Genomic DNA, 72,089 nt, shown 5'->3' with positions numbered 1-72,089 from the left:
CCAGTGGACCTAATTTATCTCGCAATGTTTCTTGACCTTCCGGTGTTTGCAACTGATTTCGAACGGATGTCATGAGCGAGTCGTCCGTGGTTTCAAAAACATCCTGGCTCGTGAATAATTCGGGCATCGTAGGTTGTATAGTTCTCATTGACGCGGACGGTGTAGAGGTTATCAGCGGTACATCCAGTGGAGCGTCCGATCGTTTCGATTTATGCGGTGTCGGTGAGCGATCCGACCTGACGTTTGATCGTTTTCTCTTTTGCGGTGGCACATCATCATCATCATCATCATCATCATCATCCTTCTCGCACTTCGGGATGGACAACGCTTCGATCCCCGCGTTGGTGTTACTCGCAGGCTCGTTCTTCACCGCGATCGAGCTAGAGTTGTCGACGATCTTTTGTAACGGCTCGATGAGAGGTCTAAAGCGTCTATCCAACACGATATCCTCCTCGATCTTACCGGTCTTCAAAGCGCGATGTTTCTTGCGAATCGATTCGCTAGTTTTCACAATTGCCCTCGCAATCTTCTCGCGCTCGCGAATATCCTCGTTCTTATCGATCGCAGCCATCACGGAAAAACAAAAATGTCAATCTCTCTTTCACGTTTCACCCCGACGAAGTATCGACAACGACTAATCGTTTTGCGGTATCGCGAACACGTTAAATCCTTTTCTGTATCGACCATCGTTGAGCGAACTGTCCTTGTCTATTACTACGAATCCGTACTTGCGCTGCCAACAATCGCGACACAACGCGCAAAATTCATCGTACGGCATATCGGTATTCACGTGATCGTTGTACACGTGTTTCAGGTTGGTACCATCCTGTTTGAACAAGATCAGCAGGTTCGCGTTGTCGCGTATCAGATGTTTAGGTATTCTCGCGTACGTCTGGCAGAGATAAAAGCAGTCGACGCTCGAGTGTCGACCCATTGAAAAGTACTCTCTCACCGCATTTTGCTTATCGCATGCCACGTCATCGAACACGAAGATCGAGTTTGGACGCGCCTCGCTCGGCGGAATGACGTCACTGTTGTTGGAGAATGTGAAGTAGCCGATTTCATCGATCGATGTCAACAAATTTTCCAGATATCGATATTTCGGTTGTTGCAACGATTTTGAGTACACGTACACGTTTTCGAAACGTACACCGTGCGGACTTTCCAGCAGGCTTATTAGAACGTTGGTTTTACCGCAATTCGAGGGGCCACAAACGATCGCGCGTATAGTAGTCGGTAGCATCGTACCATGCTTGCGCATCTCCGCGTTGTCCCCCATCGATCGTAATCTGTCGTCGCAATTCGTCACGCGTATCGGCAAAGGTTGTCGCACGAATTTCATTTTCACACTGCCGACTGAGGAATGCTGGATCGAACGCCTATTTATAGATGCGCGGAACCGCAAATCGCTCAGTAACAAAAATGTTCGTGCTGCTGTTGAGACCTTCCGATATTTACAATTTGAGCGCCGAACAGTTACAATTTGTGCCGAAAGTCGTTCTGCTGCGAATGTGCGGCGATCACGTCCACTACATGTGGGACAAGCTTCCCGAACATATAAAAGCTGACTCAGAGGTTCAACAATATCGGCACTGTTACGAACATTACAATCAACCGTGGCAGCGAACGCACATCGACGGTCCAGCACCGTTAATAAAAAATTGTGACAAATGCCAGCAAAAATTATAAGAGGTTGTGGTTTCTTAAATCGTGCGATAAACGCACTTCCTTTCGAGTTACATATTCCCGGCTATCAGTTTTGCGGTCCGGGCACTCATTTGGAAAAACGATTGGCGAGAGGTAATCGGGGTATAAATCCATTGGACGCGGCGTGCTGCGAGCACGATATAGCGTACTCCCGGAGCAACGATCTCACCGAGAGACACGCGGCTGACAAGATACTCGCCGAGAGAGCGCGAAAACGCATCGTTGCGAAAGATTCGACTCTCGGTGAGAGAGCCGCAGCCACAGCTGTTTGGGCAGCGATGAAAACCAAGACAAAAATCGGTATGGGTATGAAGACGAAGACGAATACGAAGACGAAGACGAAGATGAGGACTACGCGGAAAAGGTCGACGAAAAAACGGATACTTCCGACAGCGAAACGAGGCGGTGTATTGCCGATTCTACCAATGTTGGGCGCGCTCGGATCCTTGATCGGTGGAGCAGCCGGCGTGGCTAAGGCGGTGAACGACAGCAAAGCCGCGCGCCGTCAGCTGGAGGAGCTGTAACGTCACGATCGCGCGATGGAAGGCAGCGGACTTTATCTCGCTCCGTATAAATACGGACAGGGACTGTATCTCGGTCCGTACAAACGCGGACAAGGAGTGGCAACGAAGAAAAAAAAAAAACGTCGAAAAGACGCTAAAAATGCCCACGGGTGTGACAACAAACATACAATTAGAACAATTGGCGAAACGTATGCGTATACCGTACTTTAGAGGGGTTTTCATGCGTGATTCGTTACCGATCGGTGGTATATATCGAAACGAGAGTGGCATCGTGAATTTGGATATCACCAAAGGACCGGGTACTCATTGGGTAGCGTACGCAAAGAGGGGAAATCGTGCTATATATTTCGACGGTTTTGGTAATCTTCGACCGCCGAATGAATTGGTGCGATATTTCGGACGGTACGTTACGAAGATCGAGTACAATCGCACGTCCTTTCAAACTTACGATCAAAGCATCTGCGGACAATTGTGTCTGCGGTTTCTCCGAACGGTCGACGACAATCGGTGTGAATTTAAAGCCTGACGATGCGCCGTTAAGACTCAGTATTCGTTAAACAGTTTTGTCGACATGTCTATGACTTTCACGCTAACCGGGAAGAGTAGCGTCCTCGCGGCACACTACCATTCAGCTGTAGATTTGAGCGACGGTGATTACGAGCTCGGTCTAACTAATTTTGAAACTTATCATACGATATCGAACGTGAATTCCTCGAATAATAAATTTTATTTCGATGAAGATGACACGGAAATTACGATTCCCGAGGGATCGTACGAGATACACGCAATACACGAGTTTTTGAAACGTGCAATTTCACGGAAACGCCCGCGACGCGTAGTTCGCTCCGACAATCGCGGTGATATCACGGTGATATCGCGAGAGGAGACCGTTCGAGCGAACGGTGACGAAGACGAGGCTGTAGAATACCCGATAGTGCTCCGTGCTAATTACAATACGATGAATAGCGAGATCAAGTGCGCATTCAGAGTAAACTTTAACAAACCTAACAATATTGGATCGCTGCTGGGATTCTCGTCGAAGCGTATATTGCAGCCGAAACAGTGGTATCAATCGGACATACCGATTAATATCATCAACGTAAACATTATCCGCGTAGAGTGTAACGTGACCGCGGGTGCATTCAGCAACGGCAAACGCGTTCATACGATACATGAATTTTCACCGAGCGTTCCGCCAGGATATAAGATATCGGAAACACCGGCGCAGATCATTTACCTGCCGATCATTGCGCGGAGCATTACGGATCTAACGATACGCGTCGCGGATCAAGACGGACGATTGCTCGATTTTCGAGGAGAAGAGATTACCATCAGATTGCACGTACGACGGCGACAAAATTAGCGTGCGATACATGAGATGCTCGTGTTGAACGACTCGAAACACGCGAAAGATAATAATATCTTTACGGTACCGATTGATGATATCATCCGATCATCATCATCATCATTAGGTTGCGCTAAAAAGATCAGAAAGAAGCTCAACGCATCGAACGTTAAATTTTTACAATCTTTGGGATTCGCGGTGCGAAATATCTAAGAAAACATGACCGATATCCTTAATATCGGAGGTGAGCCGGTCTTTGACGATCGTATCGTCAAGATCGAGACTCACACGTACAACCCGTACGCCAATACGACGTTTGAGCACAGCGATGAGATACGAATACCCATACAACAACAGGATCTGTATACTTTGCCGTATGAGAGTTTTCTGTACATCGAGGGAAAATTAGTGATAAACAAACCAGCTGAAGGATTTGATGTTGTACTGGGGAATAATCGCGTCGCGTTCATGTTTGATGAGATTCGATACGAACTCGACGGTGTGGAGATTGATCGTAGCAGAAATGTGGGAATAACCAGCACACTCAAGAACTATGTAACGATATCATCCGATAGAACCGTGATTATGAGAAACGCCGGCTGGGATTCGCCTATTAACACGAATGGATACTTTAATTTTTGCGTACCGCTCTACATGTTATTGGGATTTTGCGAGGATTACAGGCGTGTGGTGATTAACGCTCGTCACGAATTGATCTTAATACGATCGCGCAACGATAACAATTGCCTGATTGGAAATTTGGTGCTGGAGCCTGTGATCGATATTCAAGATACAATGGCGAATGCCGCACGTCGTATTGAACGAGATTAACAAGTTATCGATGCTGCGTGCCTTGGAAAGCGGACAATACCTCAGTTTCCGCTCGTGGGATCTGTACGAATTTCCGCTATTGCAGCGTACAACCAAACATTCGTGGCCCATTAAGACCGCGACTCAGCTGGAGAAGCCGCGATACGTTGTTTTCGTTCTGCAGACAGGTCGAAAGAACGTCATGTCTGAGGATACGAGTCGATTCGACGACTGCAAATTGACCAACGTGAAACTCTATCTGAACTCGGAATGTTATCCGTACGACGATATGAATCTGGATTTCGATAAAAACAGATGGTCGATTTTGTACGACACGTATCAACGTTTCTGCAAAAATTATTACGGATACGAGTATCTCGAGCCGAGTCTCACCGTCACGCAATTTTTACGTAACGGTCCATTCGTGATCATCGATTGCTCTCGACAAAACGAATCGGTCAAAAGCGCAACCGTGGATGTGAGATTGGAATTCGAGTGTAAGGAGAACGTGCCGCCGAATACCACAGCGTACTGCCTCATCATACACGATCGCGTGATTCAGTACAACCCGTTGACCAATGTTGTGCGCAAAATCACCTAAGTGTGGGGGGAGGGGAGAATGAGACGATATAAAATCTATAATACATCAGGATCAATCGCAGTCTTCTTCTTTTCGACGTGCTGATATAAAAAAAAACGTCATGTCCGTACCAACGTTCGTGGACCTACAAGGATTCTTCATCGGGATGAAATTTGTCGTAAAGGAGGTGGCGGTGCTGAGAAAGGGGACCGTTCTGGCGCATTACATTTTTACATACCCCCTACCATGGAATCTCCTCACAAAATCCGACAAATCGTGTGCTTCCTGGCTGATCGCGAATCACCATGGATTACGATGGGAAGACGGAAACGTACCGTACAGCATGGCTAAACGCTTGATTACATCAGCCATGCTTGGAACAGAAGAGGATGGCGATACGTCGACTCTCGTGTACGTCAAGGGATGCCAGAAACGAGAATGGCTGGTGGATTTACTTGAGAATTATGCGAGAGAAAACCTAATCATCGAGACTTTGGATGCTGATTACGAAGATATTGAATCTTTAAATAATCTAGATGTTACTAATACTATACGATGTGGAAAACATGTTAAGAATTGTGCATTACAGAATGTATTAAAAATATTTAACTGGTGGTTGCAACGTTAAAAAAAATATTTTTATAAATAAAATGTGTAAACGTATTTAATGTTTTTTATTTCTTATTCTCCCCACTCCTTTCCTCGGAAGTTGTTTCTAAGAATTCTTTTAACATTGATCGTTGCCCCTTCTCCTAAATTTTCTGAGCATTAATCTCCCACCACATCATATTTTTGAAAATAAGCGTATTATCGGTTAGTTTTTACACGATCAGTGTCGCGTCAACCGTTCTACTTCTCATAACTTAGAGAAATGTACTCCGCCGAAGGAAACAGCAACGGTGGCAGACGCATGAATTATTACGTTCCTCGAGATGAAATTAGGCCGTACAAGAAACCGCTTGATTTGTAAGTATCACAAATTTTCATATATATATATTTTTTTTTTTTCCATGCTATTTTATATTTAATCGTATTTTTCAGACACGGTAAACCTCGTTGTATACCACGTATTTTGGTACGCAGATTCGCTTTGACGCGCACTGCGTATAAATACTTGGATATTGGAATCAGCGTTGAATCACAGCGTGGAATCACATCTTACGTGGAATTACATCTCGGCGATAACCGAGGCAATCAAATCGTATTATCTATTGACACATGGGAATCGCTAATGCTGAAACGAGCGGACGTTGAACGACTTGTGCAAACGCCCGATCATACACCAATATGGATTAACGATTTAACAATCGAGATTGTTAAAATACACGATACGAGTGTTGTAAAACTTACGTTACGCGATTCTTGCTTGTACATGAAACCGTCAACTATATTTTTCTTATTCGAACTCGAACACTGTGTTAATCATGAATATTTGAAGCTGTGTGAGAAATTAGAAGCTGTAAATGAGAGTTTCGATCGATTTGTCGTTAATTTGCAAGGTAATATGTTTGGCGCCGAGAAAGATAACGCTGTTAAAATCTTGCGCGATGTTTTTGATAAAACATCTATCATAGATTGCGAACTATTAGCTTATGCTGTGGATGAAATTTTGTCTGAAACCTTGAGACGAGGTGATGTATTTTAACATAAATAAATGTGCTAAAAAAAAATATTTCTTTCGCTTCCCTTCCCTTCCCCACTTATAAGATAGATATGTAATTGTGGCGCGACCGGATGGGAGAAGGATAGCGCGAGGCGTTCGCGAGTAGGAAAAGGAAAGCATTCTATGGGTGTGGGAGAAGGATAGCGCGAGACATGCACGAGTAGGAAAAGGAAAGAAGGAAGCACAGAAATAATCGACATTTCTAAAATCTAATAATAATAATAATAATAATAATAATAATAATAATAATAATAATAATAATATGGGTATTTCGTTAGAAGAATTTTATTATCTAGTCGGTATCTTTTAGTTTTCTACCAAAAAATTCCACTTTCTCTTCCAAAGGGACTCGGGCGCTTTGGCGTTCGTATCACGCGATAGTTTTAATATCTATTGATATGTACATATGTTGATCGATTGAGAATCGGAAAGAAATATAGAAGAGAGTATAGAAAGTGTTAAAAAAGTAATGAATTTCATGTATATATCAAATATATTTTTATGTTTAACATATTCAAATCTTATTTGATTTTTATTATTGTGCTATACATGAAAGCAACATTATATCTTGCGAGACGCTATTTGTTCATAATATAATATAAATATAATAACCCGCCTTTGTAATACACCGCGCCGATTCGGCCGCACGTGCAATCTTGCGAGACACTATTTGTTTGTAATATAATATAAATATAATATAATAATATATGTATACTGTCATATTTTTTAAATAATCAAACATTAATACTGATAAATAATATTTATCAAATAGCATAGAAAAATGTGATAAATATAGATACAAGCATTTATCACAAATCAATAGAAATGCTATATTTATTAAGTAAAGGAAAAGGAGGACTTTGGACGAATGATTGTTCCTTATCGGCTTTTACCCACGTGATATCATTCCCCCGCGGCACCAAAATCCCCCTCCGCCCGCGTGACGTCATGCCCCCTCGCCCGCAAGGTTTCCCCTCGACCCGCATTCCCCTCGGAGGACCAGCGTTAGAACTCTCCTAGTTCTACTACTTATATAATTGCTATTATGGTAATTATTATTATTATTGTTATTCCTGTGCAACTTGAAGCTACGGGATATATAATGTGTCCGTTAGTAGGGAAATAATTGTTATTTAAGTCTTCGTTTGTGTCGTCAAGTCTTTCGCTTAGGTCCCTTAATTCTGTCGGGTTTCTAATGACTTTTCGCAATTTTATCGGTCTAATTTTGTCCAATGTTTTTTCGTTTCGTTCGTTGTGTGTTATCGTAAGATTGTAGTCTGGTAGCTTTGTCTGTACGATCGTTATTATCGCGGGCTTTTTTGTCCGTATTATGACATCTTGTGTTGTTAGTTTACATTTTTCTTTTAATGTGATTTGTCCGCTTCCTTTTATTTCTATTTTTCGCGTTGCGTCGTTTTTGCACGTTATTTCGATCGGTTGGTTTGCTCGTGTAGAGTATAACCATGAGTTCGCATTACTCAGCGCTATCCATATTGTTGTATTCGTGTGTATGTGTCGAATATTACAATTGTTTGTGTATGTTTCTAATTGTATTCCTTGTATGCCTATCAGTATTGAATTCATTAGCCTTTGAAATGTGGCTGGCGCATTTTTTAATCCAAAGGGCATTCTATTGTATTCGTAATGCCCGTGAGGTGTGGAAAAAGCAGTTTAGTCTTTGTCGCCTTCTTCCATCGGAATTTGGTGGTATCCGGATGCTAAATCCAGTGTTGTAAAGTACTTGGCGTTTCCCAGCTGATCTAATATATCTGTTATATTCGGTAGGGGAAATGAATCTCCTATAGTTAGATCATTTAATTTCCTGAAATCTACGACTACTCGTAATTTCGGTTTTCCTGACGCATCGGCTTTCTTAGGGACTACCAATAACGGTGCGTTCCACTGACTCGTGCTTGGTCGGATTATTTTATTTCTTAACATTTCTCGGACTTGTCGATTTACTTCCTCTTTATGCTTCTCCGGCAGGCGATAAGGCCGTACATTGACCGGTGAGCTATCTGCTTGTGTTGCAATCTTATGCGCGACGGTATCTGTGCATGTCAGTGGTTCTCCTTCGATATGCATCACGTCGCTAAAATCCTGGCAGATTTCCATTATTGTTTTCTTTTCTTCTTTATTTAAATGTTGTGTACGTAATAATCGTAATACCTTTTCACTACGCGGAATTACTTCCTCTTTATTTAGCGTTCGTATTACGTTAATTTCTTCTGTTTCGCCTCGTTTGATTTCCTCTATATTTACTTGCGGCATTAGCATTTCGATTGTATTGTCCGTTGTATTTATAATGCTGGCTGCACATAGGTAGTTTGTAGGTTCTACCAGACAATTACCTATGAATATTCCTGGTATCGTTTCTTCCGCCTTTATCACGCCTATCATGTTCTTGTCAGTAGCGACCTGTATTATAGTTTCGCTACGTGGTTTCAGCGTCATTTTTAGGTAGGGGTAGAGCTTTAAGATATGCTGTCCTACCTTTAATTGTTTTGTTTTATAATTGCAAGTGGCTTGATGCTTTCGTAGGAAATCAACTCCTAGTATTCCGTCATATTCTATCGGAAAATCATCCTTAACAACGTACATAGTGTGCTTAATTCGGTGCTCTCTCAGAGTTATTGTCGCCTTAAATTTTCCAAGTGTACATATCTTATGTCCCGTTACGCCGGTGAGCGTTATTTTTTCTTCTTCTATTAACGTTTCGCCTTTTAAATGTTTCACTTTAATTAATGAGATTGCGGCTCCTGTATCGAATAGTAAGTTTATTTTTTCGCGTTTTGCTTCTCGCATTGGTAATGTGACGAGGTCCAATCCTGTCTGTATATGCGGCGTATCTTTGAAGTATGATACTTGATATTCCATTGCAGATCGGTGCGACTTTCTTTCGTTCCTTTCCTCCTCATCGCTACTTTGCGCGGAGTTAAATTTCTTTTTTCCTTGCTCGCTATTCTTGCGGTTTTTATTTTCCGGTCGCGAATTACATTGTTTGATTCGGCTCGATTGATGTCTATTGGGTCGTCCGTGTAATAACCAACATTCTTCGCGATCATGTCCGGATTTTTTGCAATAGTGGCAATATTTATTTACCGTATTTACGCGGGGTTGTCTATCGGGTTTCGGCAATGAGAATCGATTTGTATATCGGCTAGTTCGACAATCTCGGCCGTAATGCCCAATTTTTCCGCATTTTTGACATTGCATGTTTATTTTATTTTCTTGTTTATAGTTCGGTGTGAAATTTATTTTGCTTCGCGTACCGGTCGCGGGTGGTCCTTTAACCTTTTCTTCCGCGCTGGCCGCTGCTATTGCTTCTTGCAACGTAGCATATCCTCGCGATCGAACAATTGTTTTAATTTCGTCCTGCAATCCTATCTGGAAATTCTCTAAGGCTTGTTGTTGTATTATTTCCATTATTGCGCGTTTATTATCTACTGTATGATGTCGTCCTTCCATCATTGATTCTTATAGCTCCATGGCTAATTTGTCTGCTCTCAGTCCGTAAGTTCGTGCGCTTTCTCCGTTTTTCTGTTTTAGCGTATTGAATTCGATTTGTAGATGCGTCGTACTCTTTTTACTCGCATAGCAGACCTCTAATTCATTTTTTAATTGTGCGAAGTCTCGAATTTTTCGCGTTTGGAAATCTAGCATCGCTCTGCCTTTTAATTTTGTGCATAATACTGCTCCTAATAGCGTTACTTCCTCTAACGGGTCGATGTGTTCTACTGCATATGTAGTCGCGCTCAAAAATTCTTGTAATTTATTAGGTGATCCGTCGAATTCCGGAATCATTCCACGAGCCTCTTTTAATTGTAAAAATCCGCGTCCTCTTCGATGTCGTACATCCTCGGGTGTGAACTCGTATACGGTCTCGGTTCTTTCTCCCGGCGGAGTTCTATGCCCGTTGTTTTGTCGGGGTTGCGGTCCTCTAATTTTCAAATCGTATATCTCGGCATGCATACTTCTAATTTCTCGTCTAATTTCCTCTCTCATTTCCCGCAATATTTCCCTAAAGTCGTCGGCTGTTTCGTCCGTTTTTTTCTGCGGTTTGTGTTGCGCTCGCGCGTTTGATTGTGTCGCGTTTCTGATTGCTTCTTCTTGTAATCGCCTAATTCCCTCATCGATATCTTCTGATGTGATGGGTTGCGATGCGGAAGCGTTTGAGTTACACATGTCTCGAATGCGATAGATTTCGTCAGGGTCAAAGATACTTGAATCGTATGACGTTAGTGAGAATTCGCGGCGGTGTGTTAGTCTACTAGACGCGCTTATTGATGATTCGACCTCAACATCTAGTTCTATATTGTTCGCTATTAAACTGTTATCTAATTCGCCAAATGGAAATTCGCGTTCGATTACAACGTTTGCTTCGAGTTCTGGTTCGGACAAATTCTCGCTTGAATTTAATGCGCTTAGATTTCTTCGTACGTTATCGCGTATATCCCGGAGTGCTTCTACTGCTACTCTTATAGGGCTTACTGCGCTATTTCTAACGGCTCTATTCGCTGGTTCGCTAAATAGCCACGATTTATTCGCTACGCTTTTCTGTGGTGCGTTTCGGTTTTCCGACATTCACGCGTTTACAAATTTTAATTTCTCGACTTACAATAATACGATGAGCAGCATTTTCTCGTTCGATGTCGGCCGTCGGGCGTTGATCGTCGCGTGCCGTTGAGACAGGTCGGTGCGCCTTCTCAGGTTGCGCTTCTCGTTGTCGCCTCGATATACCGGGTGTCTCGAAGTTCCTGCTAGACTTCCTTTTCCCTCGGTTGTAGGTGTCGACTGTCTGACGGAGTTATCCTTGCTGTCTCTCGTTCTGTCGATTCCACGGAATTTTCTGCATCGTGGTTATGGACCTTTGCTGGTGTTGATCTTGTTAGAGCTGGCGTATCCCACCGCTGCCACCAATTAATGTTGTGCCACTAGCCGCTAAGGAAGAGGTCTTTTGGGATTTGTACGCCCAAAGGATTAGGATCCACGCTCGAAATAAGACACTCCCGGACGTTAGGTATAATTTAGTATATTTTGCAAGATTTAATACATTTTCACTTATTCGCGATTATAATAGTCGGGCGCGATACGTACGGTACTTCGATAATATTGAGCGAGCGAGTAGTCTGCGAGTCGTCTCTCTCGAGTCGTCTCTTTTTCTTCCACTCGCGAGGTGCATCTCGCGCTTATTATATCTCTTAATTAATTAGGTCGTTGATTCGGGAGGAGTGTGGTGTCCCTGACCGGAGCATGTCTCGTGCTCCGCTTGTCAGTCTGTCTCGTCAGCTGTTTACTCAGCTTCCGAGAACTTGACCGTGATTTCCTTCTCTTTAGTCACGTATCTTACTTTTATTTTATTAATATCCTTTTATTACTTTGCTCTTTCTTAATTATCTTTCCTTGATCTCTTTTCTAATTTTAATGCTTTGCTTTACTCAGCTCTTTCTTACACTTTTCTGTTTAACTTTATTGTTTTATTCTTTAATATATTAAGAAATTGGTCGGGTTACGACATGTCGTTTAATTGTCGTTCGTTAGCCGTTCAATAGTCGTTTATAGTCATTCGATTGCCGTTCGATAGCTGTTCGATAGCCGTTCAATAGTCGTTCAAAATCGTTCGATAGTCGTTCAAAGCCGTTCGATAGCCGTTCAAAGCCGTTCGATAGCCGTTCAATGTCCGTTCGATAGTCGTTCAAAGCCGTTCAAAAGCCGTTCAATGGTCGTTTAAAAGCCGTTCAAAGCCGTTCAAAAGCCGTTCAGTAGCTGTTCGATAGCCGTTCAATAGCTGTTCGATAGCCGTTCATAGCCGTTCGATTGCCGTTCGATAGTGGTTTACACATTATAATATATTATTCATATTTAAAAGACTTTAGATATTTGCTCGTGAAAACATGCTAACTTTTGTTTTCTTATCAAGAGCTGAGAGTAAGCGTTCTTCGTAAGTGATACATCTTCTACTATAAAATGTTTGAGACAATGTCTATCCCGTTATGTTCGTCACAAAGTGTTTGACAGTCAGAAGTGAGTGACATTTAACTTAAAGAACGACGAATAAAAATGTTTCGTCTTAATCTGGTAAGTAGTGTTCAGTGTTTTGGCACGTGTATGCGACATTATGTGTGATATGTATTAATTAATAATATATTTCAGTTCGTGCAAATTGATGTCATCCACCGCCGATACATGCGGTGGATGAGAGGAAATTTGCGTTGGGCGCACGCAAGCTTGTGGGGTGACACTCGCGAAGCCCGCGAGTGTGCATGCGTGCACCCAACGCAGTACGAAGACATTTTTTATTTACGGCCTCTTTTCGGCTTGGAGCCGTATGAAGAAGAGGAGAATTGGGAGCCGGAGGGAAGAGGAAGAGGAAGAGGTGTCAGATGAGGAAGAAAATTTAGATGGAAGAGATGGAGGAGGATTGGGAGGAGGATTGGGAGGAAGAGCTTGCGGCTCCAGGAAGATAATGTAAGTATCTATTTAAAAAAATATATATTAATATAAATTTAATTTTTTAATATTTAATATTTTTCTGTTTCAGAAGGAGCGCCGCCTATATATAAGTATATATATTATAGTATATATATATATTTTCTTTTTATTATAATTATTTTTTATTTTTATTTTTAACACACACACATTGTAATATACACACAATTATGAAATAAACTTATTATTATTATAATTGTAATTAAAGTATCATCATTTCTACACCTTCTTCTTTCCCTTTTCCTACATGCATGCCTCGCGCTATCTCATCGGTACATGCATGCCTCGCGCTATCTCTCTTTATCTCTTTCTCCCGCGAACGTCATCCTTTTCCAACACCAATGCGGACGCTATCCTTCTCCCTCGTGCCTGTGATCGCCTCGCGCCGCCTCGCATATGCTCTCTCTCGCACCGCCTCGCGTATGCTCTCTCTCGCATCGCCTCGCGCTATCTCATCGGTACATGCATGCCTCGCGCTATCTCTCTTTATCTCTTTCTCCCGCGAACGTCATCCTTTTCCAACACCAATGCCACACCTACTCGCGGCATCGTACCTTCGCGTTCCCTTTTCCCCGCGGCCCCCGCACGTACTGTTCCGCCGCGGTACCCCTTCCCCTCTCCGCGGCCCCCGCGCCTACCGTTCCGCCGGGGTCCCCCTTCCCCTCACCGCGGACCATGCGGCTATCGTTCCGCCGCGGTCACCCCCGCGTGACGTCATTCCAATCCCATGACGTCATTCCCACCCCCGTGATGTCATACCCCCGTGACGTCATACTCACCCCCATGACGTCATCCCCCCCTGACGTCATTCCCACCCCGTGACGTCATCCCCCCGTAACGCCACCCCCCTCCCCCGTGACGTCATACCCCCCCTCGCGCCGGTTTCCCCTCACCCCTCACCCCCCCCCCCTCAGAGGTCCATGGCTTAGAACCGGCCTAGATACACTATTATAAATTATAATGTAATTTCCTAACACGTGTTATTACGCGCCGACTAGCCGCACCGCTAAAAACATGACATCGTTAAAATCCAACGGACGTAAAAATATCAAGAAGCTACGACTCGTCGAGGAACTGCATGCTTCGGCGAGAAGAAATTTTTCCCGAAGACGCGTCGTAGTGCGGGGTTACGATGACCTGTGGCAAGCCGACATCGTCGAGATGCGTCCGTACTCTCGTTTCAACAGAGGTTACCACTACATACTCACCGTCATCGATGTGTTGAGCAAGTACGCGTGGGCCGTACCGCTCAAGAATAAAGGCGGAAGCGAGACGGCTGACGCTATCGTAGAGATAATTCGAAATAGCGAGAGGCGCCCGAAAAATATGCAAACCGATATGGAGAAGGAATTTTACAACGCCAACGTGCAATGTCTCGTGAAGAAACACGGCATCAATCATTATTCCACGTATTCGGTGCTGAAGGCATCGGTCGTCGAACGATTAAATCGTACGTTAAAGAACAATATGTGGAAGATGCTTACGCTCAACGGAACTTACAAGTGGGTCGATGCGTTGCCGCGACTCGTATCGGATTACAACGCGCGCAAGCATCGAACGATCGGCATGCGACCCGTCGACGTTACCCCCGCGATCGCCGAAAGACTCTTGGATACTGTGTATAGCGCGATAAAGATCGTGGGTCCGGCAAAGTTCAAAGTAGGTGACCCGGTACGCGTTAGCAAGTACAAGACGATCTTCGAGAAGGGTTACACGCCAAACTGGACCACCGAAGTGTTTAAGATCGTTAAAGTGCAACGTACTAATCCCGTAACCTATCTACTCAAAGACTATCGCAAAAAATCTGTCCCTGGAGCGTTCTACGAGTACGAGTTGCGTCGCGCGACTTATCCGGACGTGTATCTCGTGGAGAAAGTACTGCGCAGGAGAGGTGACAAGGTTTACGTCAAATGGTAGGGATTCGATGGATCGCACAACTCTTGGATACACAAGGACAATGTGGTTTAATTCGTACAAACTGTATTTTATTTTTAACATATAAAGAATATGAAATACATATAAAGTATCTGAAATATAAAAAATATATGTAAGACGTATACAGCATATAAAATATGAAATATAAAAAAGAAAAAAAGAAAGATAGAAATATATATTTCTTTTGTTTTCCTTATACATACATACATACATACATACATTACATACATACATACATACATATATACATTACATACATACATACATACATACATATATACATACATACATACATTACATTACATTACATTACATTATATTACATTATAAGGGTATCCGGTAATGTCCCCACGGTAGAGTGTCGGTCGAATCAGGTACGATATATCGCTTGTCGTCGTACGGACTCAGGGCGATTTTTGTTCTTGACACCTTTAACCTTTTTTGTATCCTTTTTACTATTTACTCGCAACGCGTACATTTTTGCTCTAAGCCCGACAAATTCAGTCATGATCGCACCGTTATTCTCATCCTTCATCAAACCCGGCACTTTCTTGTTCTCGAACGGTATACCGTACGCGTTGTTAGCTGGATAATCGCTCGTGTCGAATCTAGCGATATCGCGTTTTATATTCTCGTACACATCCTCGCACTTGATGTGATAAATCAAACTGTCTGTATCGGTGTACATTATTTTACAATTTTTGCGATATAACGGTAACATGTACTCGTGGTGAAATTCGCATAAACACACTTTCGATATGTCGAGTATACACATACCAACATAGATCGGTTTATTGAATTTCACCTCGAGGTTGCGCAGTTCAACGGCGACCAAATTTTCTGAAAAGACGCTCCTGCTATGAAAATTTGGTTTCGCGCCGTATCGCCCGTCCCACTTTGTTAATAATTTTACATCGACGTGATTGCACACGTTTTTCCATAGTTTTACCGAATATCGCGTTGTTCATTAACTTGTATAAATTTTTCTCGAAATCGTTTGTCGCGCGCGTTCTAAACCGGGCGTTGAGTTCGATGTAATCGCGGAGCCATGCGGATTGAGCAAATTGCAATACGCGATGTATCTTTGCGATGCGAAGGCCGTGACGCGTGCATTGCTGCAGGTTGCTATAATGTATGACGTAACGCTTCTTATCGTATAAAGTCGCGAGGAGCTTGTCCTGCCGCTTGCCGGGCGGCTTATCGCGCGTTGGACAGAACGGTAGATCAGCGTGCGCGTCGTGAAGATGTTGCGGATACTCCAGATCGACCTCGAGAATATAACCTGTGGTTGAATCCGAAGCGATCGCGCTAACGTCAAAGACAGAGATGTCGTCGACCCATCGAAAATCGGCATAGGGCAACGGTTGACACACCCGGTCGCCCAACCGTACAAGTTGTTTACATCGAAATACATCATGCACGACGATGGTTTCGATGGGTCGTAAGACGGCATGTACTTGTTATTGGCTCGCGCGTATCTGCCGGAACATTGGCTCAGGCCACCGGGTATTCCCCGTTCGATAAACATAACCATATCGATATCAGTAAGTAATTCGAACGTAATATTCGTATGTTTTAGTATCGCATCCCACGTGTATCCGGGAAGAGTATAATAATACGCGGGGTCGAGCCCGTAACTCTCGATACATTTGTTGCGAAAATTTTCAAAAACGTCGGCCAATAACAAGACATCCGTTTTTAAATACAGATCGCTGTATTCACCTAGCGTTCGAACGGAGAACCGCCTCCAAACGTTTTCGGCGTGCGCGTAGTAGCTCTCGGATACGGTGTCACCGGTCAAGGAACTATAAAATGATTCGCGCGGTGGTAAATACGTATCGTGCAACCTATCGACCCAGTCATTGTATTCGTATGGAAAGACACCTTTTCGCGTCAATAAATTGAACTCTTCGATCGATAAATTTTGAAATTTCGATTTTAAAATTTGAAGTTTATCATTATTTAGAAACGATGCCAATTTTTCGAGACTAGTACTGAGAAATTTGTACGAATCGATGAACCGTAACTTTATATCGCTTCGTCAATCTGATTTTTCGGCCGGTATCTTTAACGTGTTTCGCGAATGAAATATACTTTTCTTTCGTTATCGGTAGTACGTTGATCGAGCCTTCGAACGCGGTAGCTATTTCCTCGATGATAAAATGTGAATCGTAACCGGATAAATTGTGAAAAACTATTGGAATACAAAAAGAGTCTTTATAATTTAAATTGCAGTTTGAATGCGCGGGACTTCGATACCTCCCGGTAAGATGGCAATGATCGCGTACGCGTGTATCGTCTTGCGCAAACGGTTTTTCGCAAATGTGACAGTGTGTCGCGCTGTGAAACTTTTCCCGCTCATCTCGCGTTAAATTTACCATTAACATTCGTGGTTAAAATAATCTTTATGCGTTGCGCTAAATTTTTTAATTTTTCCACGAACCACAAAACGCAATCGGTACTACGGCGAGAATGATACGCGGATAACGATTCGTCGTACGAACAATGTACATAATAAGCTACGCTAAATACTTGATGATGCTAAAACGTGGACGTAGACGCCATCGGATCACCGTCGGTCTTCCTCAGCACGCACTCCAAGTCGGCGTATACGACGAAGAGAAGTCGCTCCTTTCTGTTGTAGTTGTTGAACGCGAGCCACTTGTCTTTATCGCTCGGTAACCGGATGGCGCACTCGTTCATTTCTCGGCAATCTACAATGTGCGACTGCAACTTGTCATCCGATCTAAAATAGTGTAAACATCTGTAAAAAAAGAAATAATTAATTTTTCTTTCGTATATTTTATATATTGCATTTTTATTAAATATACGTACCGCTCGCAGATATATTTTTGGCCATCACGTTTGCTCAGTTGCGAGCTCACGAGGCGGGATAAATTCTTGATCCACGCAAAATGTCTTACGTCTTGCGAATCTTGCATGTACAGCAAGTTGACATGTCTGTCCTTCTTTTGCATCGAAAGACGTATCGGGACAATGCTATTCTCTTTCTCGATGCAGTATACATTTATCGAAATGTTGTGAAGTTCAAATTTTTTAATTTGACTCAATGTCATCGGAAATCCAATGTCTTGGAGATTTAGCACTGTCGTGGATACAAAGATTCGAGTTCCGCGTTTCTTTCAGCTGGATGTAGAGCGGCGACCACCGCCCATGCGAAACACGCATTGTCTTTAGATTGCACGTTTATTACCGCTCTCTTCATTGTTATTTCTCGCGGTAATTTAATGTGGCACCCCGTGCGCATTGGATTATATTTATTTATATTTACAGTTAAATCGAGAATTTGCGACAAAGCCCACTCGCTATCGCGTTCTTGAAATTCTTCGAGCGAGGCAAGCATGGGCTCGACGACGCGTCGCTCGTACCACTCGTGTAAATCGGACGTGCGAAAGAGTTCATAGTTTCTGGTATTTACACTTTTATTTGTGCTCTTATTACCCGACACGAATTCACCGTTGAACACAGTGTTCACTTTCACGTTATTATGTCTTTCCATAACTTTTTGCACGTGTTCGAGCACGATGTCTTTGGCGTCCTCGAGAAATTGTCGCGGTTCGATATAATCTGCGTTAATCACCGCACCGGTCAGCATACGGTTTTCGAACGCGGTATCGATCTCTCGCCAAACGAGTCTTTCCGCGGTATTGTCACCACTGTAATCACCATCGCTGTGTATAAACCGTCTCTCTAATCGAGTCCTCGCACCCTCGAGTCGCGCGATTCTAGCCACCAAAGATTGTCGAACTCCGATCGAGAGTCGCGGACGCTTGACACGACTGTGTTCTTCGAGCTGTTTGATAAATTCCTCGCATCGCTGCGCCCACGCGAAATACTAGCCCAAGGTAGCGACTCGACGCGACAGCTCCAACAGGTCGCGTTCGGTTTGCTCGGTGTTTTCCATGTTTTTATTATTATTATTTTTTCACACTTTTTATGCCAATGTTTTTTTTTACTGTGTGCAAATTGGGCACATATTACATGGAAAGATCTGATACATCGGAAGTCTGCAATTGGAGCAGGACCGGCCACTTATCGCGTCATATATCTCAATCACATGCTTCCGAACAGCATACATGTATCCGAAATCAGTATCTGCTATGGAGATCATACACGAAGCATATACGGCAAAAGAACCACCCGTGGAATAATAAAAGTATATAGCGCAACACTTTGTACGTCCGTTTAGCGCAATAATTTGCGAATGAGGCACTATCTTGTCAACACGTTCCGTAAGGTCCTCGCTTTGATCACTCTTGTAATTACTGTCATCCGACAATGCGTGATCTTCGTCGGACAATTCATCTAATACTGCCTCGAAATTATTATCTATTTCCATTTTTATGCAAATTATCACAAAATCTTCCTCTACACCGAACACTTGCCACTCAAAAATTTACAAGTACCTGCCGTACCTCTTTCAGTCGATATACGGACCGCAAGCTTTCAAATCGCATACTGAGTTTTTGACACCCTTCGTTCTTCATTATATATTTTTAATCTATCGCGTTATGGTTTCGCGAAACGTATCCCGATAAGCGACGCGATAAACGGCTCTTCCTGGAAAAAAAGATGAAGAGAGCACCGCGATGGTTCTATCTTGTTTATATTATTTATAAATTCTCGAGCAGTCGGAAATCGGCGCTCGCCTTATATTTCAGACATCGACACCCGCCTTTTGTAAGTACACCGATAAACATGTCTCGACGCGAATTCTAGCAGCCGGATATCGGCGCTCGCCTTATCATCTAATTCTAATGTTACGCGCAATAGTGCGCCAGCGACTTTTCCTGGAAAAAAGATGAAGAGAGCACCGCGATGGTTCTATCTTGTTTATATTATTTATAAATTCTCGAGCAGTCGGAAATCGGCGCTCGCCTTTGTAATACACCCCGCCGATTATGCTCCCGCGATAAGCATTCCCCCGCCCGCTTAACGTCAGTCCCCCGCGCCACCAAAATCCCCCTCCGCCCGCGTGACGTCATGCCCCCTCGCCCGCGCGGTTTTCCCTCGTCCCGCATTCCCATCGGAGGACCTGAGTTAGAACTGTCCTATTAACACTACCTACTTATAAATTAAATAACTTTTATAGATATAAATTTTATAAAAATATAAATTTTTTCTTGAAGCAATAATGAATATATAACATATTAATTTGCTTCGTTGTAGGGAAAAAGGAAAAAAAATTTAATGACTTTGATTTCGTTGATGATTGCCGTGCCGAAAGACAAAGTTATGTATCGCCTGTGCCCTTAGCGCCAAAAATTTTTTTCGCTAATATTTAGACTACCACTAAAAATATCGACGTCATTCGAGAAACACATGATCTCTACTACAAGGATTAACGCATCAAAATGATTCTACGTATTCAGCATTACAAGGATTGTCACATTAGAATTTTATAATTAATATAACTTCAATTATTAAAGCGATAGAACAAGTCGAAATCGTTACGTCATCACGTGGTTGCTTCGCGTCTAATGAATCCATCTCTAAAAACACAGCAATCGGTAGAAATCCTACATCGTTCAAAAATTGCATCTTTTTCTGTCCTATGTGTTATTAAATTTACAGCATTAAAATTTTATTAATTGTATATGTATATTATAATTATTAAGACAAAACATTGCAACGAGATTGTTATATATAATCCCCTGTGTCCTTCGCGTTAAATTCTTTTTTCGCTTATATTTCAGCAATAATACAAAAAATAGAAAAAATGCAATTCTTGAACGACGTTGATTTCTTTAGCGATTGCCATTTAAGGGATAGACTTAAATGCGAAAGAGCCAGTTGTTTACGTCACGATTTCAATCTGTTGTATCGCTCTAATAATCGAAAGCGTGATAATTGAAAAATTTTAATGCGTCAATCCTAGTAAGGCAGAGCTCATAAATTAATGTCCTTCTCAATTGACGTCGATATCTTTAACATACATAGCCGAGATTTAAGCGAAAAAATGTACAATACTAGACGCGACCACCCAAACAAAGGCGTCGCGATTTCGGCTCGCTATGTCGCTTTAATAATTGAAGTTATATTAATTTTAAAATGCTAATGCGTCAATCCTTGTAGCGGAGATCATGTAGAATAATGTCTTTCTCCAATAACATCGATATCTTTAACGGTAGTCGAGATTAAAGCGAATAATGGATCTGACGCGGACGATCTCGGCAAAGGCGTCACGATTTCGGCCCGCTTTATCGCTTTAATAATCGTAAGCTTATTAATCTTAAAATTTTAATGCGTCAACCCTAGTAGCGGAAATCATGTAGAATAATGTCTTTTTCCAATAACATCGATATCTTTAACGGTAGTCGAGATCAAAGCGAATAATGTATCTGACGCGGACGATCTCGGCAAAAGCATCACGATTTCGGCCCGTTATATCGCTTTAATAATCGTAGGTTTATTAATCTTAAAAATCTAATGCGTCAACTCTTGTAGCTGAGATCATGTAGAATAATGTCTTTCTCGAATAACATCAATACTTTAACGGTAGTCGAAATCAAAACGAAACATGTATCTGACGCGAAGGATACTGGCGATAATGTAAAACCTGATCGCGCTGTTATGTTTAAAGAATCATAAATATGAAACTATTAAGACATTAATGTCGTAATTCCAATAATTCAGAAACACGAGAAAAAAAGCAGCCATTGGACGACAATGGATTTTTTAGTGATTGTCATGCTTTACACTTTACACTGAAGTCGTTATCTACACACACAATCGCTCCTTCGGAAAAACTTACTTTTCGCTTTGATCTCGGCTATCACCAAATATAGATGTTATTCGTGAAAGACACCATTGTTCGTGCTCTTCACTATAAGGATTAACGCGTTAGCATTTTGAGAAATAAATATAACTTTGATTATATTAAAGCGACATAGCGGGCCGAAATCGTGACGCTTTTGCCTGGGTTCTTCACGTCTAACACATTCTTTGCTTACATCTCGTCGATCGTTAAAGATATCGATTCAAGAAAGACACTGTTCTACATGATCTCCGTTACAAGGATTGACGCATTAGATTTTTAAAATTAATAAGCTGACGATTATTAAAGCGATATAGCGGGCCGAAATCTCGATGTTATATAAGGCTGTTCCGCCTTTATAATGAATACAACTTAGAAAAAGATACAATTCGTAAAATATTAATGGCGTAATTTCATTAGCACACAGTAAAATAATGTAGTTCTTGAACAACGCGTCAATTTCTTTAAAAATTGCTGTGATTTAAGATTAAGAGATAGATTCATTAGACGCGAAGAATTCAGGCAATGGCAATGCGATTTTGGCCCGTTGTATCGCTTAAATAATCGTAGCTTTATCAAATTTAAAATTTAATGCGTTAATCCTTGTAGCGGAAATCATGTAGAATAATGTCTTTCTGCAATAACATCGATATCTTAAACGGTAATCGAGATTAAAGCGAAGAATGTATCTGACGCGGACGATCTCGGCAAAGGCGTCACGATTTCGGCCAGCTATGTTGCCTTAATATAATCGAAATTATATTTATTTCAAAATGCTAACGCGTTAATCCTTATAGTGAAGAGCACGAACAATAATGTCTTTCACGAATAACATCTATATTTGGTGATAGCCGAGATCAAAGCGAAAAGTAAGTTTTCTCGAAGGAGCGATTGTGTGTGTAGATAACGACTTCAGTGTAAAGTGTAAAGCATGACAATCGCTAAAAAATCCATTGTCGTCCAACGGCTGCTGTTTTTCTCGTGTTCTGGATTATTGGAATTACGACATTAATGTCGTAATAGTTTCATATTTATGATTCTTTAAACATAACAGCGCGACCAGGTTTTACATTATCGCCAGTATCCTTCGCGTCAGATACATGTTTCGTTTTGATTTCGACTACCGTTGAAGATATCAATACTATTCGAGAAAGACATTATTCTATATGATCTCAGCTACAAGAATTGACGCATTAGATTTTTAAAATTAATAAACTTACGATTATTAAAGCGATACAACTGGCCGAAATCGTAATGCTTTTGCCGAGATCGTCCGCGTCAGATACATTATTCGCTTTAATCTCAACTACCGTTAAAGATATCGATGTTATTGGAGAAAGACATTATTCTACATGATCTCTGCTACAAGAATTGACGCATAAAAATTTTAAAATTGGTAAGCTTACGATCATTAAAGCGATAAAGCTGGCCGAAATCGCAACGCCTTTGTCGAGATCGTACGCGTCAAATACATTATTCGCTTTTATCTCAACTACCATTAAAGATATCGATGTTATTGGAGAAAGATATTATTCTACATGATCTCTGCTACAAGAGTTGACGCATAAAAATTTTAAAATTGGTAAGCTTACGATCATTAAAGCGATAAAGCGGGCCGAAATCGCGACGCCTTTGTCGAGATCGTACGCGTCAGATACATTATTCGCTTTTATCTCAACTACCATTAAAGATATCGATGTTATTGGAGAAAGATATTATTCTACATGATCTCTGCTACAAGAGTTGACGCATAAAAATTTTAAAATTGGTAAGCTTACGATCATTAAAGCGATAAAGCGGGCCAAAATCGCGACGCCTTTGTCGAGATCGTACGCGTCAGATACATTATTCGCTTTTATCTCAACTACCATTAAAGATATCGATGTAATTGGAGAAAGACATTATTCTACATGATCTTCGCTACAAGGATTGACGCATTAAAATTTTAAAATTAATAAGCTTACGATCATTAAGACGACATAGTGGGCCGAAATCGTGACGCCTTTGCCGAGATCGTCCGCGTCAGATACATTCTTCGCTTACATCTCGTCTACCGTTGAAGATATCGATACTATTCGAGAAAGACATTATTCTATATGATCTCCGCTACAAGGATTGACGCATTAGATTTTTAAAATTAATAAGCTGACGATTATTAAAGCGATATAGCGGGCCGAAATCTCGATGTTATATAAGGCTGTTCTGCCTTTATAATGAATACAACTTAGAAAAAGATACAATTCGTAAAATATTAATGGCGTAATTTCATTAGCACACAGTAAAATAATGTAGTTCTCGAACAACGCGTCAATTTCTTTAAAAATTGCTATGATTTAAGAGATAGATTCATTAGACGCGAAGGACCCAGGCAAAGGCAACGCGATTTTGGCCCGTTGTATCGCTTTAATAATCGTAGCAGCTTTATTAATTTTAAAATTTAATGCATCAATCCTTTTAGCGGAGATCATGTAGAATAATGTCTTTCTCTATTAACACCGATATCTTTGGCGGTAGTCGAAATCAAGGAGAAAAATTTATATTGCACGAGAGATATTGGCGATAATGTAAAAAATTGCGTCGCGCTATCATGTTTTAAGAATCATAAATATACAACTTTTAACACTTTAATGCCATAATTTCAACAATACAAAGTACGGAAAAAATGCAGTCATTGGACGACATCGGTTTCTTTAGCGTTTACCGTGTTTTAGACCGAAATTATTTATTATTGCCAGTACTCTTTCTGAATAACGTATTAATTTATGCAAAAAATAATCTATATGTAAATAAATAATAAAAATTTTCTAACAATGTTTTTTCTATGACTGCGGTCGATAAGAGATTAGTCGATATAGATGCATAATATTTTGGTGGTTGGTCAATGAAGTTAAATGATTATAAAATTTCCTTATCATAATTGGTTAATGCAGTGTTTCGGAACATCCGTAGTTTTTTTTCCAATCGTAGCGTAACCTATATTACCTACTGCATACATGACAGTTATCTTAACCTCGCGTATTTTTTTCTGTATTTATATTTAGTATGATCGCATTTATATTTTCAAAATATATATTTGTAAATTTTTTAGATTTTCTGATCTTACTGAAGTGTCATCGAATAAGCATTTTTTGTATGAAAGTGTTTGGGTGCCATGAGAATGTACAACAAATTCTTAAATGTTGCAACAAGGTACATGACAGTTTTCTTAACCTCGCGTGTTTCTCTCTATTATTATATTTATATCTAGTTATTATTTTTATAGTTTTTCAAAATACATATCTGTAAGCTTTTTAGATTTTCTAATCTTACAGAAAAATGTCATTGAATAAACATTTTGTTCGTGAAAGTGTTTGGGTATTATAGGAATGTACAAATTCTAAAAATTTTGCAACGAGGTACATTATAATTAAAGTGAGTAATTTTATTATATTTTCATAATTCACATAATATTTTTAAGTATTGTGTTTTCTATTAAATTGAAAAAAAGATTGAATTGTGACGATGACAGTTATATGAGCAGGATTGTTGTACAAAGGAAAATGATTTAAAGTCATATCTATTAATATTACATCATGTTTATTTTGATTTTAGCAGACGATAATAATGTATAAAATAATTTGCAAACCACACATAGATCCAGCTTGCATTGAATATCAAGAAGCAATTTATTACAAAACACGAGAATCTTTTAAGCGAGAGTTCAATATTATAGTCTCCGCTAATAGAATCTTGTGATCTATAATGAAATGATCAACGCTTATTCATCAACTTGCAATATCTGTTGAAGCAATAATGAAGTACATCAGCAATACTGGGATTGTGCAACTACATTATGAAATAATAATATAAATATTGTATGTTTTCTATTAAATTGAAAAAGGATTGAATTGTGGTAATAACAATTATATAGGTACGATTATTATACAAAGGAAAATGTTTTAAATTCGTATGTATTAATATCATATCTTATCATTTATTTTTATTTTAGCAGGTAACAATAACAGATATTAATTTGGAAACCACACACAGGTCCAGCGTGCACTTAATGTTAAAAAGGAATCTATTACAAAACACGAGAATCTTTTAAGCGAGAGTTCAATATTATAGTCTCCGCTAATAGAATCTTGTGATCTGTAATGGAATGATCAACGCTTATTCATTAATTTGCAATATCTGTTGAAGCAAGAATGAAGTTCATCAGCGATACTTGGATTGTGCAACTACATTATGAAATAATAATGTAAATATTGTGTTTTCTATTAAATTGAAAAAAGGATTGAATTTTGGTAATAACAATTATATAGGTAAGATTATTATACAAAGGAAAATGTTTAAATTCGTATGTATTAATATCATATCTTATCATTTATTTTGATTTTAGCAGGTAACTATAATGGATATTAATTTGTAAACACACAGATCCAGCGTGCACCGAATGTTAAAAAGGAATCCGTTACAAAGCATGAAAATCTTTTAAGCGAGAGTTCAATATTATGATCTTTGCTAATAGAATCTTGTGACCTGTAGTGGAGTGATCAACACTCATTTATATTGATAATTGAAATAATAAGAACTTTGTATTGGTGATAGTATTAGAAGATTGAAATGACATTTGTATATTGATTTTCAGTTATTGAATAAATCATGGAAGACAGTGCTTTAACATATCACACTTTTATAAAGAGCATGTTGTTTTTATATATTATTATATGTACTATATATGTGTATCTCTCTTTCATATATGTATATTATTGCACATAAATAAGTAATCCATTACAAAGCACGAAAAATCTTTTAAACTAGAACTAACTTCAATATTAAAGTCTCTGTACATATAATTTTGTAATCTATAATGGAATGATCAACATTTATCTATAAACTTATATTCAATATTTGTTGAAGCAATAATGAAGTTTATCCTTTATAACTGAAATGGCTTTACTAGTTCAGAGTTTATCTCTTTCCAATCGTCGGATGTCGTTTTTTATAAACATACCCTTTGACATACATATATATAAATGTACTTATACCATTTGTGATATGTATATTTTGTATAATATAATACAATAAATAGAATCTAGAAAGAGAAAGAGAATCTGACATGCAAAGTATATACATGTAATCTTTTGTACTATCTATTCTATCTTCTGTCCATGTTATTTTTCTTGATACAAGACAGTTGTATTATAAACTCCTTGTTGTCTAATTGTACTTCTTCATGCTGTATTATCTTTAGCAAAACCATCTTTAATATTACTATAACAGAAAGGCTACCCGTAGAAATCCAAACTCCATAAGACCGATGGCATGTCCTTAATTAATAAAATTAGCTAATAACCTAATGAGAGAGAGAGAGAGAAAGAAAAAATATTACAGATATTTTAAAAACAAAAATACAACCGAGGAAACACATAATTCATGTTTTTGCAAATACAATACTTGTAATATATTTGCTTCTATTAACAACTGGTACTCTATTCCAGTTGTACTGTACATTTTTTTTGTTATATAGCCTTTGTGTTGAAGGTTTACAGTAGTATTATAAACTACCATGTAACACTTATAAAAATTGTATTTACAAGTTAGAAATGTTTATAAGTAAACATATATATTCATCACAAGATACAGTTTTTCTGATACTTAACGAGTCTTGATTGGATATATTAATCTCGATTCTATTTTTACTTCTTTCATTGAAAATTATGGTAAATATTTAGTTTATGAACCTCATCTCAGATTTTAATAAAATTATACTCAATTAATAAATTTTTCTTTCCGAAAAAAAATCTAAAAGAAAGAAGTCGCTCTGTACTCTAAAAAGAATAATTTAATTTAATTTATTTCTATATATATATATATATATATATATAAAGTTTCCATAGTATATTTGCGAATTAAGTGATATGTAATGTTTCCTTATCTACTCATCATAGCAGAGTAACTAGCGTGATGTTTACTTCTCGTTTTTATACTTTCTTTATTTTTACGTTTGGCGAGAACATTGAATAATTTTCTGTTATCTGTGATATTTTCTTCCATATCTTACATGTATACATATATGTAATTCCTAGTTTTTGACAATATAGACAATAAACTATTTTTATCTTATACTTATATTTTCTTTCTCTTAGTTTTCTTGTTTGTCAATCTCTTTTGCTTTATATCTGAAAATTTAAGAAAAACACCACAAGGAATTGACATTCCAAAGAAATAGTTAATATCTAAAAAGATACATTAATCTGATCATCGAATCATTAATCGTTTTTTTCTAAATACAAAATTCAGTTAGAAAATGAGCTAATAAGAGCAAGGTGCAAAAAGAAGGTGCAACAAACTAATCTTAAAATCTTCTTTATTTGACTTGAACGTTTCGGTCTTTCATTTGGACCATCTTCAGCAGACTAATTGACAAAAAAATTACAAAAAAGATTCCCCCATCATGCGTCATTCTCCTCATCTCCATCTACGTCATCGGTAAATCTCCAGAGCGATCGAAAACGAAATGAAGAACAAGCGAAAAACATGTTATTCGTTTTTTATTTGTTTTGATTCATTGCTATTTGTTTCTTTCTCTAATCAACTACTACTGTAAATAAATAAATAAATAACTTTCTTGAGTAAATCTCTCGGATTTACAAGAATGCAAATATTTGTAGAATTTTCCTCTTGATTGTCTCTTCATTCAATGAACAACCGCTATTCAAAAGAAGAACTTTTTTATTTACTTTTGGAGTGTCATCAAAATAATCGTTTTATGGAAAATAATAGTGTCGCTATAATAGCCAAATAGTATAATGTACTGTACATAGTTTTGTACTGTCGCTGTACTAATCGATCTATACTTAACTCCTTATACATACGTACCAATGCATTTTATCACAAAATCACAAGTAATGTATACGTCAGAGGATCAATGTACTCTTATGTATACAATAAAATATTAGATCTTTTGCTGTCGTCAAAATAGTCGATTGACATATATATATATATATATATCTTAGTAATATTTTATCAATCAAATCATTCACTTTTATCATCAATTCAGTTTCCAATTTTTTTAGCGATACATGTAATGATCCTAAAATAAAAAATTTTATAAAATAAACATCGTTATATCTATATATATATTTTTACAATAAGAGCTAAGAAGTTTGAAGGATCTAGATATTTATAGTAAGCAAAGAAGACTGTTGTATTTTGATAAAATATGACGTGGGTGGTGGCGGGTTTTTTGCTTATTTATTTTAAGATGTTTAATATATACTACAAAAAAGAATGATATAATCCCTAAAAACTTACCTTTTTAAAAAAAGGTAAAAAAAAGCGCCAAGTACACGCGCCATGTGAAAAAATTTTACACAAAAAAGTGTTATTTTTTTTGTTGTATTTTGATAAAATATGACGTGGGTGGTGGCGGGTTTTTTGCTTATTTATTTTAAGATGTTTAACATATACTACAAAAAAGAATGATATAATCCCTAAAAACTTACCTTTTTAAAAAAAGGTAAAAAAAAGCGCCAAGTACACGCGCCATGTGAAAAAATTTTACACAAAAAAGTGTTATTTTTTTTTAATTAAAGAAACTGCTCTACAAAATAATGTTATTTTATCTCTATACAAAACAGTGTTATTTTAATTGTATAAAATAAATATTTTAATTTCCTAAAAAAATAGATATCAAAAAATTCTGTCAACTGACATTAAAAACTATATCATAAAATTAATTTCTTTTATGATTATTTAAATAGAAATATTTTAACCAAAAATATTGTTGTACAAAAATTGCGCCAAATGAATAAAAATTTATGCTATATAAAATTCATTTCTTTTATTATTATTTAAATAAAAACATGAAATTAAAAATTAAAAATTTATACAAAAAATTAAAAATCAAAAACTTATGCGAAATTAAAAATTAATACAAAATAAAAAAATAAAAAAAATTTTAATTAAAACAAACTTGGCGATGCTAAACTGAACAATGTGTTAATGATATTAACGTACTCCATATTTTTACATTGCAATTATTAATGTAATGTTTAAATTAAATTAATTATTTGTTAGTTTAAGATACATTGCAGTTATTAATTTGGAAACATAGCAGCGCCAAGTTTTTTTTAATTAAAATTTTTTTTATTTTTTTATTTTGTATTAATTTTTAATTTCGCATAAGTTTTTGATTTTTAATTTTTTGTATGAATTTTTAATTTTTAATTTAATGTTTTTATTTAAATAATAATAAAAGAAATGAATTTTATATAGCATAAATTTTTATTCATTTGGCGCAATTTTTTGATATCATTATTTTTGTAGGAAATTTAAACAACTATTTTGTACAACAATATTTTTGGTTAAAATATTTCTATTTAAATAATCATAAAAGAAATTAATTTTATGATATAGTTTTTAATGTCAGTTGGCAGAATTTTTTGATATCTATTTTTTTAGGAAATTAAAATATTTATTTTATACAATTAAAATAACACTGTTTTGTATAGAGTTATAGACATAACCGCTCCAATAGTTCAATTTATATATTCTGAGTATGTTCTGAGAGTACCATATACGAAAAATGTGCGAAAAAGAGGACAAACGATGTATCATAAAGATATTATAGGGATATTCTCAGTATATTAGAGTTAATTATAGTATATTCAGTATAAGTATCGAAACTTAGTTTCTATACTCTGAGTATATCTTGAGAATATACGATAAATAATGTTTACAGAGATATTATATAAATATTCTCAGTAAATTACGTATGATCACAGTACATTCAGTATAAATATAGAATATTCGTATGATATCATGTGCTGTTAGGAATCCATGCTTGGGCCTGCCTTCACCATTTCTAGAAGCAAAATTAAGTGTCTGTGGGGTGAGTCTGACCTATGCGGAAACTTATAGTCATATTGTCATCTGCGAACCAATCGATAATATTGTATTATAACACTATTCTAATCATTGCATTCTGTATGTATTACTCCGCCTCATGATCTCTTAATGTGTTAAAATTTTGATTATTTTTATTGATAAGTAATCGAAGTGGGCCAAAATGTTTGGTTTAGTTAAATTATTATTTATTTATTAATTTATATTAAGTTCATTAACATTGTTTCTTAAAAACATCACATATTTATTACGCCCTAAGTACCACGTCCGGGCTCCAATTAGCCTTTTCCTTTTTTTATTGACTGAAATGTTTAGGTTGGCCGCTTAAGTTAAACAATTTTTAGATATTTTTTGAATTATTAGATCTAATTTTGAAGCACACATACACACACGCAAGCACACGCACACACACGTATACGTACCATAAACTGTTATGTAAATGTATTTATAAAATTTCACAGAAATAATGATATAAAAAAATTACGCCAATTAAAAATAAAGATTCATAAAGAAATATCATAAGGCGTCGTAATACATAAGGAACGCAACAGTAAACTTATAATAGTGTTACGATATACGCTTATAACATTATACGTGATATGCATAGTCATCAAACCGCTCGGTAGACCGGTTCTGTAAGGTTATTATGTAAATGAATTATCTGCACGTGTCGTATAATAAATACGCAATACGTAATCTCTAAAAACTATCAAAACATACCATCTCCACAATGACAGCTACTCAGTGAAGTGAGCACAGCAACAGAACTAATCAGCATCGCGAAAAAGAGGCAAAAATGTCAATAACATGCCTTTTTTAGAGAGGGATGTTTAATGCATATGTAACCATAAAATTCATAAAAAGTGAGCATCTATTATTCTTGTTGCATTTCTGCTTTCTACCCATAGACGTATAATATACAGGATATCTCTAAAGTTAATCTCACCCCTAGATCTCGGAAACGACTTTAAATATAGGAAAATGTTTCAGACAAAAGTTGTATGGCTTTGAGGGGGATATAAAGTGATGTCATTAATTTGACCTTAAATAGTTGTGTAAAGGTCACCAAAAAGTCACCTTCAATTTTTTAAATGGAACCGCCTACTTTTTATTGCATATTGTTATAGCTTATCTCGAGAGTTTTTCAAAACATTATAATAAAGTATTTTTTCATTAAGTACTTTTTGAGTTATTTTATGTTTTAATCTGACAAATTTTAATATAAAAATTAAAATATCTTGTAAAATATTTAGTTTTCGATAATCTTACCGTAATACTTTCATGTATAGAATAATGAGACAAATCAATTAATGTAATAAAAAAACAAATAATTAAAAAAATACATTGTAAATAATTATATACTTTTTTTTAAAAACAATTATTTTTGTGACCTGCACGTGATCTTCACGCAACTATTCAAGATCAAATTAATAATACCACCTTATGTCCCCCTTGAAACCATACAACTTTTGTCTGAAACATTTTTCCATATTAAAAGCCGTTTCCGAGATCCAGGGATGAGGTCAGACTTTAGAGATACCCTGTATAGACTGCGCGTCTCTACATTTCCCATACTCAGAACGCGTCAAAAAATAGAAAGAGACAGCTGCTGTACGATCACTGATCTGTCTTTATCTAACTTGGAAAGAGAAAAGTAGAAGGGATGGAAAAAATGAAGATAGAATGGTGATACAAAGCATGCTATCTCTGTCTAATACTTGACGATCCCCACTCCTTAATATTTGGTCTAGATATACTATGTCTATGTTTCTATCACAAAAAGCCAAAAAGCATTGTCGGTACATCGCACAGTGGTCCCAAACCCCGAAAAGCTGGTCAAAAGTCGAAAAATAAAGTTTTAATTTAGTTTCGATTTTGACTGTTGGATTGGATAGAGGGAAGGTTTAAATGTCATAAACCGGGGTCAGGAAGAGAGAATTGTGTATATCTACTTTTCTACAGCCAATACAAAAGTGACATTCGAACGAGTAACACGCAAGGAAAAATTAACCTTGTATTTAGAAGTATACCAAAACTCGCACGTTTGACCGATTTGAATTTTATAAAATGGATCTTTCAGTTGAAACTAAGTAGAATATGAACATGTATTTCAAATATTATATAATAATGTACTTATAATATAATAATATACAAATTAGCATATTATAAATATAATTAAAACTTATTGTGGATTGTAGTGTTATATATTATATATTTGCATGAGCTATGCGCGCTCGAGAATAAGAGAAGGCGTGCGCGTGCGTGGTATGATGAGTGAAAGAGACAGACTTGTGCGATATCCGGCGGGATGTGCATAAGAGCGAGATTGCTCCGATTCTCTTTCCGGCTAGACCTTTGTACGGAGCACACGTGTAGTAAAGGAAATATATTTAAGAAGTAACTCTAATACAGATCTAGTGCGAAAATGCAAGCAAAGAAGTCCTACTTAGAACTTCTTAGCTTGCATCCGGATCTTGCCGCCAAAATCGAGCGACACGTAGCCCGGCCGCCAAACGATCCCCTCCCGGGAAACCAAGAGAACAAAAAACCGATTACTAATAAGCGACGGGTAGTCTCTATCATTAATCAACATTACACTGGCAGTCAATATTAAGTTAAAGCCACGCAGTCGGCAGAATTAAATACGACAGAACGAGGAGTGAGTCTCGCAATCGAAACTCGACTCCAGACATACGCACGCCAAGATATCCGCTATCGCGATACGCGACGTGAGCTAACGTGCAGGAATCTTGTAATTAAGTCAATTTGTGAATAAAATAGATATATATATATTTTTATTCCAACTACAAGAGTGTCATTGTCAACTACATTAAAGTCAGTGAGTCTCCGGAGGCATAACAATACAAATACAATATAATCCATTTATGATAAATCTTCTTATTTCAAGGGTTACTAGTTGCATTTAATATTATTATTAAAACCAACAAAAAATAAATAAAATTCTGAAGTTTATTACAGTTTATAATTGATATTGAAATATTCTGCATTATGTTATTTTATCGATTTGTATTTATTTTATGTATCTGTATAAATTTTGACGCCTTAATTAGTGTTTTTGCGCAAGTTAACAAATCTGACGAAAATGAATATAAAAAAGTTATTAGTCATACATTGCCTGTTTATATCGTTGCTTCGAGAGCCGATCTTGTTAACTCAACTATATGCGGAAAGGAGTTACGAGACTTCCAAAACGCCGTGGATCAACGAATATTGTGGAGCTTGAAAAGTAAGTAAAATTTTATTTATTTAATCATGCTTATATCAAAAAAACTCGAAAATTAAAAAAATTAATTGATAAAAAATTTATACGAAAGAGATAAAAAGCAATCAAGAATCAGCACAGTAATTTGTACGCATATGTTTTATTACAATCAAATTACATTGATATTTTGACTACGTGATAGACAAATTCACAAAAAGCGTATGTTTCGGTCCCTTTTTTTGGACTATCCTCATCACAATTACAAAGTAAATGGAATATATTATATCAAAAATGTGATAATAATAATATGAAGAATAAGAGTGAGTTACTCATGTTATACAGAAGAACAGAAGGCAAATGTTACAATGACAAATTTTGTCTCGAAAATCCATGTGTTATTATTATTTATTTTTGTATAGTGTGTGTCGTATGTCTCTCGGATGTTCTTGATCTCGGCTCTCTGTTTTGCATTTAATTTGGTGAATCATCCCGCTACTCTTTATTTATTTTAAAAAATTTTTAATTTTTTATACCTCGGAAAGATTTTCTTTTTTATTATTGATCTTTAATTATTTCCCTCCAGCTTTATAATGTCCTATCCTGTGAACATTATGTCATCTCTTAACGGCTAGAACCGATAGGAAACTACGAGATCAAAGGTCAGGACATACGAGTTTTTATCTGTTTATTTGCTGAAGATGGGATGGAAAAAGGACCGAAACGTTTATTAAAGAAGATTTCTATTTGAATTTTTTTATGCTGACTTACTGCATCTGGCTCTTATTAGCCTATTTTTTATCCTTGTATTCATATAATTTTACGAAATATTTGGAATTTTTACATGAGGCATATGCTTTATTCAAAGAGATGTTCAAACTTTCTATCGTTATACCATAAACCGATTTCATGAACTGGATAGAAAGATGATCCCATACTATTTAAATAGTATGGGATCTCTTATTTTAATGGAATATGATCATTTTTCAGTTTAGTCATTGATATGATCATTATAATTTAATATTTAAAATTCAATTTTCTATTTTATTTTTAACGTTTTATTTTACTGTTTTTTGTTTGTCAATGAAATAAATTTATATATAATTTTTTTTCCTTCTCTAATGCTACTAACCCTCAGCCGTAAAATAAAAAACTGATAATGTTACCTTATTAGTTTAATCATACATTGAGATATTTTCTTATATATTTTATTATTATATTATTATACAGAATGTCTCATAATTCGAGATTCATACATTAAGGGCGTGTTAATGAAGTCGTTTAGGGTTAAAATTGTTTAATAAACATATGTCCGTAAATGCTTCCTAACAGAACTATAACCATTGAAAGTTGATGTGATTTTGTGATTTGTGATTTTTCAAATGTGAATTTGAATAGAATTTGTAATGCATTTGTAAATAAACAGTTAAAATAAGTTAAATTAAAAATCTTTTTTCTTTCCTTTTTCAAATATTTACATCAACTTTGAATGATAGTAATTTTATTAAGAAGCATTTACGAACATATGTTTATTAAACAATTTCAACTCTAAATGACTTTAATAACACGCCCATGGGACACCCAGTATATTAAGATGTACAGTAATGTTATTTTTCGCAAAAATATATAACTTATTGAGAAAAATGATTTAAAATTCTCTATTTAAAACATGATTCTATGATTATTAAATAATAACAATATAACACAAATTGTATAAGTATTCAATAATCTAATTCCTGATATTCTAATTCTCTCTCTCAGTTGATCAATGTTATATTGGTTTTAAGCGATATTTAAAACTATATTGGCTTTTGATAATAGTTAATGTCATTTGGTTTTTGGCTTTTGGCTTTAAGCTTTAGACTATAATTTAATCTTTGATTAGTTTAAAGTCTAATAAAGCCAAAAGACATATGACATTAATTATTACCAAACGCCAAAAAAGTTTTAGATCTCGCCTAAAAGCCAAAAAAACATTGGTGCGATCGGGTCTAATTAATAAAATATTTAAAGATTACTTTTTAAATTCAACAATGAATGAAAACATTGATGATGTACTAATAATAAATAAAAATTATTGTTCAATATTTATGTTTAAATAATAATTGTTTATTTTATATTTTTGAGTGCTGGATTCTAGCGGGGGATTTAAACCAGGCTTTCTTTATGGAAATAATTACTGGCTAGGGAGTCGTAGTCAATGTCTCGATACAATGAATACAGCTCCTCTAGAAATCGCAGAACGACATATATTAAATAATACGATATATCGTGATCCACAAAAGGAATTTCCGCCTTTCGAAGTAAATTACTTTGTTTCTCATTTCACACACAACAGTACTCTTCAATACCATATGAATGTCGATACCAATGAAGTAAGTTCATTTTTATAAAATAAGCTTCTCTCTCTTTTTTTCTCTACCCATACATAAAGTTAGCTAGAAAGAATATCAAATTATAAATTAAATTAAAGCCAGTGAACTAATATAGATTTTTCAATTTTTTATCAAATTATATATATAATTGTCTGTCACAAACTCTGAGGAACGATAGGTTTCGTATCGCGTACCTCAAAGTTTGTCGCAGTGGTCCTGAATCACTCAGTATATATTATTAGCAATAATACATATATATATATTGTAGGAAACGAGATACTATTTATTATAATGAGGTAGAAAAAGGAAAACTATTTATTATAATGAGGTAGAAAAAGGAAAACTATTTATTATAATAAGGTAGAAAAAGGAAAACTACTTATTACAATCGTGTAGGTCCAACGCGCACGACCTTTTTCGGAGACGGTACTTTTCGAACTCTGTATATCGGCTCCGAGAGTCGATCCCGTTCGCCCGAGCCATACGTGGCCCAATCGCATCCCGACACGCTCAGCTGTTATTATTATGAGACGCATGATCGGCGGTCACACATCGAACAAACAAGTGTCTTCGAGACCTTCTCGAAGACACGATACACAAACAAACAAGATATGAAATCCTTCGCTTCCTACACTATATATATATACAATACAGGGTTGGGAAGTAACGCGTTACTTGTAACGTCGTTACCGTTACAGTTACTTTTTTTCGTTAACGATCGTTACTTTTTTCTGTTTGTAACGATAACGGTAACGTCGTTACATTTTTACAGTAACGGTAACGAATTAGCCGTTACTTTTATCGTTATTTTTTGGTTTTTATTATCTTATATCTATTCAATAGATGTATTTTTTGAAAAATATTTTGTAGCCTTCTATCATAGGCTGCATTCTAATAATCACTGCCAGTACTGAAAATCTATAGTAACGTAAATTATACATTTTACAATACTGACAATGAATATTGGGATACACTCTTAATAATATCAATATTTCTCTTATCAATATTTAAAAATAATGTTCGATAAAAATTTTCAACAAAATTGAAATTTGTAAATTACAATTTAAATTCCTGTAAAGATAAGTATATTAAAAAGTAAAGATATTAATATAAAAAATTAGAATCATTAAATAAGTTTAATATAAAAAGCGCTTGCTATATAGTGACTAATTTAGAGTTTTTAATTGTAACATAGATTATTACATTTAATATTGATTACTAAATAATTTTATAATCTAATAGCTTATTTTAGCATTACAAAAAACAAAAACATAACGGAAAAGTAACGAATCGTTACTTTTTAAGTAACGGTAACGGTAACGCGTTACTTTTTAAAATCAGTAACGAGTAACGGTAACAAGTTACTTTTTACAAAAAATAACGGTAACGGTAACGCGTTACTTTTATAGAGTAACGTTCCCAACCCTGATACAATATATATACAATATTATATAACAAACTAATCCTAGATATTATGTTTATTCTTAAATCTTAAAATAAACTCTGATTTGTTTCTTTTAAACATTCTAATATACATAATTATATAAGGTATATTTATAAAATGTTCTATATTATATAATATATGTATATATACACACAAAAGTATTTTAATATGTTTATTACAATATATTTTGTTTTAGGATTTAATTACGCTCGGCCTCTGTTTACCAGCATCATGTTCTATAAATGATCTAACTTTAATTCTGGAAAAAATATTTCGCGATAGAATTTTTTTTATCAGTGACCTTTATTCCGTGGATTTCAAATTGATCGAGATTAAAAATCTAAAAGACGATCAACAATGGTTATCTTATGATGCAATATTTTTTATCTGGTATATCAAAAAAGCAAAGAAAATATATAATTAATAATATACAGGTGTTTCAAAAGTAGAGGTCCATCGCTCGAGAGATTATTGAGGACCCACAAACAAGAAAAAAAACTTAGTATAAACATAGGTCCGGAAATGCGTTGTTTTCAAATTATCGCCATTTTTGTAGAAATTTCAAATTGCTTCGCTTTGGAATTTTATCGTCAAAACTGAAAGAAGAGATGGTTTTTATGAATGAAACACTCTGTTATAAAATAATAATTATTTTACCAACAAATAACAATACATTACTCAAAAGAAATAAGGAACACTTCTCATACGCTAAAAAATAGGCTATTTTTAAATCGCTGAAACTCCGCGAAGAAATCATCAGACCAAAAATTAAAAAACATTTTGAGGCTTGAAGTTTTAACTTTTTTAACTTTTTAGCGCGTTTTTTGGTAGTTTTAAAAGAGAGAACTAATCAGCATCGCGGAAAAGAGGCAACAATGTCAATAACATGACTTTTTTAGAGAGGAATTTTCTTGTTTTTTTTTTCTTTTTTTTTTGGACCGAGTTACACGATTTTGAAACTAAACTAGTATCTCTTAAACATCCTTTTTAAGGCACAGAATTGAAAAAATATAAAAAATATAAAAAATTCGATAGTCCGTTAAAGTTGAAATTTCAGGTTTTTTTAATTTTAATCTGATATCGCCGAGTATCGATATTAATTCTAAAAAATACAGGTTTCAAAATCGGTCAAATAAATTATTAAAAAATAGCATTTTGTAGGTAAAATGTTCTAGTTTATGAAACTTGAAATAAATTTTTCGAGAAAAATTTTTTTATCGAGCTGCAAAGTATTAAAACTACGTAATTTTAAGAACAAAATAATGTATTCGTTTTTAAAGCACAGAACAAAAAAAAATATAAAAATCTGAGAAAACTGTTGAAAGCGCGTTAAAGTTAAAATTTTAAATCTCAAAATGCTTTTTTAATTTTTTTCTTACTATGATTTTTCGCGGATTTAAACCGTTCGAAAATATCCTAATTTTTAGTGTATAAAATACTGTTTTTTATTCTTTGTTTTTTGAATAGTGAATAATAACACGCAAATTTTTGTATAGCTTTCAAAATTTTTAAATAATAGAGAGATATATTTTGTATTTATTTTATAATTCTAGTGTTTTAGCGCTTACTCTTTTTATAATGATAATTGGAACAATGTACGATATATTCGTGCATCAAAAATATTTACTTGCAAAAGAGAAAACTAATACTACAGCTAGTAAGTATCGTATTTAAATTATTCGTAATTTTGATTATGTATTATACTCGTATTTGAAAAATCACGTTTATGCATTGTACATTAAAATGATATTTGACTATTTAAAATTAGTGTATTTTCAAGTCGAATAATTTAATAAGGAAATATTTTAATAAAGATCAGCAAAAATTTATATATAGATTTATATATTAATAGTCATCTTGTATATGCATATATTTTTTTAAATAATGCTTCTTTTCTCATTTAGTTAAAGCATATGTTGATTTTTATATAAATATATTACTGAAAATACTATCTTGCGATATAGATGTGGAGAACATGTCCGAGGAAATGGAAATAACATCTTTATCTTCACATCGAGAAAATAGAATTGGAAAAATTCTAATATGTTTTTCTGTATACACAAATACAAAAATAATATTCAGCACAAAATTGGATGCTAACGCAATACCTACTATTCACGGTTTAAAATTTCTCACTATGAATTGGATAATTCTTTTTCATACAATATTCTTCATGTTGAATTATATCGGTGAGTAATTCGAAAAAGACTTATAGAATTAATACATATATATATCTTGTTTTCTATATATAACAGAGATTATTTTGTATATATAGACAATAAAACATTCTTATGGAGAATCTTTCCGGATTTCTTCATTCAAGTATTACGTAACATAATCATACCGACAGATACCTTCTTATTTACAAGCGGACTTTTAGTAGCCTATTTATACTTGAAGGATAAGATGGGTAAAGATAAAACCACATCGATTAATTACAAAGCAAAATTAAATGAATTCTTTATTCATATAATAAAAAGATTTATTCGGTACGTTTTTCTCGCTTATTATCTTTATTTATACAGGCAATAAATAAGAACAATGCATATAAAAATAATTTAGAAATAAAATTTAACCTAATAATATTATCTCTTTTTATGTATTGTATATATATTTATATCTCAAAACAATTTATATTAAGGTTGACACCTGCGTACATGATGATGATAGGAATACTACAATTAAGTTCGGCTTGGTACGACAAGAATTCACAATTTTATCCAAATTATAGATTGCACGAAATTTGTACAAAATATTGGTGGAGAAATTTTGTATACATAAATAATCTGTTCGATCTCGATTCGATGGTATATAAATATATTTTAAATAGTTATAATTAATTTAATATTGCTTAAAAAATATTAAAATTTTATTTTAAATTTTCTATTTTCTTATAGTGCATGATTTGGAGTTGGTATTTAGCCAATGACATGCAATATTTTATAATTGCTACTGTGCTACTGATTTTGTCAACTGTGTAAGTTAATGTATCGAGGATATTATAATCAGCACAATATATTAGTTATATATTTAAATAAATATAAATTGCTAATTTTAGGTACTTTTACATGACTGTTGTCGTATTGGGTGCACTTTTAATAGGCTCTATTGTACTTACCGGTTATATTTCATATATTTACGAATATATTCCGACGTAAGTAATAAAAACATTTTGCTAATTATAAGATTACTTAAATATTGTCTTATTGCAGATTTGACGAACAATATAGACTTTCTAGTGTTTTGTACTATCCCCCATGGATCAGAATAGGACCATATATTATTGGCATAATTACAGGTTACATTGTAAGAAGACTAAATAAAAAATTGGTCTTGAGAAAAGTAAAGTATAATTTGATTATCATATGACTTTAATGTGAAAAATAAGCAATTATTAAACAATTATAAAAATAGTTACAAAATACATGAATAGATGATTTTATTTAATTATTTATATATATTACTTTATATATATTAATATATTTATATTTTAATTAAATATTTGTGAATTTTTACAATTTGTGTACAATTTACTTTCAGAAAATTGTAATTTTATGTTGGTGTCTTGGTAGCGCGTGTATTATTTTCGTATTATTAGGCTTTTATGAACGAAACGTATCTATTCTGTATGCTGCTGTTTATGTTGCGTTAAGTAGAACACTCTGGGCCATAGGTATAGCATGGATTGTAATAGCGTGTTTTACTAAGCATGGTGGTTAGTATATTTCATAAAATATAATAAATCTTATCACACACGTATACACATTTGCACATAAATCTACACAAATATGTTGTAATATTATAATTAATATAATAATAATATTGTGTAATATTATTTCTTGCATCTCTCATTTAATTTATTTTTAATTTATAGTTTTTCTTTTAATGGCATAACGCATAAAAATAATTCTATAATTTTAAAAAATCTTATTTTTATCATACATATATATATATATATATATATATATATATATACAAATTATTTTATTATGTTACAGGTATTGTTAATCGGTTATTATCGTTGAAAGTCTTTATCCCTTTCAGCAAACTTACTTATTGTGCTTATCTCGTAAATCCCTTCGTTATACAATCGATTCATTTCTCTAGTGAAACATCCGTTCATTTGGAATTACTGCCTCTGGTAAGTGAAGATTATCTCTAAAATTTCGATACTAACAGAAGACTTTTTAACATTTATTATCAATTTTTAGATTTCTATGTTTATAGGATACTTGATGATTAGTTACGTTTGTGCTTACGTATTATCTTTAATGGCAGAAATACCATATATCTTATTAATGCGAATGTTCCTTCAATCTCGCAAGAACAGAAGATATACATGTCGCAAAAGATTGTAATTTTGCATACTAAATTATTATTAAAACATGTAATATTTAATGTTATATTAAATATATAATATAATGTAATATTGAAATACATTAATGTAAATATAACATCTTTCATTTAATAAAAAATTTTTTGTTTCATCAAGGGACATTGTCGTTTTGCGCTATGTCAAGCGTAATACACAGACAGATTATACATCTATACGCGGCTCACTAGTTGAGTATACTTTATACTTAGTTGAGTGTACTTTAAATTATTGGATCTCATTATCAGTAACGTTTGAATCGATCAAATTCCTAATAGACAGACTCTTAATCGATAATTTTTTTTCTATGTAATGCGTACGCCATTTATCATACACATTTAATTTTTGTTATTAACACAATGCAACAATATTACTTTGAAGCAACATGCGCCGAAGATCATGAATTTTGCTACATAATAATTTATGCTGATTGCAAGAATGTTGCAAAACACAAAAAAGGCATAAAATTACGTCCAAAAACGCATTCACTTGCTAAATGCATCCGTTCACTTTGCAAGAGTACATTTATCTTTTCAGGAACAATTTATGAAGAGAATGAAAGCGTATCGCGTTAGCACAATAAATAAACGTTGATCGGCTGCGTTCGAGAACGTCACCCGTGTGCATCAAGCCTCATTCTAGACATGGTATATCTAGACCGAGTGTTGAGAAGTGGGAGCCGAGGTGCATGTAGAAAAGGACATACTCTGTTTCGTGTCCCTTGCGTTCTCTCTCGCTCGCACGTAGCATGACGAACGAGAGCGCTATGCCCCGTGCGAGCGAGAGAGAACGCAAGGGGTAAGAAACAGAGTATGTCCTTTTCTACGTACATCTTTACCCTCACTCCTTAAAAAAGGCAAACGCTCGGTCTAGATTTAGTTTTTAATAATCTTACAATAATATTTTTATATACAAAATGAGAGAAATCAATTAATGCAAAAAAAAGGAGTTGTTTTTATGAAAAATCAAGCTATTTTTTTTCTATCATCTGGTATATTTGCCTCAGAAATGAAGAAAATACGCAACTTAATATTAAGAGAAATTCTCTTCATTAAAGAAGAAATTTTTCTTCTTATTCCGAGAATCTTTTTTAGATGTAAAAAACGTTGGATGTAATAAAAGCGGGAAAAATATGTATAGAAAATAACATCATAATAGTGTATTCAAAAATAGATCCCAGTCAGCACAGAAAGATCCCCTGAATGTACATAGGATATACGGAAACGGACTCTGAATATTTTGTGCATGTCATAACACATCTGAAAGATGTCCATTGCAGGTCGTATGGATGTTCAAAAGCAATGCGCCGTAGGTCTCAGATAGATCCAATATATATCCATTTGTACATCCAATGTACATACATGAAACATACATTTTCGTATATCCATATAGTCGCAATTTTAGTATATCCTATGTATATCCAAAGAACATATATTGTACATCACATGCATGTACTATGTATTTCCAATGTATATCTATATGTACATTCAATGTACATACATTTTCGTACATCATACGTATATACTATTTGAGGTCCCGGGAAGATTCAATATATATATCCATATATCATCCATTGTACATACATTTTCGTATTTCGTTAGTACATGCATGTGATGTACAATATATGTATAAATGGATATACGAAAATGTATGTTCCGTGTATTGGATGTACAAATGAATATATACTGGATCTATCTGAGACCTACGGCGCATTGCTTTTGAACATCCATACAACCTGCAATAGACACATCTTTCAGATGTGTTACGATATGTACAGAATATCCAGAGTCCGTTTCCGTATGTATCCTATATACATTTAGGGGATCTTCTGTGCTGACTGGGTGAATTATATATATAGGACTTCCGTTTCCGGTACGTAGAGTGTGACACGTGTGTATGTGGAAGGTGCTGTTTGACGGGAGAGGAGAATTAGAGGGGCGACGAGAGAGAAGGGTTGAGTGAGAGCGAGTGGAGGTGAAAGGGCGAGTGAGGGAGTGAAGGGAGAACTGGGAGTGAGAAGGGAAGGGAATAAAAGGGCATTTACGAGCCGGCGGTTAGGGGCGAGTGGGCACGGAGTATAGAATAGGTAGAGCGGTAGACGCGACGGAGCGCTAGGGAAACAGCGCGCGATAGGGAAAAGTGGGGGTAGCGCTAGTGAGCGGCAGAGCACGAAGCAAAGAGAGTAGATAGAGGGGAAACGAAGACAGTCAAATAGAGAAGAGAAGGAGAGTATAGGTAGAGAAAAGGAAACAAAACAAGAAGCTGAAAAAGGGAAACAAGGATAGATAAGCAGGGGAGAATGGAGAAAGGTGGGATAAAACAATCGAAAGAGAGAAAAGGAAGTGTAGGAGATATATCAGAGTTTTTGAAGAAGAAGAGAGAGAGAGAGGATAAGAACGGAGAGGAGTCTATTTTTAGATCAAGTAAAATCATAGTAAGATCACCAAAAGCAATGGGGGAGAGAAAGGAGGATAGAGAGGGATGGGAAAGGCAATTGAGGGAGGAATTAAGAAATGACATAATAACAGGGGTAAAATTGCTAGGAGAAGAGATAAGAGAGGATTTAAGAGAGATCAAAGATGGTTTAGTGGGGCAAGGAGAAGGGATAAAAAAGGAATTGGAAAAGATAAGGGAGGAATTTAGAGAGAGGGAGAGGGAATGGGAGGAAGAGAGAAGGGAAATGAGAGGAAGGATAGAAAATCTGGAAAGGAAATTAGAAAAATGGATAAAGGAAGGGAAAGGAAGAGTAGGAGAGGAGGGCAAGGAGGGAGCAGGGGTAGTAGGAGAAGGTGAATTAGAAACAAAAATAAAGGTAATAGAAAGAAAATTAGAGCGGAAGGAACGAGAGGATAGAAAGAGAAATATAGTAATTAGGAGAGTAGAAGTGGAAAAAGGAGACGTAAGAGGAGGAGTAGAAAAGATCTTGGAAATACTAGGAGTAAATATAAAAATAGAGAGTGTGAAAAGAGTTGGAATAATGACGGAAGGAGAGAGAGGAATGGCGGTGGTGACGTTAGGGAGCATGGAACAGAAAAGACAAGTTATGGAGAATAAGAAAAAGTTGAGGGGAAGAGAGGAAAGGATAGAGGATGATTTAACATGGGAGGAAAGAAAGGTTAGATGGAGGCTCAGGGAGATAGCCAGGAAAGAGGAAGGAGAAGGAAGGAGGGTACGGATAGGTAATGGGGGATTGCAAATAGATGGCAAATGGTGGAAATGGAATGAGGAAGAGGAAGTATTGAAAAGTGAAAGAGGGGAAGTGAAGGGGGAGAGAGTAGGTTATAGGAGAGAGAGACAGGGGGAATAAGGGGGAAGGTAGTTGAGAGGGGACTAGTAATAGAGACAGGGGAGAGGGAGGGGAGGACAAGTGGGAGTAATAAGGGGAGGGAAAGAGAGGAGAGGGGGAACAGAGAGACGTGGGGGGGCGGTAAGGAGGAAGAGATATGGAAGATGGCTTTCTGGAATGTAGCAGGTTTAAAAAACAAAGATAAGGGTTTTTGGGATAGGATTGGAGAGTGGGATGTCATAGTACTCATGGAGATATGGGTGGACGAGAAAGGATGGAGGGGAGTAAAAAACAAGTTACAGAAGGGTTTTAAATGGGGGGTGTACCCCCCATTTAAAACCCTTCTGTAACTTGTGTATTGTAATACGCGTATTGCGTATTGTAATACGCGAGTAGAAAGAATAAAAAAGGAAGAGCAATGGGAGGAATGATAATGGGGATAAGAAGGGAAAGGGAAATGGAGATAGGAGAAATTGAAATGACGGAGGAAGGGATGATAACGGGGACATTGAAAAGAGGAGGGGAGGAATGGAGAATAGTGGGAGTATATGTGAACGAGGACTTAGAGAGGAAGATAGAGGGTTTAAAGAAGTGGATGGAAGAGAGAGAGAGAGGAGGAAGGAAGGAGAATAATAATAGGAGGTGACTTTAATGCCAGAACTGGAGAAATGGGAGGAAGGGTAAATTTGGAGGAGGAGGAGGAAATTGGAAAGAATAGGAACTCCAAAGATAAGAAGAGTAATAGGGAAGGGAGGAGATTGGTAGAGATGCTAGAGGAAACTGGATGGAGTATAATAAATGGGAATATAAAAGGAGATGAAAAAGGAGAATACACGTATACCGGGGGGAGGGGAAACACGGTAATAGATTATAGATTAGGAAATGAAGGTATATGGGAAAAATAGAAAGATTAGAGATAGGAGAGGACATAGACTCGGATCATCACCTGGTGATTTGCTGGATAAAAGGGGAAGACAGTTGGAAGAAGAAAAGGAAAGGGAGGCAGAAAAGCAGGAGAGGGGTTTGGAATGAGGAGGGGAGAGAGAAATTTAGGAGGGAATTAGGAGAAATAAATATAGGAGGGGAAGAAGGAGGGATGGAAGAGGAGATAGAGAAAATGAATGAAAGGATAAAGAAGGCCTTGGAAGAGAGCGAGAAGGGGGAAGGAAAGGAAGAGAAAAGAAAGGGGGGGTGGTGGGATAAGGAGTGTATAGAGAAAAAGAAGGAAGTAAGGCTGAAGTTGAGGAAATGGAGGAGAGGAGAAGAAGAGAGAGGAAGGTATAGAGAGGAAAAGAGAGAATACAAGGAGATGTGTGAAAGGAAAAAGAAAGAGGAGGGAGAAAGATTAATAAGGGAAGCAGGAGAGGCGAGAACGGAAAGTAAAGTATGGGAGATAGTTAATAGGGAGAGGAGGAAAAGGAAAGGAGTAGAGGAAGGGATATAGATGAAGGAATGGAAGGAGTATTTTATGGGGTTATTAGGAGGAGTAGAAGAAAGAGTTCGGAGAGGAAGAGGGGGAAGGAATAGAAGAGAGATGGAAAGGGAAATAGAGTGGGAAGAAATAAATAGGATTATGAGTAATTTAAGGTTAAACAAAGCTATGGGGTTGGATAATATACCAAATAAAGTATGGAGATACGGGGGAGAAGATATAAGAAAATGGGTATGGGAAACGTGTAACAAGGTATGGAGAGGAGAGGGATGGCCAGAGGGATGGAAGGAAGGGATAATAGCACCGATTGTGAAAAAAGGAGAAGGAGATAAAGTCACGGATTATAGAGGAGTGACGCTTATGTCAACGCTGTATAAAATATACACATCGATTCTGGCAGAACGGTTAAGAGAGGAAGTAGAAGAGAAAGGTATAATACCAGAGAATCAGACAGGATTTAGAAAGGGAAGAGGGGTGATGGACAATATATATGTATTGAATTATCTGGCGCAAAGACAGATTAGTAGGGAGAAAAAGAAATTAGTAAGTGTGTTTATAGACTTGAAAGCGGCTTTTGACTCAGTAGACAGGGGAGTGCTGGTAAGAGTCTTAAGGGAAAGAGGGGTTAGAGAGGGACTGATAGAAAGGATAGAAGAGGTGATAGGGGAGACAAAGAGTAGAGTGAGGATTGGAGAGGAAATAAGTGAAGAATTCTGGACGGGTAGAGGAGTGAGACAGGGTTGCCCATTAAGTCCGGTGTTATTTAACATAGTAATAGCAGATATGGAGGAGGAAATCGCCAGGGGAATTTGGGGTGGAGTTAAGTTGGGAGAGGGGAAGATATTCTCCATGGCATATGCAGACGATATAGTGCTGTTAGCGGAAGAGGAAGATGAGATGAGGGCAATGTTAGCAAAGACGGAAAGATATATGGACAATAAGAGACTGGAGGTGAACGTATTGAAAACAAAGGTCATGGTATTTAGAAAGGTAGGGGGTAGGAGAAAAAGAGTAAAGTGGATGTGGAAAGGGAAGAAGATAGAGGAGGTTAAAGAAATAAAGTATTTAGGATACGTGTTTCAGGCAAATGGTAGACAGGAAGGGCATGTAAAAGACAGGGTAAGGAAGGCGGTGGGAATTATGGGGCAAGTATGGAGTATAGGAAAGAGAAAATTTGGAAAAGATATAGGGAAGAGGATCTGGCTTTTTGATGTATTAGTTTGGACGGTGTTAAGTTATGGAGCGGAGGTATGGGGCTGGAAGGAGGGATAGAGTAGAGAAGGTAGAAGAAAGATTCTTAAAGTGGTTACTAGGAGTAGACAGGAGAACACCAGGATACATGGTAAGGGAGGAATTAAAAAGAGATAAACTTAGAAGTAGGGCGGCAAGAAGAGCATGGAATTTCGAAAAAAGACTAGAAGAAGGGAAAGGAGGGGGTTTAGCGAAGGAGTGTTTGGAAGAAATCAAGAAAAGATCAGAAAAGGAGAGAGGAGTGTCGGAATGGGAGAAGGAAAGAGAGAGATATTTCAGTGAAAAAGGGCTAGAGGAATTGGCATGGAATAGAGAGGGAGAGGGAGGGATGATAGAGTATGAGGAAGTGGAAAGGAAAGACAAGGAGTTACAGAGGGAGGAGAGAAAAGAAAGAATAGAGGAGTCGAGGTTTAATAGATGGTACAAGAGAATAAAGAGTGAGGGAATACCAAAGTATTTAAAAAAGGGTTGGTCGGAGAGGAGGTGGGGAAGGGTAACAAGATTTAGGCTAGGTAATGAAATGAGGGAAAGTAGGTATTGGGAAAGTGAAGAGAAAAAAGTATGTAGGGTGTGTAATAGAGAGAGAGAGAGACATGGGAACATGTATGGGAGGGATGCGGGAGAGGAGAAGGAGAGGGGGAGGAAAGCTGGCAAGAGGCGGTGGAAAGAATATTAGGAGAGGAAGGGGAGGGGGAAGAATGGATGAAGGAAGTATTGAGGAGAAGGGAGGATAAGGCAGAGGGGAGGGAAGGGGAGGAAGAGAGAGAGTGAAAGAATGAGAGAGAGTGATTGAGAAAGGAAGGAAAGAGGAGAGAAGGTGAAGTAAAGGACTAAAAACCGGAAGCGGAGGTCCAAAATAGATTAAGAAGGGTTAGGAATTTAGCGTGTGTGTGTGTATAGGCAGGAAGGAAAGATAGAATAAGGATAGCATAAGTTAGTTTAAGTAGTTTAAGTAGTATAAGTTAGATTAAGGAAATGTATGTGATACGCTAAGGGATGTAAATATTTGTAACCCCTTTGGGGAACAATAAAGATATTCTAATTCTGTGCTGACTGGGTATATCCTGTACAATTAAAGGTAGATAATTATAAATTATTAATTCGAAAATTTGTCATATCTTTATAATAAAATACTAAATACAAAATGATCAAATCTAAGATAAACCTGATGTCTTATCGAACTAATCGATTAAAATAATGCAGTATATGTAATGGAGGTATAAGCAATTGGTGGAATGGAGCATATTGGAAAGTTTGAAAAAGTACAATGCATATTTTTAAACTTAATAATTCAGAATATATATATTTTAAAATGTCTAAATAAACACATATATATATATATATATATATATATATATATATATATATATATATATATATGTATATATATATATATGTGTATGTGTGTGTTGTTATATATAATATTACATTTTTTTCAGTGCATAAATTTTCTGTACCAACATTGTAAGGCTACATAATAAAAATAAACTAAACAAATCAAATAATTACGAAAATAAAATAAGTATTTTAGCAAAATGATATATTTAAACGATATGTTTTCAAGTTTCAAATAAAAATAACTGAAATAAAAACAAAAATAAATACTGATAAAAGTGCAGTAAATCGAATAAAATAAAAATGATAAATGCAATAATAGTAGCAGGGCAATCAAATTATTTTTATTTGAAATTTTAAAACCTTGCTGCACTTTTAATTTTTAATAAATTTAAAACAAATAATAATAATGCCAAGTTGTATCTTAATCGTTAAGATTTTGGCCTATTTCACAAACAGAGTCTTTTTCAGAAACGGAGACTGTTTCACAAACAGAGCCTGTTTCATCACAAACGGAACCTGTTTGACACATAGTGTTTTGTAGTTTTTTCTTCGATTGGAACTTGTTACTGCGTTCTTTACTTCTAACTAGCCAATTTTTTATTACTTCTATGATGTCCGATTCTGTTGCAGATTTTGTCTTGGAGTTCAGTCGAACAACACCTAAAATCATACAGTGAATATATATAATGCTATATACGTACGCATTTGAGTCGAGCCTTATAAAATGTAACTATGGAACGTAACCGGTGTGGACAGACCTGCGAACTTTAATGCGTAACATCATTGCATAATATACGTATAACAGGATTACAGCTTGAGATTCGGAGCGACCTACTGATCGTCAGTATTTCTCCGTCGCGCGTGAAATGATGTTACGCATTAATACGGTTACGCAGTATTGGATATACATCAGACTGAGCCACAAACCTATAGGAAACGTATTAAATCAGAAATAGTAGATCAAGGAATGAAAGCGACAAAGTTATGTAACAAGCAGCCTGCTGACACTTTTCTATACCACCTATACTGAACAGTGGCAAAATAATGACGCCGGCCACTCGTGCCGCTAGTAGGATACCTTGTCCGCTTCAACTTCAGAATTCTAAATCCGCGTTTCAATTATTTGTATTTGAGAGTGAAATATTTTATTATATTTTATTTATTAGAGTAAGTTGAAGTAAGGCAGCCAAGAGGTATCCTACTAGCACCACGTAGTGGGCGGCGTCATTATATAGTCAGTTGTAAGCTTCATGTGCCCTATCCTTATATATAAGTCCATGGTAACAAGATTAGGTTTAAATTCAAATTTTTTTATTTGGCATCGAGCATCACTTGAGTTACGCAACACGGTTATGTTACGAGGCTTGGCTCAAAGGTGTATACGTGCTTAAAATTGTTTTGATGTAGAGTGTATAAAATAATATTATATTTTACCAATGATAACTTGGACAAACTTTAACGATTTAAAAGCTTTTTTTTGCCGAGCTCCCTCCCAAGAATACAGCATCTCAACTTCGTTTGAAATTACTCTGGACATAACGCCTTTGATTACATGGCAAAGATCTGCTCCTCCAATTAAACGCAGTTGATGACTCTAAAATATAAAATTCACAAAATAATAGAAGTTATTTATTAGAAAATAATTTTCATCATGTAAAATAAAATTTAAAAAAATACATAGGGTAATTTAGTACACACCAATGCATGTATGTTATCAGCTGAACTCGATAGCCATTCTTCCATCAATATTAGTTGCTGCTCTGTAATGACTGGAAACGATTGTATTAGAGTTTTAACAGCCGTATTAGTGTCATCATTAAGTTCTGGCTCTACAGTATATCGGGCTTTTTTTATAAGTATATCCACGTTGCTCATAAGCTCATTTAATTTTAGATTAATCAGATGAATTTCTTTAAAAAGTTGTTTTCTGAATTCTGAAAATTTGAAAGTTGAGTTGTATTAGATATTATTATAATATTATATATATATATATATATATATATATATATATATATATATATATAGTATATATACAAAAAGGAATATTCAGACTAATCGTTGCTAATGACAGACTGAGTCTTTCATTAACTTTCCGACACAATTATTCTCTGTGACTTTTTTTATTTGGCATTTTGAATTACCTTCAGTGAGACACAAAGTCCGAAATTAATAGATGAAAAGTGCAGTAAAAAGATTTATCGATCCGAATATAATGAGGTTGAACGTAGTATCCTAAAATATAAAACAATTCATGTTTGTTTATAGAAACTTTATAGGATAGCTGAAACGAACAATATTAGAAAGAGAATTAAAACTTCATATAGTAAATTGTTTGAATACGTCTGAACTTATACTATATTTATAAATTATAAATAAGCAATATAGATTTTATCACTTATATGTATAGTATTAAGTGTATATCTCATAGAATTATTAACATTTCATATTAACAAATTTACTAAATTGGAATTTAAGAAATAAATTACATGTGCTTTTCAAACGTTTTAAGTTTAACTACGCGGTGAATCATATACTTAGCTGGAAATTTTTTAAACCTGTTGCTTCTAATAATTTTTCTTTGTATTAATTAAATTAATTAATGGTATTAGACTAACATATTGATAGATTAAAAAATTAATATGAAGAAAAAGTATTATGTTGTAACAATGCTTACAAATGAAACTATAAACCAACCTATAAATGAAATGATATAGGATGTAGTACGGGACTTATCTTAATTTAAATGAAACTGTATACTGCCTGCTACTATTCCACGAAGTAGTTGTTTTGACACAATGCACAAATATACTTTAAACAAATTAAAACGTTGTACAAGTCGTTTTGCGTAGTTTTTCAAAGCGTGGCGTGTTGCGTGAAAGACGTGAGACGAGACGAAGAACGCGAGCCAAAGAGAGAAGTTAAAACAAGTGAAAACTGACTCCCAGTGACTCCCAACTCTCATGCAGGTTGTGTTGCCAGAAACGGATCCCGGCTCACACGCACCCAATCAGAGAAGCAGAGCGCTCTGCGTAGTACATGTACGGAGTTCTCTAATTATGTGCGTGTGAGCCGGGATTCGTTTCTGGCAACACAGCCACGCAGTGCAACAAACTCCATCATTAGTAGAGATATACATCGTAATTGGTTTACGATTTTTATGGCGCTAAAATTAAAAGAATAATATTTATTAGCGTTAAAGCGCATAGCTCACTGCAGTACTATTCAGTGTATAATTACTTTTTAATATTTACAAAAAGTGTATAATTTGTGACGTGACGTTTTTGGGACGTCCGTCACAAGGGCTGAATGGCCCGATCGGGGGCGGTTTTTGGGGGGCCTGCGTCTTCCTAATTTAGGGAGAGAGCGGCCCGATGGTCAGATCAGCGCGATCTGACTTTCGGTAGGAAAAATCGAAAATGTAAGCTCGAGATGAGCCCGCGAATTAGTTGTCGGCACGAGGTCGAGTGGCGGGATCCCATCCGGCGAAAGGAGAGAAAAAGAGAAGAGCGACGGCCAAGAGCGGGAGTCCAGGACAGGAGACATCAGGTCGTAGTCTTTCAATATTAACTACATTCATGGTGGCCAATATACCTCGCTACCGATAATTTAATATTACTATGACAGGGGCAGAAGCGAAGGACCGGAAGGAACCGGCCGAAGGGGCGGCCACTCCACCCGCGCGAAGCGAGGGAGTCCCAAGGACGGAGCGGCGGGAGGATTCTTCACCATGGACCTATTTTTCGAAATAGGAAGGAGAACCGCTCGGACGCTGCCGAAATTCCGCATCTATCAATCAAACAACAACCGATTTAGGAAATTTCGGGGCGAGAACCCACCAACATGGCCGTGATGACAACAAGGATCGCGAGGACCGCAGGACGGCCCTGCGTAACGCGAAAGCGCCACAAGTGGCGCGATAGCGATTTATCGCACCGACGTGTCTCCTGCAGGACTCTCGCTCGGCACTGTTTGGCGAGCCTTTAGAGAAGACGCAGGCTTTTCCAGGAGCAAGCGAAAATACCGAACCGCTTAAGAGAAGCACCGAGAACTTCCGGCCGGTGGGACGAGCGTCGTCGACCCGATTTTGTTGCCGAATAACTGTAGGTAATTAATTCGGATGAGTCGCGCCCTAAATAGTTGTCGAGCCACGCGTTTTGGTGGATTAATTTGGTGAATATTTTTGGTAGATTGAGTCGCACGGCCGACGGACACATGTCGCTCATCCGAATTAGATAAAATAGGCTCTCTCTATTCACTTCGCCGCCGCCGACAGTCATTAGTGTTATTTTCGCGTTAGTCTGTATAAAATGTTGTAAATTATCGCGATTTTTGCGTTCACGCGATCGATATTCCGACTCGCGCAAAGGATTGCGCCGCGCGACTCGTACACCACAGTCGTTATCGATAGTTTCCGTCTTGTTCCTGTGTATTGTTAGCGCGTGTTTTGTGAGTATTGTAAGAAATTAGAGTCAGGAGGAAGCGAAATCCTAAAAATTCGTACCATACATCTATCGGGTGTCTTTGAGCCCGCTATTAGTTTCCGCGAGTCATTCGAGCTAGAGATTAGGCATTTCAACGCAAAGGTCACCGTCATTGTTATTGAGACGTATATCGGCTTACCGCGAGCCGAACCAACGGACCGATTTGAGTCGTGCAATCTAGTATTTTCTATCATACCGAAGCGGATTCACGAGCGTGCGTAAAGTAGTTACCGGCGTATTCGAGAGATTTCTTTAGCTGTCGCGGCCTAATTAAGTCTCGTACGGCGGAAATCCTCGCGGCCGAAAAGTCGAGTCAAAGCGCGTAAGACGCCCGGTAATTTGATACTGTTGCGCACGGTCGTGCCGATCTCCGCGGAAATAATATATCTTCTTCGCCTGTAAAATAATTACTGTCATCCAAGGCTATTATTTATACGAACTACTCTATACTCTTGTTTCTTTCGTTTTAAATATATTATTGTTATCTTTGTTTTAACCGACCGAATGCTCATTTTGGCTTCCGTGTTCTCGACTCTCAAGATTTCTCCCGTCTTCCCCGAACCCCCCCCTCTACCATTTCGGATATACTGAATAGCCGCGGAATTTTGCCGTCGCGTTAATTATCGATCGCGCGATTATCTTTTGGTGTTGCGTTTTTCGTGAATGGTGCGGCCTGCCGTACCTGGCGCCCAACTTAGTTTATTTGTGATTTCGGGAATTTTTGTGGATCGCGAGATCGAGATTCGAAATACGCGCCGAAGGTGTACCGTGGGCATCGGAGAACCGCCCGCCGAATAAATAATTATTAATTAAATAATTTTAAAAGAAATATACGGTTACAAATTATAATAGCTTTTGCTTATTGTCAATATATATATTTCGCTTAAAATAATAAAATTTTATAACTAAACAAAACAAACTTAACAAATTAATTTAAAAGAGAATTTAAATTTAATTGAATTAATCAAAATAAATCAAATTCAATTCAATCCAAATAAAATAATATTTCATGCAAAAGAATTTGGCGCTACTACACCGAATAATGCGACCGCTTGAACTTGGCACGAGACACGACCGTATTTCTTGATTCATATGATCATACAATTCACACGTATATCCAATTTCGTATATCCTATGTATTATACGTTTCTGGAAGTACTGCACATATCAAATGTGTATGTATATTATAGATGTACAGTGAATATTCAATATGCGTATATCCGTTTTTCGTATATCCTACGCATATATGTTTTTGGAGCTTCTACGTATATCCATTGCGCATGTACATAAGATGTACTATAGATATTCAATATTCGTATATCCGTTTTCGTATATTCTACGTATATGCGACTTTGGATCTTCTACGTATATCCATTGCGCATGTACATAAAAGATGTACTATAGATATTCAATATTCGTATATCCGTTTTCGTATATTCTACGTATATGCGTTTTTGGATCTTCTACGTATATCCATTGCGCATATACATAAGATGTACTATAGATATTCAATATTCGTATATCCGTTTTCGTATATCCTACGTATATGCGTTTTTGAATCTTCTACGTATATCCATATTTGTGTGTACATAAGATGTATTATGGACATCTCATTCACGTATATATGTTTCTGGACATCCTATGTATATATACGAGATTTAATAGATGTACTTTGAATCTTACGGATATCCTATGTACATTCAAGGGACTTCTGTGCTGACTGGGATATGTTACCAATAAGAAATATACTAAATATACTGTTACGTCCTGCCGACTCCACGATTCCTTCCTTCCGCGAAATTGCGGCAAGGATCGTCGATTGACAATAAAAATAAGTCTTTCGGTAAATAGAACATCTTGCACCACATAACGTTTTAAACTTTAAATATTTCATCACTTATCAGTAAATATATCTATGAGTAACCACGAGAAAAACAAAAAGAAATTAAGCCGATCAATAGATATTCCATATATAGACTTTCCAGCGAAAGAACAAATAAACAACGAAGAGACGATGAAAACATCTTACGAAATATCTGACGAAATAACCGCATCATCATCGATAGAAATCAAAGACCTTTGCTATTCACCTCAAAATCACGTGTGCAAAGGTCCATCGGAAAATGTTCACCTTCGACCAATCGACGAACTATATAAAGGGAGCCCGCGAGACTCCACTCTCTCAGTTTTTATCAGAGTCACCCGGTTAACGAATCAGTCCGGCCCGTCTTGTTCAACAGCATCTCTCTCGATCACGAACGACGATCTACGAGTTACGCTGCCCGCCCGTCCTCTACTTAAAAAGAGTAAGTCGCTACCAAGCAATTTTCCCTTACGCGAATTCCAACCAGGAATCATCACTTATAATTTTCCATAGTGAAAAAGATCACTTTGCGTATTTCAATCAAGCGACTTCGTTCGCGAACCAAGTACGTGCATCGAGTTTATCGCAGGACTCGGAGGGCGTTGGCGCAAGCTGACTCAAAAACGATTAGGATAGCTAACCAATATATCGCTAAAATCAACAGCAATTTAATCAAAGTAAATGGAATTGTTAGAATAATTAATAGAATTAACAACCACGATTACGATCACACACACACCTACAAACATTCTAGCGACCTCGTTACTCCAAATTCTCCTCCCTATTTTTCCCCCTCCTACTCCCCTGAATATTCTTCCTTGCCTTCTCCAAATCTACCCCCCTCCCCGCGATCATTCTCTTCACTTTCAACAGTGATCCTCGATAATTCTCTCCCTCCCTCTCCTCAGTCTCCTGAATTGAATTACATAGACAAAGCAATCCAAGAATTTATCGATGAGCTTCCTGACTTGGAAGCAGCATCGTCCTACCAAGATTAACACAATTTAAAGATCTCCATATCTCTTTCGTTCAATAACCCATTTCCTCACTGACCTACTTTTACACTATGTTTTTATGTTTTTGAAAGATAATAGAAAATATTGTATTTACCAGTCAGAATTCTAATCTTAACGATAGAGCCTTTTCCAACTCAGTCTGGCTGATGTCCCCCGAACCATTGTAACACCCGCGGAGCGATAAGCTCAACCACATACAAACACTCACACTCACACGATAAATGTTATCACTTTCTACAAATATATATATCATGTATTCAATTCTTTTATTTTTCTAATTATATTTTATTTAACTAATTAAACAATTCTTAACCCCTCTCTCGTTCTCAGTACGAAGATCGCACTAGGTCCCATCCCGCGTAAAAGGGATTAAATTCCCTGACCGAAAAAAGACCACCGAGCGAACGTCTGAATAAACAGCGTAATAGCGACCTGAACGGTCGTTTACCTGGCTTTTAGACTTAAGAGTTCGTTCGACCCGATTCTTACGCCGCAAAGCGTCTGATTTCGGGATAATTAAAAGATAGTTGTTACGCCCTTCCGTCGACTCATCCTTTTTCGAGTCTGGACGTAACAATACGATTAAACATGTTTTCGTTTAAACGTATAATAGTGAGTTTTACATGTAAAAACGTTTTCCTACAAACGTTTTTCTAAAATTCAATCTAAACGAATAAATGTTTTACGTTTATTCAAAAAATGTTTTACGTTTATTCAAAAAACGGAATAAAATAAGAACCTTAGTTTTAACGTTGATTCAGAGTATAAAATTTTGGCTTGTACTGTTGCGAGACAACTATCTTTAAACATGATTTCTAAATGTATTTTGCTACGCACGCATATAATGAACAAAAAATAGACATGCATTCGATTTCTTCTAAAAGAATTTTCTCTTTTTCAGAAACAATAAAAAACTTCTTTGAAATTCGAAAGATCTCTCGTAAAAGTCTCTCTCGGATTACCTGAGAGACCCTTTTTCAGTTTCAAAGAGATATTTCTTTTGTGCGTATAATCACGTGACAACTGTAGTATATAGTGGGAAAAATTTCAGATTAACAGTAATTCAGAATAAGAATGGACGCAGTGTGAGAACTTCTGTAGCGCGCATAAGACAAGCATATGTGCTTTCTGTAATCAACAGATATAAAAACAATATCGCAAATTTCGTATGGCTTAAGAAGAGAATTTATTATACGCAAACTGTTTGTTGTGATCTTCTTAAATTACATTATCTTGTTTTGTTTTATATAATTTTTTCATAATAGCTATACGACAATGTGGTTACCTGAAGAAGTGATAGCTATTTTCGGGATAGCAGATTTCGGAAAAAAAAACCTCTCATTGGATATCGCGTGTCGTATCATCGCGCTGGTCTGCGAGAGCCATTACACGACGAAGGCACGCGCAGGCGCAGGATCAGCGCACATGGTTTTATAATCGTAGTAGCCTAATAATTAACTACCAAACATTGTAATTAAACTACCAATCACCACCAAACGATTGTCTTTTAATTAAGACCAATTTGAACAAAATTGATTAGTAAATAATATATCTATTCGGCTAACTTTACAGCTTCCAGTTAGCCATCCCCACTACCTAACCGAACATGGTTTTTTTTTACTTTTTGGATAAATTATGGATCACTAAACGTTGTAAATAAAGGATTTGTAACTACGATTTGTAACGATTCTGCATCGAATAAGCCCTGATTTAATCGATTAGACTAAAAATTAAAAATATCCGGCTAACTTTACCCCAATATTTTAATTACTTAATTAAAAAAAAACGATTGACCACCAAACGTTTTAATTAGGCTACCAATCATCACCAAATGACCACCAAACGATTAGATAATTTTAATTATTAGAAAGTTAAAGTGATCCGGCTAACTTTAGAGAGCTTTTTAAGGGTCGACAGGAGAGACAGTAGAGACCTCTCGCGGGAAGCCGTGAATTACGAATATATTTTTTTCGTATTACAGCCAAAATACAAAGAAAATTATATTGTAATAATAATATTCGTAATCAGTAGGATCGTAAGATTGATGCTACACAGCGATTTTTTGAAAAAAAGAGTTAAAATAACATTTCATAAGTTAATAAATAAGGTACAGTTCTGGTACAGCTTATAGCGGATTAGGTGCAGTTGCCCATAAGCTGTATTTTATTATTTATAAATTTTTTGAGAGCCAAAATGCAAAATCCGTCTCTGTACCGCTAATCTAAGCTTTGTAAAGAATGTAGCAAAACAAGTAGGAAGAAATATAACTTCTTTGAGGCTACATACGAAAAAAACGGATATCACTAGAGCTATATAGCAAGGAGCAGCTAATGGGGACATTTTTCTTATTTATCACGTACTCATTTTTATCATTGAAGAGAGTCCAATCGAGAACAGAAACGTTTGATTATATTGACAGTTATTTATATTTGCGATTCGCGTCTTTATTATTTATGAGAGTTTTAATTTATGATTATATTAACAGTTATTTATATTTGCGATTCGCGTCTTTATTATTTATGAGAGTTTTAATTTATGATTATATTAACAGTTATTTATATTTGCGATTCACGTCTTTATTATTTATAAAAGTTTTAATTTTGATTGTTATTATTTATGTTTGCGATTTGCGTTTTGTATATTGTGAGATGTCTAAGGTAATGGCGTTATTATTAAAAAAAAGGTGAAAAAAAGCGCCAAGTACACGCGCCATGTGAAAAAATGTTACACAAAAAAATGTTATTTTTTTTAAATTAAAAAAACTGCTCTACAAAATAATGTTATTTTAACTCTATACAAAACAGTGTTATTTTAATTGTATAAAATAAATATTTTGATTTTCTAAAAAAATAGATATCAAAAAATTCTGCCAACTGACATTAAAAACTATATCATAAAATTAATTTCTTTTATGATTATTTAAATAGAAATATTTTAAACAAAAATACTGTTGTACAAAATAGTTGTTTAAATTTCCTACAAAAATAATGATATCAAAAAATTGCGCCAAATGAATAAAAATTTATGCTATATAAAATTCATTTCTTTTATTATTATTTAAATAAAAACATTAAATTAAAAATTAAAAATTTATACAAAAAATTCAAAATCAAAAACTTATGCAAAATTAAAAATTAATACAAAATAAAAAAATAAAAAAGATTTTAATTAAAAAAAACTTGGCGCTGCTATGTTTCCAAATTAATAACTGCAATGTATCTTAAACTAACAAATAATTAATTTAATTTAAACATTACATTAATAATTGCAATGTAAAAGTATGGAGTACGTTAATATCATTAGCACATTGTTCAGTTTAGCAGCGCCAAGTTTTTTTTAATTAAAATTTTTTTTATTTTTTTATATTGTATTAATTTTTAATTTCGCATAAGTTTTCGATTTTTAATTTTTTGTATAAATTTTTAATTTTTAATTTAATGTTTTTATTTAAATAATAATAAAAGAAATGAATTTTATATAGCATAAATTTTTATTCATTTGGCGCAATTTTTTGATATCATTATTTTTGTAGGAAATTTAAACAACTATTTTGTACAACAGTATTTTTAGTTAAAATATTTCTATTTAAATAATCATAAAAGAAATTAATTTTATGATATAGTTTTTAATGTCAGTTGGCAGAATTTTTTGATATCTATTTTTTTAGGAAATTAAAATATTTATTTTATACAATTAAAATAACACTGTTTTGTATAGAGATAAAATAACATTATTTTGTAGAGCAGTTTTTTTTAATTTAAAAAAAATAACACTTTTTTGTGTAACATTTTTTCGCATGGCGCGTGTACTTGGCGCTTTTTTTTACCTTTTTTTAAAAAGGTAAGTTTTTAGGGATTATATCATTCTTTTTTGTAGTATATATTAAACATCTTAAAATAAATAAGCAAAAAACCCGCCACCACCGCCGTCATATTTTATCAAAATACAACGGTCTCCTTTGCTTACTATAAATATCTAGATCCTTCAAACTTCTTAGCTCTTATTGTAAAAATATATATATAGATATAACAATGTTTATTTTATAAAATTTGTTATTTTAGGATCATTACATGTATCGCTAAAAAAATTGGAAACTGAATTGATGATAAAAATGAATGATTTGATTGATAAAATATTACTAAGATATATATATATATATATATATATATATATCTTAGTAATATTTATATATATATATCAATATATATATATATATATATATATATATATATATATATATATATATATTGTAAAGATTAGAACAAAAATATATTTTTTATTGTTTGAGAATAATTACTTTCAATCTTACATTTCAATATAAATTTGTAAACGTCTGATTAATAATCTCTATATTTAAATACTTCGTCAATAAATCCAAAATTCTCAGCAACTTTAAATCATATGTGAATATATTATCATACTGAAAAAATTAAGGTCGAATTAGTAACCAAACTTTTACAAATTTGTACTGAAGGTATAAGATTAAATAAAATTATTTTGACCAAATTTTTCTGAAAATAAACATATATATTAAAATAAAAAGCTAGAAACTTGTATTTGTAATAACATAAATCTTATCATAGATAATTATTATTATAAGTAATTAATAAAATTGTGAAATTAATATAAAGCACAAAGTACTAATCCTGTTCTTTGGTCTTTGGAAGATCGGGAGATAATGGCTGCCTTTTCCCTCACGCACGTGTTTTTCGTGCACATGTATCCCGTACACATGCATATTTTATATCTATTGATATTTATTACCGACAGTAATAAAAATGGTAAATGTGCTCGCAGTATTTATTACCGACAGTAATCAAAATGGTAATTGTGCTCGCAGTATCATGCATTATCGATAACTTTAATTTTCAACTAACGTCATTTTGTGTGTAAAGCTAGAAAAGTACATTTTCATGTGGTCGACTTACTATATATATCGTCGACGACGTCGACGTTTCTTAAGTGAGAACTTCCACATTGTGACTTTGCATCATAATATGGCCGTTCACGACACATGTAGAGTGAAAATAAAGATATTTTCGTTATATAATTAATACCCAAGCTATCGATTAAGCCTAGTAAGATCTCAATCAGTCCAGCCATTATTGAAATCTGATAATTTCAGTTACTCTCAACTGATCAGCTCGGGTGAAGATACACGGTACGCCTTGCTGTTGCTGCGCATGACTTGGCGCGAGACACTACCGTGTCCCTTGATATCGCTCCTTAGCCTATTTTTATTTGTTTGTTATAAAAATTTATTTTCTATTAATATCAAGAAAAAGAATCATTGCTCTGAAATAGCTACTGGAATAAATTTAAATCCAAAGTTAACCATTCAAAGCTTGCACCCGCATTATAATTAATCATAACCAGCATATATTTTTCAAGCAAATTATCACCAAACGATTTCTTAAGTCACTTTAACAAAAACTTAGCAGAGAGAAAGAGAAATTTTCACAAACATAAAAAGTCTAATATATGTAAGACGAAAATAAAATTAATTAAACACACTTTTCTTTATATTATTTAACTGTCTTGTCTAATTATTCAAATTTTTGCATCTATAACGCCTATTTTCTTAAATTGATTTTAAAAAATTGGCTACACATAGATGTGTGACTTCCGGAAAATGATGAAAGATCAGATATTACAACCGTAGCGAAAATAAAGTATCTTTTCATTCATGTCCCGCTCTATTAACAGCATCCTGTGCATATTTAATTCTCCCGTTTGTGCTTTGTATATTCTGCTCGGAATTAGTCGGTCATGTATTTGTGTGAAGGAGCAATAACGGACTGTCGAGCTGTATCGATCGCAGCAGGTCGGTACATGGTCAGGTAAGATGTTTTTCAGGACTAAAATTTGAGAAAGGATACGCATCCTGTCGTAGTGTCCGCGTAGTTTCCTCGTGTTTTCGACGAGCAGCTGCTGCAGTATGTAAAAAATTCCATGTAAAAAAAAAGAATATTGTAACACTTCTAATATGCTACATTAATGAATGATAACGAAACATAATAAAGATAACAACAGGAAATATAAAAGTCGCACAATTTGAGCACATGTCACAGATGATATTAATTAATCTAAATAAGAATTATGTCACGTTGATGTTTAGAGTATGTATGTTTAGATAAGCATACAAGAACCTATTATTTATATATCAATTAGAATATAAAAAAAGATAATGTTTGAAAAATCCGTTAGTACTTTTAAACGTTTTGTGAAAAAAGTTTAATCCCTTTAGAAATTTTATTTTTTTAAATTAATTTCTTAATTAAGTTTTTTAAAAATTTTATTTTTTCGAATTAATTATTTAATTAAACTTTTTAAAAACTTTATTTTATTAAATTAATTTCTTAATTAGGCTCTTTAAAAACTTAATTTTTTAAAATTAATTTTTTAATTATTATATATCCATAAAAGAGCTTAACAATTCAATAAATTTAAAATTTCTTTTATACCCACGAATTATTACATTTAATAATCTAAAATTATTATAAATTAAAGATTTCCTTGATTATAATATCGTTCGATCATTACGATCAAATTTATATCATCATGCTTTTATATAACTTTATCATCTCGCGCATCTTCGGTAAACGTGAAACGTCGTTTTCACTTTTCAGAACGTGTTTGACAACGAAATAAGCTTATACTCTTCTCTATAACTCATTTATCTCCTTTCTACTTCCTTCCATTATGTCATTTCCGCACAGTTCGCGTAGGAAGATTCATAACATCCTCTCTCACCGATGTCCTCCTCGGGATCGTCTCGATTCGCAGGACTTGAACATCACGGGGTCCATCTATCTAAGCTGATTTTTCTCCCTCGTCCCTCTCCTCACGAGACATCCGACGCAAACAAAACAGCCGGCGAACCGATTCACGAATTTTTCGTCGGTTTCTCGTCCCAGACTTTAAACCGCGCAAGCACGCAAAGCGCAGCGCATAGGCAGATAGTTCTGCAAGTCGTGTGCGCGTTTCGTAAATTGCACGCGACATGCGTTCCACGCAAGGCTGGTTCGATATTTGTCTCATGAGAAATCCGATTCAATCGTATTTGATGTATCATAAATTCTAATTTTTTTTTATATAAATTCGCCAGACAAAGAGAGAGAGAGAGAGAGAGAGAGAGAGAGAGAGAGAAAGAGAAAAAGAAATATAAGCAATATTTTATTACACGAATTCATGTTTATATAATATGCCTGCAAAAACTTGTGATTTCAACAAAACTCTATCTTTTCATCACTCTTTCTATTTTCTTTTATGTATATATAGATTATTCATTAAAAAACAAATTTATGTCATTACTTTCATTCTAAAAGTATTCGTCCATCTACGCGACACAAAATAAAAATATTTAATTAATTTATCGTTTCTCGAGAACTGTACGCTTATGAAGTTTATAAAATTCATTTATAAAGTTCTTCAACAAAGAAACATACACCAGTACGTGTGAATTAGGAGAAAAAAATTAAAATAAGAACAAAATTAGAAAAGTTAAGGAAATTGATAAATATTATATAGCGGAAATGCACGATACATGGCAATTGCATTTTAACAATAAATTATGTTAATTGAACAAGAAAATTTTTTATTTGTATTTAAATATATATAAATAGAGAATGATAAATTATGTTTTTACTAGCTATATATTATAAATTGAAAATAACATATAAATAAGTCTAATGTAATAAAAAAAAATTATATAATTATGTACGTTTTTATATTATATATTACAGAATACGTCAACATTCCATAACATTGCTTAATTTGCTGCTAATTGCATGATTTTGAAGAAAATAACCTAAACTAATCATCGGCTAATTAAACTGTGCACAAAAAGCGCGATGAGTAACAATCATTTCTGATTATCGACATCCAGTTTCTTGACAAAATGATAATTTCACGAGCGATAACGCGAAATGAGACAATTTTGTACGATTGTATTTCTCTGACTGTTTATTGCACACCGCGTAGTAACTGGATTGTGCCACATAATAGAAAGTTACATTAAATCGTGCAATATATTATGTTGTGCCTCCGGAGAGGCACGGTAGTTGGGATCGTTTGCCGGAAGGAATTTGGGAATTCGGGCTCCGCCTGAGAACTTTATTTAAATAATTCGGACACTTTCCACATTAAATAAATAGATTAATATCAGATTTATTTGTGGTTTGGTTTATTTACAATGTTCCCGCACTTTCGCTCGCGTCGCGTATCACGATAACGGTTATCTTAACGTGCACGTGTCTAGAGTCGAGTTTCGGTCTCGAGACTCGCCTCTCGCTTCTTCGTGTATATTTCTGCCGACTGCGTGGCTATTTAATATTATAATAACTATTGATACTCGTTTTGACACTCGCGGTTGTTAGAGATATTGCTCGCGTAAAGGAATAAAGATTGCCCGCGTAATATTAATGGTAAAGACTGCCCGCCGTTCGTTAGCGGTGGGCCTTTTTATTAACTCCCTTTGGCTACCCGGGAGGGGGTCGTTTAGCGACAAGGCTGTGTGTCGTGTCGCTTGATTTTGGCAATATCCGGATGCAAGCTAAGAAGTTCTAAGTAGGACTTCTTTGCTTGCACTTTCGCAATCTCTTTATTCCTTTTTATTTCGCTTTTAAGTAGGACTTCTACGTTGCATTTTCGCAATGTCCTTCTTCCGCTTGCCCTGATTTCCGCGTTTTCGCAATGAACTGATTGCACGGTCGCTCGGGCTTAGCGCGTGGCTCGCGTTGTCAGCGCTTTGTTCGGTCAACGCTCGTAACGTGATCTGTGTTCGCGTTACACGTTGAGCAATCATATAAAATAATATGTATTTAGAATAATATATTTAATAATTCGTGTATAGCCTGTTCGGGCTATAACAATTATGATAACAGCATGACGGCACATGCGCGATTAACAAAAGATGATGTTTGCACGGTAAAGCTTCAATCGCTGTAACTGACCGCTGATTAATAAGATGAGATTATAAAAGTCCGCATACGTATCTCAACGTGAGACGCAAATGACGTGCGAGGTGAAATGGAGTATTTATCCTCAAGTAAGTGTGAATCAATATAATAATTTTCCCAATACTAAAATTAAGACTTATGATGAAATCATTAGTGAATATATATTTTTAATAATATTTAATAATTAGAAAAAAAGTTAGTGAAAAATATCAATTAATAGAATATTTTTATTATAATAAAATATTAAATCGCGAAAGTAGATCGTTTCACACGACACATTTAGGAACATTTAGGAACGTAATTCGAAAATATCTTAAATTCGCGAAAATTACTATTGTCTTAACACTATCCACCTTACGTGTGCAATAATTACACATTATATCGAAACCATCGAAATTATTGCGTAAAATATCTATTGCTAAAAAATGATTTTTATTTCTAAAGTGAATAAAATAATTTTTCTTGCAATTGCATCAATAGACTAAGTTTTGATGAACTTCAAGCAATTTTAAACACAATTTAAAGTTCTCATTTACATTAACGACGTGAGACATGATATTTATATCATCGATGTTTCTCCATCACGTATTTACACTTTTACGTGAGATGATGTAATTTAGCAAAACTATGTATAATGTTTTTTAATGCCCTTTTCGGTAAAAATACGGTCAAAATGGTCTTACCTCAGGGAACGAATGGTTGACGCGCAGTGCACAGTGTATCTTGGACTATTGATAGATTTTAATTGATGTTGATATGTCTGTGTGTTCATAAGTCAAATTATTTATCTTCGTATGTATGACCTTAAAAAATATTTGCACATATATATGCTCCAGTAACTTTGTAATAAAAAACGCCTGCCTGAGGATAAGGAATCGAATAGTTGTGTGTATAACTAATTTTTCTTAGACCGGGTCCATAATTTTTAAATGTATGCCAAACCTATACAATCCACAAAAGCATATAAAAATATTAGTTAAAGATATATAATATTAGTTAAAGATAAGTTGATTTTAAGCTCTAAGTGAAACCATTTTACTCACATATAACCATTGTTTTTCAACTTTTTTGATACCACTAAAATGGAATTTATCAATGCAGCTTCCTTTGTCTCCTAATAATTTGACATCACATTCAAAAAATGATGGAAAATCTGGGTCAAATACATAATATTCCTCCACCTAGAAGATATTATAATTTCTATCAATTTTATTCTCAGAATTTTGTAGAGCATTTTAAATTAATGTAATTAATGATGACGATACCGTTATAGATGATTGTAAACAATCCAACACACATGGATGAAATCCTTTAATTTCCAGATCAATTAAATGATCAGAATGGCAGAACATTTTAATTGTAGTACCAATATTGCGTACTAATGTAAAATTACATATTCCCTGATAAGGAAATCGGTTCACAGAATTGTATAATCTCTCAGTATCAAGGAACAAATCCCGGAACGAATACCTCTTATTAATTGATTTATGATTATTGAAGAATTCTTTGTCGTAATAATCTTCCATTAAATTGTTCTTAAATGGTGATTTCGTGTTGCACATGATGTGCAATATGTACCACAGTATATCATGGTCTGAGAACGATTCGTTGAATATTGCATCCGCCTTCTTACGCCAAATTATTCTCAGGTATCTTTGTATCTCTATTTCCCAATATTTGCACACTAATCGGCAAATCAGCAAGCTCCTATGATCTATATGGCGGAAGATATTTTCTAATACTTCGGGTGCAAGCGTTGATATATTGCAAGCATTATGTGTTAATTGAATATCACGTAAATATTTGCGGTCGCGTTTTGTTGTCTGTCAACGAATTCAACCGTTACCATATATTACATTCGATTTTATAACGTAAATGTCAATGTCGTCGATGTTATTTTGGGTAATTATTTACTATAACGGACCCAGTTCCAATCACGTTGACCTTGATATATGTTGTCAAGGACTTAATCCTGAATAACTTTTTCTTATAACTTAATCGGCGGTCTCTTATAATTTTTGAGATATTTAAAGTTTAAGTTGGATTCGAAACGAAAATTTGGTTTAAGTTATACGACGTAATCCACACCAAATTTTTGTTTTAAATAAGAAATAGGTTTGGGTTAGGTTATATCTTCCGGAAATGGAGCCCCCCCGCAGAGGGGGCGGAACCCACTGTATCCATGCATATATTGTACTTTACAATGCAAAACGAGGTTCAGCCCAGAATTGTTGTGTGAATGGGAAAGTGTATGCGTGGATGTAGTGGGTTCCGTCCCCCCTGTGGGGGGACTCCACTTCCGAAGGATATAACCTAACCCAAACCTATTTCTAATTTAAAACTACAATTTGATTTGGGTTAAAGGGGGAGGGGGGGGGCGGAACGCACTGTATTCATGTATATACTTTACAATGCGAAACAAGGTTTAGTCCAGAATTGTTGTGAGAATGGGAAAGTTTATGCATGAACGTAGTGAGTCCCCCTCCCCCTCTATTGTTGTGTTTCATCCTGTAAACAGAGAATGTGTTGAAATCGATTTTTGAAATAATGGCAACATTGTATCACTTAGATGAAAACAGTACATTTGCAACTGTAGAATAAATAAAATTTTTGATTCCTATGTGTACTGATTTTTTCTAATATTATATTAATTATGTAAAGACCTTGTTTCACATTTAAATCAGGGTTCTGATGCAGATGGACCTCGTTTCTTGCGTGGAAATTACAAACTTATGTAAAAATTAATATCTTATTTTTCAAGCTTTATTTGTTAATAACTTTTTAATAAACAATGACCGCCGATTAAGTTATAAGGAAAAGTTACTCAGGAGCTGGGTCCGTTATAGTAAATAATTACCAAATATTTAATTTTTTCTTGAATAATAATTTAAATGGTTGATTAATTATTATATTTTGTTGTAACCCGAGCAAATTTCTTAATATATTAAAGGATAAAACAATAAAGTGAAACAGAAAAGTGTAAGAAAGAGCTGAGTAAAGCAAAGCAGTAAAATTAGAAAAGAGATCAAGGAAGAGTAAAGTAATATTAATAAAATAAAAGTAAGATACGTGACTAAAGAGAAGGAAGTCACGGTCAAGTTCTCGGAAGCTGAGTAAGCAGCTGACGAGACAGACTGACAAGCGGAGCACGAGACATGCTCCGGTCAGGGACACCACACTCCTCCCTAATCAACGACCTAATTAATTAAGATATATAATAAGCGCGAGATGCACCGACGCACAGTGGGAGAAAATGAAAATGAAATCTGTCAAATCTGTAAAAATAAACGAATGCCTTTGAACTTTGCAGATTATACTAAATAAAGATTGAATATATGAATTATGGATTAATAAATTATATATCATATATATTATATATTATATACATATATATAAATATATATACATATGTGTGTGTGTATGTGTGTATTTCAAGGGTATTTAATTTGAGGGGCAAAAATATGGTACCAAATTTTGAAATTAATTAAAGATGTGTAAATTTGTACATTAATGTAATATTAAAAATTAACTCTACATAAAATTATAAGTATTATTTTTTAAACATTTTTTAATTTTTTTATTTTCCTGGTATAATTTATAATTTTAAACATATGTTTTTTCTCTATTCATAAAATTTACTCACTATAAATACTATTCTTTAATAATTGTTTTGCTTCTTGCGTTAATTCTTTCAACTTTTTATCTTTTTTTAATCTTATTGCGCTAATAAGTGGATCCGAAGAAATCAGCAGAAAATGCAATGTATCTTCATTATTAGCTACACGAGAACAAAATTGGCTATTGTGCGCTCGTGCGTTTTTAAAAATTTTGTTACTAGCTTCTTGAGCTTCCTCAGACAAATGACCAATGGATATAGAAAGTTCTTCCATTATTTTTCTGCCATGTATTAGTACTTTGTGTACTGCAGGAGGCATTTTGTACCAGCTATAATGCTGCACATATAGTTTTGCAGTTTCGATAGTGTATTTTTCAAACTTATCTAAGTCAACTTCCAAGCCACATGAAAAAATCTGCAGTATAGTACCGAATTTTGTAATTAAATTAACATCAATTTCGAGTATTTTAGCTACTTTCTTCGGCTCTTCAAAGAATCGTCTTGCTGTGTTGCCATTGTTTGTAGTTCCGTATCCTTGTCTTACGAAATCTACACTAATAGATAAGTACGATTTTAATTCACGTTGAATTTTCTTCTTCTTATTTTGTTTTAGTATTCTGTCCAAAAGCATAACTCTTTTTAAAATCCGTATTATACGCAATGTGTAAAATGCACTCCATGAATCTTATCCAGCAATGCAATGTGGATAAGCCAAATTTATAATTTTCTTCATTCTCCTTTAGAGACATTACAAGATTTAAATTATTCATTTGATTGGGTTTAGCACCACAAATATTACAAGATGCAGACGATTTTTGATCTGTAAATACATTACAAACTTTTCCGTCAACATTTAATATTATGCGTAACTTTGAATGATATCTCATTTTTTGTTATTATAGTTGGAACTAATTTGCGAATTTTCTCCGTATAAAAATTATATTCCTGTAAGATTATCGAAAATGTTTCCTTAATAAATTCAAATTTTATGGGCCGACAATATCGTATAGATGATGGGCGCTCATTTATCCATAAAATATCATCTTCCGAAATTATTTTCAGTGGCACAAACGAAATTATGAAGACTGCTCTATCCGACTCATCTTCACCTTCTTCAATGTGTTCGACTTCTGTTTCGGATAATTCATCTAGTGAGCTTGAAATATAATTTTGATTACTGCGAGATTGATTATTCACATCCACACTCCATCTTTGCTTAATCGTTTGTTGCCCAGAAGCTCCACTTGCCATGTAAAATTAGCTTTTTTCCATTAAGATTGTTTAATCGCGAATATTCTAACAAAGATATAATTCTGTAGACAGTATGGTCGAGTAGGGATTGTAAATGCACACTTGCACCACGTTCCGTTACTGTAATATTATCAGGATAGCAATCTTTCTTCAGACATTTCAATTTTTCATATGGAGGATAGTTTTTGTCCTTGAATAAAAGCAAATTGTATGAACGAAGATTTTCATATTTTGCCTTTGACATCCCCAAATCCATATACATTGCTAGGACTGTATTTAAAAAGTTACGGTCTTCGTCAATTGTACGTTTCTCCCTGGGTTCATCGATTTTAAACAAAACTGCCTTGGCTAATGCTTCTTGATTATAATTGCATTTAAGCTCTTGTACGCGTCTTCTTTTTGATCTAGCAGAACAATTTTCATAACTTAACTTTGGCCGGCCTCGACGTGTAGGATCTTGAGTTGGAGGTAATGAATCGGAAGAACAAGTACGAGTCACAGAATTGAATTTAATTTTGAATATTTGTTTCATAAAATAAGTATATTTCTTTCTAAACGTTCGCTGCATTCTATTAGAATTATTCCAGCATCTAGTAAATACTGGTAAAAATAAAGTATTTAATTTTTGTTTTATTTGTGCCAACTGGTTTTCAGTGAAATTAAATTTATCTTTTAGTTTATTCATAAGAATATTTATCTTGCATTTTTGTTTGTGCGTATCACTCCATAGCCAAACACATAACTCTTCTTGACTTATTTCAAAGACATCCATATTTTAATATCTTCTCAATAAAACGAACTATATAATTGTTATTTAATATAATTATATATCTAACAAGCTAACTATATAACCTATATAACTGCAATAATTTTTCGATTACGCAATCCCGTTCAACGCCGTTTTGTTTCAACGCTGTTTTGTTTCAACGCTGTTTTGTTCCAACGAGAATTTCTGCCACCTAACGGCAGAATTAATGAATACAATACTTTTAAAAAATTTAAAAGATATCCTTTAATGCACGCGCCCGGTCAATCGCGACCGTGCACGGCTGATCCGAGCGCGCTCATCGAGTCATATCAGAATCATTGCCATGATTATATCATTCGTAACTTTCACATCTGCAAATATTTGCAAACGGGATTTTTACTAACTCTTAAGGAAGATCTTACAGAAAAGTTTTATCAAAAACAGAACCTGTCTATTGCTGTCTATCATTATAAAAAATGTGTTGAAAATATGACCATTTTTCATATATAAATCTTCAAATCAGCTACGCATTCACGAACTGTTTAAAAAGCAGACATGCAAGTTGTTGATTTGCTTCTTTTCTTGTGGATTCTACATAAATATGCAATAAATTCAATTTATTTATAAAATAATTCCCAATTAATTAATTTTTAAAAATAATTAGAACTTTATCATAATGTACACACACAAAAAATAATAAAAATATACGACT

The 72,089-nt window shown here is 35.2% G+C and overlaps 7 protein-coding genes across 9 annotated transcripts in view; 5 read left to right on the top strand and 2 right to left on the bottom strand.

Moving 5' to 3' along the window:
- LOC138942329 (uncharacterized) overlaps positions 1–286 on the bottom strand; it is a 1,371-nt gene extending 1,085 nt beyond the window's left edge. Inside the window, exon 1 of the mRNA XM_070312484.1 lies at positions 1–286. This exon is cut by the window's left edge and continues 1,085 nt beyond it. Within this exon, the coding sequence (XP_070168585.1) occupies positions 1–148 (148 nt within the window). The 5' untranslated portion in view covers positions 149–286.
- A 3,509-nt stretch (positions 287–3,795) lies between these two features.
- On the top strand, positions 3,796–4,407 carry LOC138942497 (uncharacterized). The gene has a single exon (XM_070312734.1). The coding sequence runs from the start codon at positions 3,796–3,798 to the stop codon at positions 4,405–4,407; it is 612 nt and encodes a 203-aa protein (XP_070168835.1).
- Positions 4,408–4,417: 10 nt separating this feature from the next.
- Positions 4,418–4,987, top strand: LOC138942496 (uncharacterized). Its single transcript, XM_070312733.1, has one exon. The coding sequence runs from the start codon at positions 4,418–4,420 to the stop codon at positions 4,985–4,987; it is 570 nt and encodes a 189-aa protein (XP_070168834.1).
- A 28,745-nt stretch (positions 4,988–33,732) lies between these two features.
- On the top strand, positions 33,733–37,240 carry LOC138942267 (uncharacterized). 2 transcript variants are annotated; one of them, XM_070312377.1, is made up of 4 exons: positions 33,733–33,970; positions 36,071–36,318; positions 36,587–36,646; positions 36,715–36,797. In XM_070312377.1, exons 1-3 carry the CDS (start codon positions 33,733–33,735, stop codon positions 36,608–36,610), a joined length of 510 nt encoding a protein of 169 aa, XP_070168478.1. In that variant the 3' UTR covers positions 36,611–36,646; positions 36,715–36,797. The 2 variants fall into 2 exon arrangements, with proteins under 2 accessions (XP_070168478.1, XP_070168477.1); XM_070312376.1 differs by lacking the exon at positions 36,587–36,646 and having other exon boundaries at positions 36,715–37,240.
- A 2,113-nt stretch (positions 37,241–39,353) lies between these two features.
- LOC138942266 (nose resistant to fluoxetine protein 6-like) lies at positions 39,354–42,120 on the top strand. Of its 2 annotated transcripts, none has more exons than XM_070312374.1 (10): positions 39,354–39,419; positions 39,727–39,951; positions 40,038–40,251; positions 40,404–40,569; positions 40,660–40,739; positions 40,821–40,916; positions 40,975–41,104; positions 41,303–41,477; positions 41,761–41,903; positions 41,974–42,120. In XM_070312374.1, the coding sequence occupies exons 1-10, from the start codon at positions 39,356–39,358 to the stop codon at positions 42,118–42,120; spliced, it is 1,440 nt and encodes a 479-aa protein (XP_070168475.1). In that variant the 5' UTR covers positions 39,354–39,355. The 2 variants fall into 2 exon arrangements, with proteins under 2 accessions (XP_070168475.1, XP_070168476.1); XM_070312375.1 differs by having other exon boundaries at positions 41,990–42,073.
- A 2,466-nt stretch (positions 42,121–44,586) lies between these two features.
- Positions 44,587–45,441, top strand: LOC138942495 (uncharacterized protein PF3D7_1120000-like). Its single transcript, XM_070312731.1, has one exon. It carries the CDS (start codon positions 44,587–44,589, stop codon positions 45,439–45,441), a length of 855 nt encoding a protein of 284 aa, XP_070168832.1.
- Positions 45,442–49,862: 4,421 nt separating this feature from the next.
- Positions 49,863–70,009, bottom strand: LOC138942494 (uncharacterized). Its single transcript, XM_070312730.1, has 4 exons — positions 69,598–70,009; positions 51,140–51,375; positions 50,876–51,035; positions 49,863–50,101 (listed from the first exon to the last, which is right to left on the bottom strand). Exons 1-4 carry the CDS (start codon positions 70,007–70,009, stop codon positions 49,863–49,865), a joined length of 1,047 nt encoding a protein of 348 aa, XP_070168831.1.
- Between the last annotated feature and the right edge of the window lie 2,080 nt (positions 70,010–72,089).

This window comes from Polyergus mexicanus, unplaced genomic scaffold (genome assembly GCF_030449975.1).
Source record: "Polyergus mexicanus isolate NDT 795.1 unplaced genomic scaffold, iyPolMexi1.0 SCAF_22, whole genome shotgun sequence".
Taxonomy (NCBI): Eukaryota; Metazoa; Arthropoda; class Insecta; order Hymenoptera; family Formicidae; genus Polyergus; species Polyergus mexicanus.
The sequence above is the reverse complement of the archived record's forward strand: the minus strand, read 5'-3'. Positions and strand labels throughout refer to the sequence as shown.

Bases quoted from the DNA above. Each gene is read 5' to 3' on its own strand.
- LOC138942494 (XM_070312730.1), bottom strand. From the start codon at position 70,009: ATGCTTTTGGACAGAATACTAAAACAAAATAAGAAGAAGAAAATTCAA. The intron at 51,376-69,597 runs GTAACAAAATTT...TCAAATTTTCAG, and splicing joins TGAGGAAGCTCAAGAAGCTA to AATTCAGAAAACAACTTTTT. The intron at 50,102-50,875 runs GTAAAATATAAT...GTATGATTTTAG, and splicing joins GTTTGTCCAAGTTATCATTG to GTGTTGTTCGACTGAACTCC.
- LOC138942496 (XM_070312733.1), top strand. From the start codon at position 4,418: ATGCTGCGTGCCTTGGAAAGCGGACAATACCTCAGTTTCCGCTCGTGG.
- LOC138942497 (XM_070312734.1), top strand. From the start codon at position 3,796: ATGACCGATATCCTTAATATCGGAGGTGAGCCGGTCTTTGACGATCGT.
- LOC138942266 (XM_070312374.1), top strand. From the start codon at position 39,356: ATGTACGATATATTCGTGCATCAAAAATATTTACTTGCAAAAGAGAAA. The intron at 39,420-39,726 runs GTAAGTATCGTA...CTTGCGATATAG, and splicing joins GAAAACTAATACTACAGCTA to ATGTGGAGAACATGTCCGAG. The intron at 40,252-40,403 runs GTACGTTTTTCT...ATTTATATTAAG, and splicing joins ATAATAAAAAGATTTATTCG to GTTGACACCTGCGTACATGA.
- LOC138942267 (XM_070312376.1), top strand. From the start codon at position 33,733: ATGTTATTTTATCGATTTGTATTTATTTTATGTATCTGTATAAATTTT. The intron at 33,971-36,070 runs GTAAGTAAAATT...TATATTTTTGAG, and splicing joins AATATTGTGGAGCTTGAAAA to TGCTGGATTCTAGCGGGGGA. The intron at 36,319-36,714 runs GTAAGTTCATTT...ACAATCGTGTAG, and splicing joins TGAATGTCGATACCAATGAA to GTCCAACGCGCACGACCTTT.
- LOC138942495 (XM_070312731.1), top strand. From the start codon at position 44,587: ATGGGGGAGAGAAAGGAGGATAGAGAGGGATGGGAAAGGCAATTGAGG.